General features: G+C 43.5%; 1 protein-coding gene, 1 long non-coding RNA gene and 1 pseudogene across 2 annotated transcripts; 1 reads left to right on the top strand and 2 right to left on the bottom strand.

Moving 5' to 3' along the window:
- Window positions 1–21,236: 21,236 nt before the first annotated feature.
- On the bottom strand, window positions 21,237–23,266 carry LOC123405205 (annotated as a pseudogene).
- A 7,364-nt stretch (window positions 23,267–30,630) lies between these two features.
- LOC123403839 lies at window positions 30,631–35,348 on the top strand. The gene is made up of 2 exons (XR_006611568.1): window positions 30,631–35,052; window positions 35,138–35,348. It is a non-coding gene; the product is annotated as an uncharacterized LOC123403839 (long non-coding RNA).
- Window positions 35,349–36,481: 1,133 nt separating this feature from the next.
- On the bottom strand, window positions 36,482–37,556 carry LOC123405204 (the record flags this gene model as incomplete). The annotated part of the gene is made up of 3 exons (XM_045098985.1): window positions 36,482–36,835; window positions 36,940–37,092; window positions 37,200–37,556. Coding segments are annotated over 3 exons (864 nt in total), but the record flags the coding sequence as incomplete, so codon positions are not given.
- Between the last annotated feature and the right edge of the window lie 34,533 nt (window positions 37,557–72,089).

Raw genomic sequence — 72,089 nt, 5'->3', positions numbered from 1 at the left:
GCAACTTGGAATATTTGTTAACATCCGGTTATGGAAAACTTAAACATAACGCTAATAAGATTGCCAACTGTGTGCGTAACCGTGACCGTCCCCTTCGAAGACCTCACTTCGATTGGGAACACGGCGGGGTTATGACTGACGTAAGTAGGTGTTTAGGATCACTTAGTGATCATCTACCATCGACCGTTAGTATAGACCACCTTCTATACATGCTCTACGTAAGTTAGCCACCATATATGCTTAGGATGCTGCAACCTAAATCCTCCACCCTCCTTGCCTAATAACTTGACTAGTTCTGGCACCGAGGTCATAGGTTGGTAAGTCCCCGTGGCTCACAGATTCCTTCACAACACCAACAGGTTCAGGCACCCCCGAGACAGGTGATCCCGACGGCACGCAGCTGGCATGGCAGTATGATGAGGACAACGACCGCCTGTACGTGAACTATCCAAAAGACTGAGGCGTGGTCGTGATCATGGGCAAGCATGCAGGGTAGCATAGTCATTTCTCATGTTTTGTAGTCCGTAGCGGAACTACCTTGTTTGGATGCGTGATGTAACTCTGATATATTTATGAGATGGCAGTTGAATCCCTTATTGTCATTCTTCTATTATTGTGTATGTGTGATGTTACCGTGCTTGCGAAACGCTTAGATGCGCTTATTTCCAATTCGAGGCCTCGTTCCCCAAATCGGAAAGGACCGCATCTTAGTCGTTACAACTTGGTAGTTGGCTTATGTTATGAAAGTAGTCCCAAAGGTGATAGGTACCCAAAGAGGACACAAAAACCTCCAATATTCATGTGCATTGAGTAGAAATAGAAGTTTTGATTCCTCTCAATTAGTTTTGAGACGTGAATTTGGTAATACTAAGAGTTATGTTAGTAGGGTGTTGTGAATCTAGAAATACTTGTGTTGAAGTTAGTGATTCCCGTAGCATGCACGTATGGTGAACTACTATGTTAGGAAGTCGGAGCATAATTGATCTATTGATTGTCATCCTTTGTGTTGAGGTCGGGATCGCACGATGGTTGACACCTACCAACCCTTCCTCTAGGAGTATGCGTTTAGCACTTTGTTTCGATTACTAATAAAAACTTTCGCAACAAGTATGTGAGTTCTTCATGACTAATGTGAGTCCATGGTATATATGCACTTTCACCTTCCACCATTGCTAGCCTCTCTAGTGCCGCGCAATTCTCGCCGGTGCACAAACCTACCAAATGCCTTCCTCAAAACAGCCACCATACCTACCTACTATGGCATTTTCATAGCCATTCCGAGATATATTGCCATGCAATTCCCACCGTTCCGTCTCATGACTTGAGCCATCACTCTCATATTGCCATTGCATGATCGTAAGATAGCTAGCGAGATGTTTCAACGTCATACGCCAAGCTAGATCGTTGCACATCCCGGTACACTGCCGGAGGCATTTCCTATAGAGTCATTTCTAAGCATTGAGCTCTGAGTAAATAAAAGTGTGATGATCATCATTATTAGAGCATTGTCCCATGTGAGGAAATAAAAAAAAGAGGCCAAAGAGCCCAAATAAAAAAAAGGAGAAGAGAAAAAAAAGAGGCCTAAGAGCCCAAATAAAAAGAGAGAGGAAAAGAGAGAAGGGACAATGCTACTGTCTTTTTCCACACTTGTGCTTCATAATAGCACCATGTTCTTCATGATTGAGAGCCTCTCGTTTCGTCACCACCATATGCTAGTGAGAATCTTCATTATATAACTTGTCTTGTATATTCCAATGATGGGCTTCCTCAAAATTTCCCTAGGTCTTCGTGAGCAAACAAGTTGGATGTACACCCACTAGTTTACCTTTCGAGCTTTCACATACTTATAGCTCTAGTGCATCCTTTGTATGGCAATCCCTACTCATTCACATTGATATCTATTAATGTGCATCTCCATAGCCTTTTGATATGCCGAGTTAATGTGACCATCTCCTCCTTTTTGTCTCACAACCACCACCACACTCTATTCCACTTATAGTGCTATATCCATGGCTCACGCTCATGTATTGCGTGATAGTTAGAAAAAGTTTGAGAAAGTAAGAGTGCGAAAACAATTACTTGGCCAATACCGGGGTTGTGCATGATTTACATTAGTTGTGTGAGGATAATGGAGCATAGCCAGACTATATGATTTTGTATGGATAACTTTCTTTGGCCTTGTTATTTTGAAAGTTCATGATTACCTTGCTAGTTTGCTTGAAGTATTATTGTTTTCATGTCAATAGCAAACTATTGTTTTGAATCTTACGGATCTGAACATTCATGTCACATGAAAGAAGTTCCTGTTTTGAATGTTACTTTGGATGTTTTGTATGCCTTTTATATATTTTTGGGACTAACTTATTAACTCAGTGCCAAGTGGCAGTTCCTGTTTTTTCCATGTTTTTGACCCCTTTCAGAGGAGGATTTTAAACGGGGTCCAAACGGAACGAAACTGCCAAAAAGATTTTTCCGAAACAGAAAAAGATCGGTAAGCGTGAGAATCAGGGTAGGAGGTCACCAGGGACCCCACAAGCCCCCTAGCCGCGGCCAGGGGGGCCGCGCCTCCCAGGATTGTGGGATCCTTGGGCCTCCTCTGCCCTAGGTCTTTCGCCTACAAATTCCCTAAAATCCCAGAAAAATTAGGAGATCATCGAAAGTACTTTTCCACCGCCGCAAGCTTCTATCTCCGCAAGATCCCATCTGGGGCACGTTCTGGTGCCCTGCCGGAGGGGGCATTCGGATACGGAGGGCTTCTTCATCAACACCATGACCTCTCCGATGATGCGTGAGTAGTTCACCATAGACCTACGGGTCCATAGCTAGTAGCTAGATGGCTTCTTCTCTCTCTTGGATCTTCAATACAAAGTTATCCATGATCATCATGGAGATCTATCCGATGTAATCCTCTTTTGCGGTGTGTTTGTCGAGATCCGATGAATTTTGGATTTATGATCAGATTATCTATGAATCTCATTTGAGTTTCTTCTGATCTCTCTTATGCATGATTTCGTATCCTTGTAATTCTCTTCGAGTTGTGGGTTTTGTTTGGCCAACTAGATCTATGATTCTTGCAATGGGAGAAGTGCTTGGTTTTGGGTTCATACCATGCGGTGACCTTACCCAGTGACAGAAGGGGTAGCGAGGCACGCATCGTGTTGTTGCCATCAAGGGTAAAAATATGGGGTTTTCATCATTGGTTTGAGATTATCCCTCTACATCATGTCATCTTGCTTAAAGCGTTACTCTGTTCGTCATGAACTCAATACACTAGATGCATGCTGGATAGCGGTCGATGTGTGGATTAATAGTAGTAGATGCAGAAAGTATCGGTCTACTTGTCTCGGACGTGATGCCTATATGTATGATCATTGCCTTAGATATCGTCATGACTTTGCGCGGTTCTATCAATTGCTCGACAGTAATTTGTTTACCCACCGTGATATTTGCTATTTTGAGAGAAGCCTCTAGTGAACACTATGGCCCCCGGGTCTACTCCACACCATATTTTAGCCTTACTCCTTTACTTCGTTGCACTTTCCACCTTGAGATCTCACTTTGCAATCAATCTTGAAGGGATTGACAACCCCTTTATAGCGTTGGGTGCAAGCTCTTTTGTGTTTGTGCAGGTACTCTGGACTTGACGATATTCTCCTACTGGATTGATACCTTGGTTCTCAAACTGAGGGAAATACTTACTGCTCCTATGCTGCATCGCCCTTTCCTCTTCAAGGGAAAAAACCAACGCAAGCTCAAGAGACGATAGAAGATCTCTGTCGTCGTAGCATACGCCTGCACCTGGGTGTCATGGAGTTCCTACGACCAACACAAACAAAGCAAAGAATGATATTCGGCTCGGCTAACTTTTAGGCGGCCCGATTCTCGGGGGCTACACCCAGTGGGTCCGCTGGCGCGTCCCCACTAAAAAAGAAACAACAAGCAAGGCAATAATGAGATTCAGCCCGGCTAACTCTTAGTCGGCCCGATTCTCAGGGGCTACACCCAGTGGATGCGCTGGCGCGCCCCCACTCACGCAAAGAAAAGAGAGAACGCCAAACCAAATCAACTAAAAGGCACGGGTTTGAAGACTTACCGTGGTCCGTCCTTCGAGGCGCTCCAGGTTATATTTGGCCACCAGGACCGCCTACGCCACCTTCTCCCGGCTAAGGTAGTATTCTGTCACCAGCGCCGGGATGCCGCTGAGAGCGGCGCCTGGAGGTAGGGCTGCACGTTCGGCCGGCTCCGGGCACGGACGAGCCGCGGCCGGCTACGACCATGGTGCCGTCTCCGGGAGATGTGCTTGTGGCCGGCTCCTTCGATGCCTCGGCCGGCACCATCTCCGCGGCGGGAGGTGGATTCGCCGCTTCCGGCACCTCCATCGCTATCTCCGGTGCGCCATCTACACTAGCATCAGGGGCGTCGGGGATTACGTCGAGGTCCACTAACGTGGAGGACGCCGGCTCAGCAGTATTGGTTGTCCTAGCCGCCTCGGTGCGGTACTGGGCCGGCTCGCTGGCCGGAATCCCCACACGTGCCCGTGGGGCGGGGTCGTGTTTTGTCTCTGACCGCCTCTCCTTGGTGGTTGGCTTCTCGACCCGACTGGACTGGGTTCAGCCCTCGGCCGCCTTCCGAACGGCCTCCTCCCACGGGCGATTCTCTTCCTTAAATAGAGCCTTCTTGGTGGCATCAGTGGCGGCCCAGGTGGCTCGCTCGGCGGCGGAAGCGGTATCTTCCTCCGCCGTCTCGGCATCCCTGCCGGTCGCAAACCGGTAAGGTAAAGTTCTTCATACGAAAAACCAAAAAGGGGGAAAGGTGTTCCCTTACCCGACGACGATGGGCACCGTCCTCCTGCCGATGATGGCCCGCTGCTTCTTCACGCCGCCGCCTCGGCCTCCAGCCGGAGGTCCTGTTGCGGCACGCTTGGGAGCCGGCTTGGCAGCGGCAACCTTCTTGCCCTTCTGTTGGGCTGCTTCGCCCTGTGCCGATGTCTCACCGGCGGCTCGACTAGGTCGCGCCAGGGGAGGGCTGGAGACCTCCTCCAGGTCCTCTTGGTCCTCTTCGTCGGCTGCATCACGCAAGGGAGGTGGTGCCTCGTCATCATCTGTCCAATCAAGAAGAGCAGACTTAAGATGCTCACCAAGCGGCTTAGTGCCCTCCGACTCCGCCGCTCCTTCCACGTCCTCGGAGGCGGAGATCTGCGGCTCCACCTCCCCCTCGTCCTCTATCTCAGCCGGGTCCGACGCCTCCACGTCGGCAGCCATCTGCCGATAGCCCTGCAAGCGCTAGAACAGCTGGAGGATGGATCCGGCGTCCGGCGTCAGAAGATGAAAAGAATACTCAAGAAGATAAGAAAAAGACTCTGGGAAAGTACTTACCACTGGAGTCGGATGGCTTTGATCCTAGGGGGTCATGCCCCAATTCCAATCCCCGCCTTCGTCCATGGCGGAGGAGATCAAGTTCACATTTCGGGCCACCGCACCGGATCGAAGGTTCTTAGTGGAGAGCCAGCACGGGTCGTGCCGGCCAACCATCTGAAAAATCAGGTGCGGCTGCCACTGCAGAGGCAGAATCCGGCGCGCTACCATGGTGGTGAGCAGGTCACGAGCTAAGAGGCCCTGGGCCTTCAAATTATCGAGGTGAGCGCATATCAGCTTCACCTCGTCAATCGGCTTTGGAAGCGACGTCTTCCAGTTCTGCTTCACCATCAGTGGAGCAATGTCGAATGGAAGAAGATTGATGAAGTCGTAGGAGGGGTTTACATTCTTCACATAGAAGAACCCCTTCTGCCACTTCTTTATCGGATCGTGCAGCGGCAGCTTCGGGAAGACGGCGTCGTCCGGTGGTGCACCGGCACGACGCCGTAGGGGGTCATCTTCTTTGTACCCGACTTGTCCGCCGGCACGAACTTGTTCGTCGCCACGGACTGCTGCTTGAAGAAGAAGATCTTGCGCCATAGGTCCTAGCGGGGTTCAATCCCCATGAACCCCTCGCATAGGACGACGAAGGCGACAAGCTGGAAGACGGCATTGGGCACCAAGTGGTGCGGCTGCAGACCAAAGAAGGTCAGAAAACGCGAGAAGAAGTCACTCGCCTGAATCCCGAAGTCGCGGTAGAAGTGTTCCACGAACACCACCACCTCGCCGTCACCGGGGGTCGGGGCCGCTTTGGCGCCGGGCACCCGCGCCGCCACGGGGTTCGCTGGAGGAAGCACGCGGCGGTGGCGAAGCGCCTCAATGTGCTCGGTGCTAAATTCGATGCCCACCCACGCACCTCGGGACTGCCCCTTCCCGGGGGCACTGCTAGACATGGCGGGGTGGCGGCGGGGAGTGAGACGGAGTCCTGGAGGCGAACGGCAGCGACGTCACGAACAACGACGAAGGCACGAGCATCGCTCTCTTCTTTCTCTAGCTTTGGGAAGGAAGGGGCGTTTGTGCGGGGCGATAAGGGGCGAATGGCCTCCTCGACGCCCCCACACACCATTTAAACCCTCCAAGAGGTCGTGGGGAGGGGATCTGGTGTGCACGATCCCCACCTCCTCCGATTAATGCAGGAGCATTTCTGCCCCTTAGAGCCCAACCGCCATGGGGCGATCCGCGGAAGATCCGTACGCGCGCGGGCCGAGGAGGCGTCGTGGCGGGACCCAGGGTGCAGGCCCCATCCCGTCACCGGCACAGTTAATCATGATGTCGGGCCCGGGGCCTCGCATGTGGCGTGATACGTCTCAAATGTATCTATAATTTTTTATGGTTTCATGTTGTTATCTTGTCATCTTTGGATGTTTTATGTACCTTTTATATCTTTTTTGGGACTAACTCATTAATTCAGTGCCAAGTGCCAGTTCCTGTTTTTTCTGTATTTTTGGCTCTTTTCAGATCTGATTTTGGAACAGAGTCCAAAAGGAATAAAATCCACTAAATAAATTTTTCCCGAATGGAAGAAGATCAGGGGGCTTGAGGGCCAAGCTAGGAGAGCTACAATGGGGCCACAAGCCCTGTAGCCGCCACCAGGGGGCGGTGGCTAGCAGGCTTGTGGCCTCCCTGGCGCCCCCTGATCTAGCTCCTTCGCCTATATATTCCCTAAAATACAGAAAAAAATCAGGGAATCCACGAAAATACTTTTCCGTCGCTGCAAGCTTCCGTTTCCGCGAGATCTCATCTGGAGACCCTTCCCGGTGCCCTGCCGGAGGTGACTTTGGAGTTGGAGGCCTTCTACATCAACATCATCGCCCCTCCAATGACTCGTGAGTAGTTCACTTCAGACCTACAGGTCCCTAGTTAGTAGCTAGATGGCTTCTTCTCTCTCTTGGATCTTCAATACAAAGTTCTCCATGATCTTCATGGAGATCTATCCGATGTAATCCTCTTTGGCGGTGTGTTTGTCGAGATCCGATGAATTGTGGATTTGTGATCAGATTATCTATGATATATATTTGAGTCTTTGCTGATTTCTTATATGCATGATTTGATATCCTTGTAAGTCTCTCCGAGTCTTGGGTTTTGTTTGGCCAACTAGATCTATGATTCTTGCAATGGGAGAAGTGCTTGGTTTTGGGTTCCTACCGTGTGGTGACCTTTCCCAATGACAGTAGGGGCAGCAAGGCACACATCGTGTAGTTGCCATCAAGGGTAACAAGTTGGGCTTTGTCGTAGATATGAGATTGTCCATCTACATCATGTCATCTTTCTTAAGGCGTTACTCTGTACTTTTGGACTTAATACACTAGATGCATGCTGGATAGCGGTCGACGTGTGGAGTAATAGTAGTAGATGCAGAAAGTATCGGTCAACTTGTTTTGGACGTGATGCCTATGGATATAATCATTGACATAGATGACGTCACGACTTTGCGCGGTTCTATCAATTGCTCGACACTAATTTGTTCACCCACCGTCTACTTGCTTTCATGAGAGAAGCCACTAGTGAACACTACGGCCCCCGGGTCTATTCACACCTATCGTTTCCACTTTTGCTTTTACTTTGCCTTGTTACTTTGTTGCTTTCAGTTCTCACTTGACAAACAATCTATAAGGGATTGACAACCCCTTCATAGCATTGGGAGCAAGCTTTTTGTGTTTATGCAGGTACTTGTGATACTCCTTCACTGGATCGATACCTTGGTTCTCAAACTGAGGGAAATACTTACCACTGCTGCGCTACATCACCCTTTCCGCTTCGAGGGAACACCAACGCAAGGCTCAAAGGCCATGGGGGAAATCCTTTGCATATTTTCCTAGGTAGTCCCTTAAGGCGTAGCCGTAGCAGAAGGATTCCTGGTGCCGTTGCTGAGGAGTATCAAGACAAGAACAGTCTCCCGTCAGCAGGTGTTTCTGGCGCCGTTGGAAGGTCTTTTGCTGCAGTAGCAGAAGTATTTCTCGAGCCGTTGCCGGGGAAGGAGAGATCTATCCAAGTAGGTCTCACAAACTCATCTCTTGCATTTACTTTTTTTGCAAGTTGCCTTTCGTTTTCCTCTCCCCCACTTCACATTTGCCGTTTTCATTTGCCTTTCTCCTTTGCCGTTTTCTTTTGCTTTTTGCCTTTTTGCAGTTTTCCTTTGCCGGTTTTCTTGCTTGCTTGTGTGCTTGTTTGTTTGTTGAAGTCATCATGGCTGAAAACACCAAACTTTGCGACTTCTCGAGTACCAATAATAATGATTTTATTAGTACTCAGATTGCTCCCGCCACTAGTGCGGAATCGTATGAAATCAACGCAGCTTTGTTGAATCTTGTTATGAAAGAACAATTCTCTGGCCTTCCTAGTGAAGATGCCGCATCCCATCTCAATACCTTCATTGAGCTTTGTGATATGCAAAAGAAAATAGATGTGGATAATGACGTGATTAAGTTGAAGCTTTTTCCTTTCTCCTTGCGAGATCACGCAAAAACTTGGTTTTCCTCTTTGCCTAAAAATAGTATCGATTCTTGGGATAAGTGCAAAGATGCTTACATATCCAAGTATTTTCCGTCGGCTAAGATCATCTCCTTACGTAACGATATCATGAATTTCAAGCAACTTGATCATGAACACGTTGCACAATCTTGGGAGAGGATGAAGCTTATGAATAGAAATTGTCCCGCTCATGGCTTGAGTTTGTGGATGATTATACAAATCTTTTACGCTGGCTTGAATTTCGCTTCTCGCAATATCTTGGACTCCGCCTCAGGTGGAACGTTCCTGGAAATCACGTTAGGAGACGCTACAAAACTCCTAGACAATATCATGACCAACTACTCTCAGTGGCACACTGAAAGGTCACCTGCTAGCAAAAAGGTACACGCTATAGAAGAAATTAACTCGCTTAGTGCTAAGATGGACGAGTTGATGAATTTGGTTGCTAGTAGGAATGCTCCTTTAGATCCTAATGACATGCCACTATCTTCCTTGATTGAGAGTAGCAACGCTAGTTTGAACGTTAATTTTGTTGGTAGGAACAATTTTGGCAACAACAATGCTTTTAGAGGAAACTATGTTCCTAGGCCTTTTCCTAGTAACTCCTCTAACAATTATGGCAATTCCTACAACAACACTTATGGAAATCACAACAAATTAACCTCTGATTTAGAGAGTAATATAAAAGAGTTCATCAAATCTCAAAAGATTTTCAATGCGTCCATAGAGGAAAAACTGCTCCAAATAGACGATTTGGCTAAGAGCGTTGATAAGATGTCTTGTGATATTGATGCTTTGGAAGTTAGATGTGCTCCTCCCAAGGTCAACTTGGATGGAACTTTGAAAGCGATGCGTGTCTCCATGAATGAGAGCAAAGAAAGAACCACCCAAATTCGCGCTAGGCATGAATGGTTTAAAAGGGTGCGTTCTAGTGATGCAAATCACGAAGATCTTAAAGTGCTTGGTGTGACTCCTCTTGAATCTTTGTTTTCGTGTGTCAAACCTATTGATGAAGGGGCTGGATATGAATCCACTTTGGTTGAAAAACGCCACAATGATTTGGAGTCTACCCATCTTGATGATAAAGGTGTGGAGAGTGGAGTAGAAGAAATCAAAATTTTGGGTAGTAATGAAACTCCCACTTTGGATTTCAAGGAATTCAATTATGATAATTGCCCCTTGTTTGAATGCATTTCTTTGATGCAATCCATTTCAAACTCTCCACATGCTTATAGCCAAAGAAAAGCCTTTACCACGCATATCGTAGATGCTATGATGAAATCTCTTGAAGAGAAGCTCGAATTAGAAGTCTCTATACCTAGAAAACTTCATGATGAGTGGGAACCTACTATCAAAATCAAGATCAAAAACTATGAGTGCAATGCTTTGTGTGATTTGGGTGCTAGTGTTTCCGCGATTCCAAAGTCTTTATGTGATATTCTTGGTTTTCATGAGATTGAAGAGTGTTCTCTTAATTTGCATCTTGCGGATTCTACTGTCAAGAAACCCATGGGAAGGATCGATGATGTTCTTATTGTTGCAAATAAGAACTATGTGCCCGTGGATTTCATTGTACTTGACATAGATTGCAATCCTTCATGTCCCATTATTCTTGGTAGACCTTTCCTAAGGACTATTCGTGCTATCATCGATATGAAGGAAGGGAATATTAGATTTCAATTTCCTTTAAAGAAGGGCATGGAGCACTTTCCTAGAAAGAAAATAAGATTTCCTTATGAATCTATGATGAGGGCTACTTATGGTTTGAGCACCAAAGATGACTATACGTGATTCCATCACCTTTTGCCTAGCTAAGGGTGTTAAACAAAAGCGCTTGTTGGGAGGCAACCCAACGAATCTATCCTTTTTCTTTCTGTTTTGTGTTTTCCACACTTTCATAATTCTGTTATGATTGTGTTTTTTGTGTTTCTTTTTGCGTTTGTGCCAAGCAAAACCGTTATGATTAGTCTTGGGGATGATCGTTTGGTCATGCTAGAAAAGACGGAAACTTTAAGCTCACGAAAAGAATTTTTTTATGTAAGAGATTTTGAGTTGATTCTTTTCGCTGCTGATTGCTACGCAAATTCTTCACACTGTCGTAATTTTTCAGAATTTTTGAAGTACCAGAAGTATACAGATTGCTACAGACTGGTCTGCTGTTAACAGATTCTGTTTTTTGTTGTGCTGGTTTCTTATTTTGATGAAACTATGGATATTATCGGGGGGTATTAGCCATGGAAGATTGAAAATAAAGTAACCCAACATCAACATAAGTAGAATTTAAGTTTGCTTTAGTACCTAAGGAAGTGGTGGTTTGCTTTCTTATACTAATGTTATCATTAGTTTATGTTTAAGTTTCCTGTTGTGAAGTTTTCAAGTTTTGGGTGAAGTTCTTATGGACAAAAAGATAAAGAGGAGCAGGAGCTAAGCTTGGGGATGCCCCGGGAAGGCATCCCCTCTTTCGTCTTCAATCCATCGGTAACGTTACTTGGGGCTATATTTTTATTCACCACATGTTATGTGTTTTGCTTGGAGCGTCTTGTATCGTAGGAGTCTTTTATTTTTGTTGTGTCACAATCGTCCTTGCTGCACACCTAGAGAGAGAGACATGCACACACCATGATTTTGTCGAGCTTCACTTATATCCTTTGGTAGACAATTCAGCTCACATGTGCTTCACTTATATCTTTTGAGCTAGTCGATTTTGCTCTATGTGCTTCACTTATATCTTTTAGAGCACAACGGTGCGTGGCTTGGTAGTTTATCTATGCTTTGAAAGTAGTCTCAAAAGGGGTAGTTATCCAAAGGGATACGAAAACTTCCACCTTCATGTGCATTGAATAGTTAGAGAAGTTTGATTCATCTCAATTAGTTTTGAGTTGTGGTTTTGGTAATATTGAAGTTATGCTAGTAAGGTGTTGTGGATCTAGAAATACTTGTGTTGAAGTTAGTGATTCCCGTAGCATGCACGTATGGTGAACCGCTATGTGATGAAATCTAAGCATGATTAGTATATTGATTGTCATCCTTTGCGTGGCGATCGGGATCGCGCGATGGTTTATACCTACCAACCCTTCTCCTAGAAGTATGCGTTGAATGCTTTGTTTCGATTACTAACAAAACTTTTGCAACAAGTATATGAGTTCTTCATGACTAATGTTGAGTCCATGGTTTAGATGCACTTTCACCTTCCACCATCACTACCTACTTAGTGCCGTGCAACTTTCGCCGGTGCACAAAACCCACCATTAGCCTCCCTCAAAACAGCCACCATACCTACCTACTATGACTTTTTCAAAGTCATTCCGAGATATATTGCCATGCAACTACCACCATGACATGTGCCACCACTTCTACAATGCCATTTCATGATCGTAAGATAGCGAGCATGATGTTTCCATTAATGTCTATGCCATGTTAGATCATTGTCACGGTACACTACCGAAGGCATTCCATATAGAGTCATCGTTGCTCTAAGTTTTGAGTTCAAAGTGTGATGATCATCATTGATGGAGCATTGTCCCATGTGAGGAAATAAAAGAGGCCAAAGATGCCCACCAAAAAAATATAAAAAAAAGAGGCCAAAGACCCACCAAAAAAATGATGAGAGAAAAAGAGAGAAGGGACAATGCTACTATCCTTCCACACTTGTGCTTATTAAGCACCATGATCTTCATGATTGAGAGTCTCTCGTTTTGTCACCACCATATAGCTAGTGGGAAATTTTCATTACATAACTTGGCTTGTATATTCCAATGATAGGCTTCCTCAAAATTGCCTTAGGTCTTCATGAGCAAGCAAGTTGGATGCACACCCACTAGTTTTCTTTAGGAGCTTTCACATACTCTTAGCTCTAGTGCATCATTTGTATGGCAATCCCTACTCATTCACATTGATATCTATTGATGAGCATCTCCACAGCTCATTGATATGCCTAGTTAATGTGATTATCTTCTCCTTGTTTTTCTTGCAACCTCCACCACACTCCACACCACTTATAGTGCTAAAACAATGGCTCACGCTCATGTATTGTGTGAGAGTTGAAAAGGTTTGAGAAAGTAAAGGTGTGAAAACAATTACTTGGCCAATACCGGGGTTGTGCATGATTTAAATTCATTGTGCAATGATGATAGAGCATAGCGAGACCATGTGCTTTTATAGGGATAACTTTCTTTTGGCCTTGTTATTTTGAAAGTTCATGATTACCTTGCTAGTTTGCTTGAAGTATTATTGTTTCCACATCAATAGCAAACTATTGTTTTGAATCTAATGGATCTGAAAATTCACGTCACATAAGAGGAGTTACAAAGGACATCTATGCTAGGTAGCATGAAAGCATCAAAAATTCATTCTTTATCACTTCCCTACTCGAGGACGAGCAGGAGTTAAGCTTGGGGATGCTTGATACGTCTCAAACGTATCTATAATTTTTGATGGTTTCATGCTGTTATCTTGTCATCTTTGGATGTTTTATGTACCTTTTATATCTTTTTTGGAACTAACTTATTAATTCAGTGCCAACTGCCAGTTCCTGTTTTTCTGTGTTTTTGGCTCTTTTCAGATCTGACTTTGGAACGGAGTACAAACGGAATAAAATCCCCGAAATAAATTTTTCCCGAACGGAAGAAGATCAGGGGGCTTGAGGGCCAAGCTAGGAGAGCTATAGGGGGCACACAAGCCCTGACCTAGCTCCTTCACCTATATATTTCCTAAAATACAGAAAAAATCAGGGAATCCACGAAAATACTTTTCCGCCGCCGCAAGCTTCCGTTTCCGCGAGATCTCATCTGGAGACCCTTCTCGGTGCCCTGCCGGAGGGGACTTTGGAGTTGGAGGGCTTCTACATCAACAACATCGCCCCTCCAATGACTCGTGAGTAGTTCACTTCAGACCTACGGGTCCGTAGTTAGTAGCTAGATGGCTTCTTCTCTCTTTTGGATCTTCAATACAAATTTCTCCATGATCTTCATGGAGATCTATCCAATGTAATCCTCTTTGGCGGTGTGTTTGTCGAGATCCGATGAATTGTGGATTTGTGATCAGATTATCTATGATATATATTTGAGTCTTTGCTGATTTCTTATATGCATGAGTTGATATCCTTGTAAGTCTCCCCGAGTCTTGGATTTTGTTTGGCCAACTAGATCTATGATTCTTGCAATGGGAGAAGTGCTTGGTTTTGGGTTCTTACCGTGTGGTGACCTTTCCCAGTGACAGTAGGGGCAGCAAGGCACACATCGTGTAGTTGCCATCAATGGTAACAAGTTGGGCTTTGTCGTAGATATGATATTGTCCATCTACATCATGTAATCTTGCTTAAGGCGTTACTCTGTTCTTTTGGACTTAATACACTAGATGCATGCTAGATAGCGGTCGACGTGTGGAGTAATAGTAGTAGATGCAGAAAGTATTGGTCTACTTGTTTTGGACGTGATGCCTATAGATATAATCATTGCCATTGATGACGTCACGACATTGCGCGGTTCTATCAATTGCTCGACAGTAATTTGTTCACCCATCGTCTACTTGCTTTCATGAGAGAAGCCACTAGTGAACACTACGGCCCCCGGGTCTATTCACACCTATCGTTTCCACTTTCGCTTTTACTTTGCTTTGTTACTTTGTTGCTTTCAATTCTCACTTGGCAAACAATCTATAATGGATTGACAACCCCTTCATAGCGTTGGGAGCAAGCTTTTTGTGTTTGTGCAGGTACTTGTGATACTCCTCCGCTGGATCGATACCTTGGTTCTCAAACTGAGGGAAATACTTACCACCGTTGCGCTACATCACCCTTTCCGCTTCGAGGGAACACCAACGCAAGGCTCCAAGGCCACGGGGGAAATCCTTTGCATATTTGCCTAGGAAGTCCCTTAAGGCGTAGCCGTAGCAGAAGGATTCCTGGTGCCTTTGCTGAGGAGTATCAATACAAGAACAGTCTCCCGTCAGCACGTGTTTCTGGCGCCGTTGGAAGGTCTTTTGTTGCAGTAGCATGGCGCGGCGGTGCTGCGTGCGATGAAGCCGAGGCGTCCGTTGGAAGCCAGCCCGCTTCCAACTCAGCGTCTCCCGCAACAAGCAACCCTTGAAGATCGTCAGCAAGGAACTCAAGCCGGCGAGGCCCTTCGCCTCGAGGCGGCGGACCCCCCCTGCTTCGAGGACTACTGACGGGGGGATAACCCCGAGGTAGGCTCATCCAACCTATTTCTTTGCGCCCAAGTACAAAGGGAGTCTTCAGCTTCCTCCAAACAGCCACTCCTCCTGGCCGGCTAGGAAGCGCCTGCCGGCTAGGGGCGAGACGGTAACTCATCCTGGTCGGCAGGAAGCGCCTGCCGGCTATGGACGAGACGACGACTCCAAGGCCGGCTAGCGAGGCCGCTAGCTGGCTAGAGAGGCCGCTAGCCAGCTAGAGAGCTCCCTTCACATCCGATCCTAGGCTTTGACGAGATTCTATGATTAAAAGTGAAGACGCGTCAGCACGGGTACAAGGTTGAGGCGCACGCCAGGTACAGTGTCAGCGGCCGTACCGCTGACCTACGCTGACTCCGATCCGTCAACCCAGCATAGTACCAACCCGCTAGAGCCCACTCCATTACCGAGCTCGGCGTGGCCACAGTGGAGGCGGCCGTACCAGCGACCCATGACGAATCTCGCAAGACGATGTCGGACGTACCACATGTGTCCTGCGTGGGCCTCACGCGAGAGCCCCATTGGCTGGCCAGCGGGTCCCATGGCCAGATGGGACCTCGCAGCCGGCATGCCCCTCCAACGACAAGACTAGACCACGGCGAGCCCCCTAGCCAGCCGGCGAGGCTACCACGCGGGCCCCTCTTATGTACTTTTATCCATATTGTAGGTCGGTGGGTTCGACTTAAAACCCCCCGATCGCTAACCCTAGATCGGAAAAGGTTGTCGGTAGGGTTTGTGACGGCGGTGAACTTCGTCAATCATGCCCCAGCCCCCACCTCTGTTAATATAGTGCGGGTCACAGGGGCCCACCAACCATAATGGCTTGGGCGCCCCCGATGAGGGCGCGTGGATGAAGAGTCCGGTGGGCCGTTGGACCCACACGAGAGAGATCAACCTAACAGAAATCAAACTTGAAACTTGTTACATAGCCAACAATTATCTTAAAACTGAGATAATGAATGAATCTGAAGCAAATTCTACATCCACCTGTGTCATGACAATAGCAATATGGAATTCATTCAGCACAGCTCAAGTGTTAAGTCATACAGTTTTGACCAGTAACAGTTCAAATTGTAACCTCAGTATTCAAGTGCAACCTTTTTGTGTTGTATGTATTGGAGATGTATTCCTTTGTCTGAAATGTAATGGGGATCCTAACTATCTAGGACGAAAACATAAAATCAAAGAACTTCATAATTAAAATTAAGAATTTGATTACATTAATTGCAATGAGTTACTCCCTCCATCTCATAATATAAGAGCATTTTTTATATTACACTAGTATAAAAAACACTTTTATATTATGGAACGGAAGTATATGATAAGCTTTCATAAGACATCACTACCTGATAGAGTAATCAAAATCAGATATTGCATGACAGTTAAAAGCTACTCCCTTCCCATTGTGTCGTGGTTCACTTAAAGTACCGAAACGAAAACCAAAGATTCAGGAGATGGAAACTATGTAACCTAACAGATATACACATGCATCATTGTGTGCCACCGATTAAAGTGAACAATCAGCACATTCCGTGAGAGTAGTAAATCAGACAGGCCTTGAAATCTGGTTGCAGTTCACTTGAAGACTACATGATACAAAAGCAATGCTCTATTCCAGTGTATTCTTTCAAGCTCGGTTAGTATATGGATGCCAACTATCTAGCCTAATAGATATACATTTATGTACATGCAATTGCTTCTTAGTATAACATGAACTTATGTTTTTTTTTGGAAAAGGAGGTTAAGACCCCCGACCTCAGCATCAATCAATGCATACAACCATCTTTATTACTTATTCAACAAAGGTCTGACAAGAACATACATCAAGCCACCTGAAGCCCCCACTCACACCTACAAAACGCGATAATGTGGAGTGCTCTCACTCCACATATCTAAAGCCGATGTCGTCGCCGATCCATCCACATAATGTATCGGAACTAACAGCCGGTGCAGCAGACCTAAAGCGTACATCACATGCACACGTTTTAGAAGCCGTCATCATCATTGAACCGTTGATCCATCTTCAGGAGAGAAATCCGCATCATCCATGCTAGTCCGGCCATCCGTCGACGCCACCACGGCGCCCAATGGTGCCACCTCCCTGCGCTCATCCATCCAGACGCGAAGACTCTGTAAGATATGTTGTGCGTAGCACCTACCGAACGGGCATGATAAAGCGTAGCACCTGTCGGCCAGGCATGACCTGACATCACCACCGAAGCTTCGTGCAGGACGAAGATGCTCCACCTCCTGCCTCTGTCTTCCAGCGCTTCTCCACAAACGATGCTCCCTAGAGAGGAACGGCACCGCAATGCCGCCATCGTCCGATCTGGAAAACCAGATCCTAGGGTTTCCCCTCGAGCAGCATGAGTGGATCGACCTCCCTGCGCCCATCCATTCACACGCGAAGACTCGTAAGATCTGTCGTGCGTAGCACATGCCGAACAGGCATGACAAAGCGTAGCACCTGTCGGCCAGGCATGACCTGACATCACCCCCGAAGCTCCGTGCAGGACGAAGACGCTCCACCTCCCGCCTCTATCTTCCAGCGCTGCTCCACAAACGATGCTTCCTAGAGAGCAACGACACCGCAGTGCCGCCATCGTCCGATCTGGAAAACCAGATCCTAGGGTTTCCCCTGGAGCAGCACGAGTGGATCGACAGTAGTTACAGGACGAAGCCTTCATCAAGGTAACGGCGCAGAACGCCGCCATCGTCCGTCGTCGGCTCGATTTTCACCGGCAACTATGTCTCCCCGAGTCACACCTAGTACCGAATCCTGCGACGAGCCCAATCACGGGATCCCAAGATCCGCCGCCACCGGTGCTGCTACAAGGACCCACCACCTGGCCCGTCATCCCCAGCGGAGGGGACGCCGCCACCACCATGGTCGGATCCGGGTTAGCCGTCGCCGTCGCCACCGCCAAGACCGGATCCGGGTTGAACGCCGCCGCTGCCACCGCCACCTGCCACGCCCAGCTTCTCCTTCATCTTCTAGCCACGTCTAGCCGACCGGCACGCCACACCCAGTCAATCTCCACCCGCGCCGCCACCGAGAGCTGTTGCGCCGCCGTGCCTTGGATCCGCATGACGCCGTCGTCGAAGCCGCCGTCCCGTGCCGCACGGCATCGAACGAGGAGAACACGAACTTGTGTTAAAAAAATAGTACTCCATCCGTCTTTAAATTCTTGTCTTAGATTTGTTTAGATATGAACGTATCTAGTCAAATTTTAGTATTTAGATACATTCATTTTTAGACAAAGCTAAGACAAGAATTTTAGGACGAACGGAGTATAACATGAACTTGTATGAAACTCGTTTATTATCACGGAAGCTTCCCCTATGTAACATCAATCGGTACAATAAATAGGTGTATTCACAGATATATTCATCAATGAAGCCGATGTCAAGATGCATAAGCTAATCCTCCAACACACGAGCTACACGTGCATGGACAGTGACACACCACCTGGCTGGACTAAGATCTGAAAAAACAAATATGGCCTCCCAGCTGTATATATCGAAAGTCGATGTTAGCATAGACAAAATATCATTTGAATGAAAGAGAATAAAATAGAAAATGTGGTGAAAAATAGAGGGAGATGAAGGAAAAAGTGACTAAAGCAAAAGTCCTATTCTATTTCTGGGCTCAAATGCTTTTGGTGAATGGTAAAATAAAAAAATAGTAAAAAATATCGAAAAATTCTGATATTTTTGGTAAACTCTGAAAAATGTTTTATATGCATACCAGAAATCAGCACAAAATAAGATTCGTGCAAGTCGTGGCGAAAAAAAAAATCAACAGTCCAAAATGTATTCAAAATTAGCATTTTTGGAGTATCTTTTTTTTTTGCCATGACTTCCACAAATGTTATTTCGATCTGAAATTTTACAAGCATACAAAATATTTGTCAAAATTTATAAAAATAAAAATCAATTTATTTATTTATTTTTACTGTTTATGAGGGAGCATTTGTGCTCGGGAGCAAAAACTCCATGTCCTGGATAAAGAAATACACATAGGTACACATACATGGATAGTATGAGAGAGTACATGTAGACTAACCATAGATAGTAGCATGAAAATTTATAATAAAGAAAACGAGATTGTGAAATTTTTTAAATCATCAGCCCACATACATCATACATGGATAGTGAGATGAGATATGAGATAGACTAACTTGAACCTGGTCTATAGCCATTGCAAATCGTGAGCTATTGGATATTTGGATTCGCCAAACAAACAAATGTCCAATTTTTTGATTGACAGCATCTGGATCAAATTAGGAGGAAAACCTCAACACCAATAAGAGTCCGAACCAGTAGTAGACAGGGGAAGGGGAGCGAGGGAGGAAAAAATTATAGCAATGTACTCTCTCCGTTTCTAAATATAAGTCTTTTTAGAGATTTCATTACGAACTACATACAGAGCAAAATGAGTGAATCTACACTTTAAAGTATGTCTATATACATTCGTATGTAATCCGTAATAAAATAACTAAAAGGACTTATATTTAGGAACGGAGGAAGTAGAACATAGAGCAGCAACCTACGTGAGCACCAACCAACGAGCACCAGTTTCCGGTTGTTCGACTGAGAACACCTGCATTGAATTGGGAAATATAGAGCATCAATAGAGTCCTAAATTGGATGGAACACTATCCAGTACCAAAGGTCGACCCTCAAACCCCTCAGAAAATTTCAATTTCTCTACAAAAATCGAAACATCGAGGGAGGGAGAGAGAGGGTGAGAGAGAGAAACCTTATGTGTGTAATCTGGAAGCGTCAATGGATTGTTCGTCCAGCCACAACCATGAACACAGATAATCTGCCTCCAAGGTATTGTCGACTCGTATGATGCACGGCACGCAGTTGCGATTGGAATAGCCACGCATCCAAAGAAAGGAACGATCCTCGCCCGCCTCCCCAGCGTCTAACCCGGTAAAATCAGGAACAGTCAGCCAAATCGCTCATCTCGACCCCTCAGAGCTTTTGCCCCAGGGAGTTTAGTGATTTAAGAGATTTTACAATGAAAACAAGGTGCAAGAACTTGCCACAAACAAGAGAAATATCCACAATTACCACTGGACAAATACTTGATAACAAGGATAAGAGAAATATCCACAATTCACCTTATCCTCCTCGACTCAGTACATACCATCTGACTGAAAAAGGTTCAACAGTGACAATTAATCAATCATACAACAGTTCCAGTCAACTGCAGCTTGTAGCCCAAGAGCATTATTTTCTTTTTCTAAAAAAAGGCTTCCCCTAGACTCGGGAAGTGAATCGGGACGAGCAAGGGCATCCCCTCTTTGATTTTGTGGCTAAGCGATGACTTCTCCTTCAATGTCTACTCCCCGCGCATGTGCTTGCACCTTTGACACACTGGACTCTTGTATAGTTTTATGTCCTCCAAATTCACCGCTGCTTGCATGATACTCTTGGCATAGCTCACGAGTTTGTCTTCTCCTTGAAACCTCCCATAGATACTGAGCCCAGCAAGGTTGTGGTGCTTGAAGTCAGATGCAGATGGTTCCCACTCCAGTCCCTTGTCCTTCTCCTCGCTAAATGCACCCTTCTGCCTGTGCTCCCCTGTTACCATTAAGCATAAATGATCCCGCACCTGCACTCAATCAGGTCAAAAAAAAATATTTAATTCCTAACTATTAAAAAAGGTATTCATGGAGGCCGAGCTCCAAAACGCCATTCTCCAAATAAAACTGTATACTATATCCTGTATCTTTCACTCGTTTCAATGCAAAATTTTCTATAGTCCTTATGCGACAAAGACAATCTATCTCAAGGAAAGATTAGTTGGTCTTTCTTGTCTAGTTCGAGCAAGACATGAGTTATTCTAGCTTTGGCAACAAGTTTTGAGCTACTTCTATATATATAACGAATAAATACTGAACATTTTACAACTCTGATTAAAACGAATATCATTCTTCAGGAAGAAGTGATATACTCAAAACCTGAATTGCAGCATAGAAGCCCACTCCGGAGGTCACCACTCACCAGACAATCCCTCAACAAGGCAGATGCCCGGTAAACTTAGAAGGGTAACGCTGCAACAAGTAGTGCATGCAAGACATGGTAACATCCAGTGATTTAAGAGATTTCACAATGAAAACGAATAAGAGAAATATCCACAATTTCCACTGGACAAAATATACTGTACTTAATAATAAGGATAAGAGTACACCTTATCCTCCTTCAACAGTGACAATTAATCCATGCATAATACAACTTACAACAGTTCCAGTCAACTCGGGAATCTTGCAGTGCAAGAGCATTATTTAATTTTTCTAAAAAAAGACTTCCCCTAAACTCGGGAAATGAATCCGGACGAGCGAGGGCATCCCCTCTTTGATTTTGTAGCTAAGCGATGACTTCTCCTTCAATGTCCACTCCTGGCGCATGTGCTTACACCTTTGACACACCGGACTTTTGTATAGTTTTATGTCCTCCAAATTCACTGCTGCTTGCATGATTCTCCTGGCATAGCTCACGAGTTTGTCTTCTGCTTGAAACCTCCCATAGATACTGAGCCCAGCAAGGTTGTGGTGCTTGAAATCAGATGCAGATGGTTCCAACTCCAGTCCCTTGTCCTTCTCGCTAAATGCACCCTTCTTCCTCTGCTCCCCTGTTACCATTAAACATAAATGATCCCGCACCTGCACTCAACAAGGTCAAAAATATATTAATTCCTAACTATTAAAGAATGTCCGAACTTCGAAAAGGAGACAATGAAAAAGAGAATTGGCACAAGAGCTCACCACGATGAGTAGTTTCTTAAGGTTGGGTGCACCTTGGAGTAAGAACATTGTCCAAGTCAGATCGCATTCTTCAGGAATGTTAAGCAAATTCAAAATCCTGAGTTTGTGGAACACAGGTAACAATTGCCTTCGACCTTCCGGTTTGACCCAAATCTAAAAAAGATGGGTAACCCAGAATTATGTTAACCACAAATAATAATTACAACATGCCAGACATACACACATCATTGACAACATTGAGGGCATTTTAAGTTTCAACTAACCTTTTCGCTTCTGAAATTCAAATGCAGCATGCTTATGGCAGTCTTACCAAGCAACTCACTTAACTTGAGCATCTTGTGCCAAGAGAGAGCAGTATTAATGATGCTCACAGTCTGGAGCAGTGGGACATAGCCAAGACAGAAGGGGTCATCTTTTGATCTAAAAATACTAAATTTCAGTATTGTGAGCTTTGGTGCCCACTTCAGATGAACCCTCTTAAAGCAGCCACTGACAATCGTTAGTTCGCTGAGTTGTGGGTGCTCCACTTCCAGAAAAGACTGAATACCCATGTCACATTCGTTGAGGAAGAGGAACTCCAGTTGCTTGCATATACTAAAAATTCTGGGGAAATCTGATTCTCCTAACCTCAAATTCTCTAACGTTAGGCGTGCAAGACAACCAAATGTGTTTGGACACGAATCAATGAATGACATGAACTGCCTCCCATGTGTGAGCAGATCAGCCTTGGTACAATTTCTAAGCAACTTCGTCAACCTTTTGTGTTGCTATGCAGTTGGCAACAGTCTGGCCAATGAAAATGGACTCATCTCCCAGGTAGAATTGCATGCACAACAACTGAATGGTGTGTAGACTTCCAGCCCTCCTTTCCAGTATGCTCCGGGTTGCATCCAGCATGGTGGTGTTGGACCGAACCATATCATCTTTGGTTAACTTGCTCGTTGTATGCTTTGACTCAAAAGAATTCGCCCTTATAACAACTTTTGAGAGTATAACAGGGATGTCCTTCCAACGTTTGGAGAGGATGGTGGTTCGTGCGGCGTCAGCGATATCAAGTCGCTCGACAATGTTGAGCAAAAGGTCATCAGGCAACTTGCTGAGCCTATCATCTTCATTGACCTCCTACATTTCATACGGAAAGGAATCAGAGTTGATTTCTTCTTAGCCTCATCACACATGCAACTTTAATATTTTCGACAAACAAAGATAAAAAGAATTATACTTTCCCATGGAAGACACAAGTTATACTTTATAAATTTTATACTACTACCATAAAGAAAGATGCAATTTTGATTATACAAAATTCATACTGTACCTCCCAATAGAAAGACACAACTTTTGTTTATACTTACCCACCGAGAGATGCAGTTTTGACAATACAATTGTTATACTTTCCAAAGAAAGACCCAGTTTCATTTGTATAATTTTTGTACAACTACTGCTTACCAACAAAAAGAAGGAAATTTGATTGTACGGATTTTATACTCCCTCCGTCTCCAAAAGCTTGTCTCAGATTTGTCTAGATACGGATGTATCTAACGTCTCTTAAAAGATGCAATTTTGATATGCAATTTTTGTACTTACCGACAGAAAAAAAAATACTCACAGATAATAATATAGATTATTATTATCATAATTTTATAATAATTTTAATCATACAGATTTTATAATTTTCACAGGAAAAACATAAATTTGAACACGACTTCTGATTATGGTTCCTACCGTACATATTATCATTGCTGATAATAATCTATTTTGCGGGTGATGTTGTAAGATAACCTAGCGAAAGGAAGAGGATCAGGAGGAGAAACTCATCGCCATGAAGATGAGGACTTGCGGAGCGCCGAGACGGGTGGTTTGTCCACCGGTCGCCAAATGCTGATCTCCACTAAAGCTAAAACAAGCGGCTTCCCGCGGTGTCCGCCCGGGCAGGTATACGGCGGCTTGGATCCCGCCTCCGCTGGCAGCTCGGAGAACGAAATCGAAAGAGGGCCTATTTTCTGATTGTAGTGCTTCGTTTGCGGGACTGCGACTGAAAAGGGTAGCCGCTTTGGTCGCCGACTGCGATTCAGACAGGAGCCGCTTGATTGCTTAAATTGCTCCTTATTTGGTCTTCTCTTCTCAAGCACCACTCGATAGGACCTCGACGCGCGACGGCGCAAGGGGAACCAGCGCAGATCTGATATCCCAACTGCTAAGAGGAACTCCACTTGGCCAAACGGCCCGGGCCCGGCCCGGACCGGCCGGACACGAATATTATGAAAGAATAAAAATAAATGACCGAACAGTCTTTCTCATTGAATGAAAACTGGGTATTTATACCCTTCTTACAAGGCAGTTAGAGTTACAATGTCGGTAACCACAACCGACGTAAACAACCGGCTTAAGCATTGATTACTAGGATTAAATTAATCCTTTAACACTCCCCCTAATCTATGCTAGTCTAATACGCTTCATCTTGATAAAGATTCCTTCCGGTATGTGTTTGCCTTGAAAATGTTCATCGTCTTCATTTTGAGAAACACTTGTATAATCTTTGTAGTCTCCTCCAAAACCCTATGGGAAAAATATGAGGAGTATAATATAGATATGTTGCTAAAACTCCTTAAAACCTAGTGGGAAAAATAACAAGGAGAAAATAATGCAACATATAATGATTATTGTCTCTTGATAACTCATATGAGAAAAACCTTTGAAGAAGGAGAAAACTCATTGGTGAGTTTAGAGAACAATTGATATGTCTTGAGTACTTCCTTTAAAAACCCCAATAGGGAAAAATAGAAAGTATGACATATGATCTTTGATAAGATATTGCCTCATTAAAAACCATTATGAGAAACTTTTGAGAGAAAAACTCATAAGGGAAAAGAGTGCATTTGACATGCCATTGAAAACTCCTTTAAAACCCAGTGGGAAAAATATAAGGAGAAAATGATATGGCATATACAAACACTTGTGATTATATTGTCTCGTTACAAACCTTTTATGAGAAACCATTAGGGAAAACTCATCGAGGGAAAAAGAGTACAATATATGCAATCTGATGATTGTTAATAGGTTATAGTTTGGGAGATTACTCCCCCTGAACTTTGCAAATATGGTGGATGTCTCATACCAATTTCATTGACATGAACATAAGATTGTGTATAATCTGTTGGATTTTCACATGATTTTGTTTGCAAATTATTTCCTCACTTTTCTATAATCCATAAGGATAAATAGTTTCCGAGCAATGTGATTTATGATATTGCTCTTCATATAACCTGTTGGTATTGAGTAACACAAGTGAAAGTAGCTTTATAAATCAAGTAATGTGATTCTGATGAATCTCAACCACATGATTTTGAGTGTGGTTAATCATTCTGCCAAGCCATGCATATTTTGCAATGCTTTTAGGTAAAACAATTATGTCATAATGATAAGTGGGAATAACCATTAAAGTCCATTTAGATGACTTCCATATGAAGGCTATTTCAACAAATTCAGTCATTGATATGGCGTCATTTGGGATCAAATAAAGAGTCAATATCATCGTATCATATCATGGTCATATTTTGTATTTCTTGATGGAATTGTCAATATTTATTGTGAGTTTAAGATATAAGATGATATTCCATATATCAAGCATGTACCTTTTGTTGGGGGTTGCACTTTGAACAAACATAGCAAATATGGTGTCAGGCCTGACATAGTTTGCAATCATATGAGTGCTTTGACATTAGTGAGATATAGAACTTCAGGTCTTTATGTCACTTCATTATCAACCCTATGTATGTACCTTATCAAAGGTAGTATGACCATACATGTCTTTTCTTGTTATGATATATCCACACTGAACTTCTCGTATATGTTTTGGATATATGTAGACTGATATGTATTCTTGAGTGAATGCTCAAGTTGTAAGCTTAAGCTAAATTTGGTTGAATTCAAATTTTCTGTCTTGAGATGATTTTGTGTATGTTTATGTCTTGTAGAGACATTGATGATGAAATCATCGATATACACTAAGGTGATGTAAGGAAATAAAATTTTGGGATTCCTTTATTAACACATGAACAATCATCATCCTTTGAGTAATCCTCTGAAGAAGGAACTCGTCTAGTTGGTAGTACCATATGATTCACGACTATTTCTAGTCATAGAGTGACTTATGAAATTTTGCACAATACATGTTGCGATTTGTTTTTGGATTCGGAAATGAAGCCCTTCAGGGAATTTAATATAGATTTCCGAAATGAGTGACTCATATGAGTATGTATTCACTGCATCTATTAACTGCATGGATAATATTATTTGTACTGCCAACGGTATTTATTGTCGAAACATAGTTCCACTCATACAAAGAAGGAATGTTACATCGTAATCGATGTTGGGTCTCTGCGTGAACCCTTTTGCTACAAGCCTCGCTTTTTCACCACCTCATTGACTTTGTCTATGAATAAGAAGTTTTTAGTATTCCATATGGAAGATACTTATGAGGAGTAGGTATTACTGTGGTAAATACCACTCTTTGATTGGCGAGTGATATTCTTCATTACTTGCTTCCTTTTATGTGAACCAATATGAGTACAAGAGGCACTCTACCATAGATTTTGGTTCAGGGCCCAAAAGGTTTTAGCAATTTTCAGAAGAAATATATGTCGACAAATGTAGACTTATGTTATATGATTCTGGAGGAATCAATGAAATTTTTGGAAATGTATTTATTCCTTTTAACTCCTTGTGATTTCCTACAACAATGGAGTCAAGGTGTTTCGATGTCCCGACACGAAAACATTTGTGCACATTTATGTCGGGCTTTGGATGATGAGCATCCAGTGAGGTGTTCTTTCAACTTGATGTTGAATTACATTTACTGGTTGAGAATTTGATTTCCTCTATTCCCGCGAAAGCATATGCGAGATTATATCTCATGTGGTCATATTTCTCCCCCTCTTGCTATCATTTCGGGAGAAGAGTGGTTTATCAGGTACCTCCACTCTTTTTGACACTTTTACTTCAAGAATATAAAATTGAGTGACACATTTGTGATTAGTAAATGTATGTGGCAGATTTGCAATGTGTTACAAATATGTGATTCTAAACTTCGTGTTCAGATTCTTTGAGTACGTGGATATAAGGACTGAATGTGAATAACATTTCTAATTTATTTCTTGGCATTCTTTGTGGTACTTGTCTCCCCCTAATGCCAGCAGTGTCCTTATTGCTGATGCAATCAACATACGGGCTATGAATAATTTTGATTGACGAATAAATTTTTATTCCTCACATAGATCCCTAATTTTCTGTGAGAGCCCATTGATGTATGATGGAGTGGTGATATCGGTATGTAACCGAATTATCGCAAATAGGAAATACTTTGTTGATTTCCACGTAATTACTACCAGGGGAAAGTAGTATGCTATGCAGTTGGTATGATTTATATCATACTTACGGTGTGTAATGTCGTATTTGTCTAGCATGAGGCTAGTAAATTACGATTCTATAAGTTTGATCATATTTTTAATTTCATTACCTTTGATAAGATATTGAACTAAACCATTATGTGTATGTACATAAAGTATTATGTATAATCAGACATTGCTTGTGAAATGAGTTCAACGAAGTTGTCCATTCGAATGAATTTATCCCTTGTTTAGGATAACTTGCTCTTACTTTGAGAATTTGAGCAATTAATTTAGTTATATCATTCATCATTTGTGTGACAAGAGACACACTGAAAATCATTTTATAAAGGTTTCCATGAGTACCATGAAGTATCTATATAATACCATATAATGGTTGAGTAATCCACATATCTTCTGAATGTGTTCAAGGAAGAATGAGTTGGCTCATTTAGAATTGTAAGGTGAGAGTTCCTTAAATTAATTTCCCCTATGGCACATGTGGTGCACATAAAATCTGATGATTTGAGAAATTTTGCAACTTGTTAAGTTGTGACCAATAGAATTGTTAATAATTTTCTAATCATCCCCAAACCAGGATGGCTAAGGCTATTAAGCTTAACATTTAATTTATTGATACTTAGAAAATCATTGTGTACGCAACAATATTGAGTATGAGTTGATTCATACATCCAAAAATTATCAAATATCAATGCCCGAAAAATAGGATATTGGACATCACTCTACATGTAATAATACAAGTATAGGCTAATGATATTTTTGGAATAATCAGGAGATTACATGAGGTATCCAATATTAGTGATTTTTTTATTATATATATGCAAACATATCTTGGGTGCAAAGAAATTTACGAACCTTTTCTTGCACTAGATTTTTGGTTCTCCTTCTGAGGAAGATTTGAGAACAATCATTTACCAAAATAGTTTCCAGTTATAAGTTTGTAGTTTTTCAAATTTATCGTAATGACTTCTTTGTCTTTTTAATAAATTTGTGGTGTGGTTTGACCATATGTTTGAGGGTTTGGTAATCGTAGGTACGATGTTTAAATAACCACACATTTGACAAACTTGAGAGTTGTCGTTGATCGTTCGAAAACGATATATTCCCTATTTAATAAATAATTCCATCTTTGGTTGCATTTTAGCCTCCACTTTACTTTGAATACATCATGGTTCTATTTTGTGACCAATGACTTGATTATTATTCACAATGCTAGCAATAATTTCAAATAATGGAATAGCACCCGTTGGGTGAATCTGATCATTTTATGAAATTCCATGTTTCTTCATCATGAAAATGGTAGGACTATCATAAGAATATGTAAAGTGTATTGAGGGCTTTTCAACTGGATCTTCGGATGAAAATATTTGATCATGAGATCTCAACTTAAAGTTGATCGAGTGACAAAAATGTGAGCTACGATAGACTTGAGGTCTTGAGAAACGAATGGGTGATTATTCGCGATGTGCTCATGGCAGCATGTTTCTCTTAAAGGAAATATTCAAGATGAATAAATATTCGTCCATTATGTACTTAGTTTGAGAACTAAGTGAAGTTGGTGACAAACGAAATACATATAAACATATTTAGCTATTAAGAGAATAGCCATGCCATATATTTCGAAGGTGGAGTTGTAGTGGCCACAAATGCCGCATGTGGATATAATGACTCATGTCATGAATCATCTTAGAATAAATAATATCACCTAACATGTACTTACTGTATTTGGAAATGTCAACCATGCTTACTTGAAAATGCTAATGCATTTATTTAATTTACTTCTAGGAGTAAGTGACATCTATGAATAAATGATTTGTTTGAGAACAATCATGGCCAAGGTGATCCTTGGTGAACCTGGGTATATCCTTCAGTACAACATAGTGATGTGATGAAATTATTGCTAATGTTTTGGACTTCATTCTTGAGGAAGTGTGTGACTTTAGAGTCAGTGCCAAAACGTACAGACTTGCATGCTTAACATTGGTTAGTCACTATGAAAGTATAACCATGATGTGATGTGAACCTTGTGAAAGTGTTGATCCACTCTATTATTTCCATAAATTATGGGGTCCATCTTGATAGATGGACGACACTTTAATTAGAAATAGTGGCGTAGGCTTCATTGCCATGTATTTTATCAATGTAATAAAAGGTAATCATTGGAGTATGCAAATATTTGCATAATTCTCTATGACATATTCAAACAAAATGAGGCTTGAATAATTGATACTGGTAGATAGTACAATCAACATGTAATAATCATGCATGAATTTACTATGATAGTAAATCATTTTAGTGAACAACAACAATTGCTTCAGAGGAGCAAATTTTAGTACCATTGTTGCCATATAGCCATATGTGTAGACCTCAGTTTATATAGAATAACACTTTGAAGATAATCACCAATATGGTGTAGATCTCGCAGTAATAGAAAACATAGTCTGACTTTTATCAATAGATGTTCATATATCTATTACCTTATGTTATTCTATATTTAAGAAAATCACTTTAAAGGTAGTCATATGTCCGAATGACATGATGTAGACCTTGCAGTAATAGTGGACAGTCTGTAATTTTTTTTACAGTAGATGCCAATATTACCTTATGATATTCTAAGGTAGTCACATCTAACATTAATATTAGAAAGAGCACTTTGAAGGTAATCATCTTGTAAAATTGACAAGATGTAGACCTCACAGTAATGATGAATAATCTACAAATGGTGCAGTAGATATCACCAATACCTTGTGATTCACAAATAAAATTTAGGCTATATACACATTAATATTTGGAAGAGCATATTGAAGATAGTCATCTTGCCAAAATGACAAAACGTAGTTCTCATAGTAGTGATGGATAATCTGCGAAATATGCAGTAGATGCCACCAGTACCTTGTGATTCCAAATTTGATTTTAATTGTATAATATAGTTGTTGCACTAAAATTACATGTTACGGTGAATGCAGACACATTGAACATGTTGATTTATTTTCTCTAGATAGAATTATCATTTACAATCTGTAAATGCAATATGGAAAGTGAGTCTCCTATTGATTGCCAAGTCTATTATTTAAAGTACGTACACATACTAAATTGCAGAAGAAAAGTAAGCCTGATGGAATATTTTGCAAGTGCTACGTACAAAACATAGTTCCAAAATATTGGAGGACTAAACCATAGGTTTAGTAAATGCCAGTAACGCACATTTTGTTAAGTGAAACTGCAGCGACATGTATTTGTTATACAGAACTACAAGGGCTAAGTTGAATAACAGACGAAGAGATAAGGTTCGTCCTGGCCTTCCTTTCTCCCGTGAGATTCAATTGGAAAAAAATTCCGAGATTCAATTCTTGCCGTGGTGATTAGCTAGCCGGGCCGCCGGCCGGAACCACAAGCGATATCCGCAGAGCTGTGCTCCATATCCGGTAGGACGGGCCATGCTACAGCGCGTGCTACGGTTGATTGCCGCCTGTGCCTTCAGCCTGAGGGAGGGTTGCGCGCCGTGGTCGTGCTCCGCCTGAGGGAGGGCTGCGCACCGTGGTCGCGCTCCGCCTGAGGGAGGGTTGCGCGTCGTGGTCGTGCTCCGCCTGAGGGAGGGTTGCGCGCCGTGGTCGTGCTCCGCCCGAGGGAGGGCTACGCGCCGCGCCGCGCCATGGGATGCTGCTTCCGAGAGGTGGAAGACGTCGTCGTCGCCAAACGCGGATATCGTACATATATGTTTTTCTTTTGCTCCTGGTAAGGTCGCTTGTACTTGATTGCCTCACAGAAGTAGTACAGGTCGTGGATTTGATGTCATCGTGTGGTTGATCTCTTTTCTTCTCGGTTCTTGGAGTTCCTGGTACAGCAATTGATTTTTACAGGAATAAAATCAAACTGAATCACCTGTTTGACACCGATTTCTCTATTTCTCGTGGCCACCGGAGTTGCTTGGTGCCGTTCGTCGCGTGACGCCGACGGGTAGCGCGGGAGGGTGGCCTCACCAGGCGCAACAATGGCGCCGTGGGTTGTCGGGCACTCCGTGATGTGCCACGGGTATGCATCTCACGACTTCGTCGTCGGGCGAGCGTCGCTGCTTCGCCTCCAGATGCGGGAAAAAAGCCTTCGGCCCTCGCCCCTATTTTGTCTCTTCCCCGTCATTTTCTTCTTGTTCCAGTGGCCAAATCGCTCTCGACAGAGCAAGTGCATGATAACGTGTGAAAGAATAAAAGCAAATGATCGAATAGTCTTTCTTATTGAATGAAAACTAGGTATTTATATCCTTCTTACAAGGTAGTTAGAGTTACAATGTCGGTAACCACAACCGACGTAAACAACCGACTTAAGCATTGATTACTAGGATTAAATTAATCATTAATAATTATTAGCCGGGTCATGTCGTGCCGGCCCACGTGCGCAGCCTTCCGACCCAGGCATAACACGGAAGCTAAATGGGCCAGCTCGTCGACACGGCCGACCTATAGGCCGGGCAAACGGGGCGCCCACCCTGGGCTGCCGTAAGGCAGGGGCCTCAGCCGAGGTAATACTTCCCCATATCCAGCCCAAGTAATACTTCCCCATATCCCAGCTCAAGTAAAACTAGCGAACGCAGACGCTCCCGTGCCGTCTCCTGCACGAGACCGACTTTCCTCCCAAATCCCAGAGACCCAGACTCCCAGAACAGCACCGCCGCTCCCGTGCCGTCTCCGATTCCAAGAACGCCACCGGCCATTAATGGGGACTAATGGCGCAAATCAGATCCCTGATCTGCTCGCCTCCCTTCTTCAAAGATCTTCCCTTTCCTCACTTCCCCGTCAGCTAGAAGTTGGTGTCTTCGAGACAAGGAGATATGCCCGTTCCTCACTTCCCGGTGATCCCGTTCATCCTTTCAGTTAAATAGATGACCCTGACCCTGCATCTCTAACATCTCTTCTCTTTCTCTGTTTCAGTGGACGCAACCCTTCTCTTTCTCTCTCTCTCTGATGAACCGGGCCGAATAGGAGGTGAGGTTCGCTGGAATCATTGTTGATCTGCTGCAGCGAAAGGTGAAGCCAGGGGGAGGGGCCGAAGGCAGGGGGAGGGGCAGAAGCTGATTTGTTTCAGTGGATCTGCTGATTTGGCCGCCTACATCAACATTCAGGTGCCTTTGTTCCCTGTTTTAATCATTTTATGCTGCTTGTTCTTGATAAGTAACATGTCCTTTAGCAAGCATTTATCTGGTAGTAACAAAGGGAAGATAAAAAAGAAAAAAGATGAAGAGGTAAAATCTCTAAAAGGATCACTTAACAGATATTTCAAACCTGGTAGTTTTTCTAGAGATCCCCTGGAACTGGCCATAGTATGTGTTGAAGAACAACCAACTGAGAATACAAATGCTACCGATGATGATATGGATATGGGTAATGGTAATTCCAGCGAGCATGAAAATGTAGCTCGTTCATCAAATTATGAATCACCGAGTGTCGATAAACAACAACCATTCAGTGTTGATATTTTTGACCCACGAAACTGGGATAATCTGGATGATAAGGCAAGAGATATTTTAGTTGAGAAGGGCCCTGTAAGGAATGATGATATTGTGTTCCCTCCAGATAGTAATTCTATACATTTTTCACTATCTTATTATTCCACAAAGTTGAGGAATGGAGAGGTACATGCCAGGAAATGGTTGGTTTACTCTGAACATGCTAACAAAGTGTATTGTTTTTGTTGCAAGCTTTTCAAATCCCATATCAACAAGAGTGCGTTAGCTGGTAATGGGTTGAGTGACTGGAAGCATCTTAGTGAGAGGCTTAAAGAACACGAAAATGGTGTAGAACACATTAAAACCATGAACACTTGAAATGAGTTAAAAGTTAGACTGGCCAAAAATAAAACCATTGATAAGGATTTGCAGCAGAAGATTAATAAGGAGAAAGAACGTTTGAGACAAGTGTTAATGAGATTAGTAGCAATTGTTAAATATCTTGGTAAACGTAACTTGGCTTTCCGTGGATCTAATGAGAAACTTTATCAACACAGCAATGGTAATTTTTTGGCATGTGTAGAGATGATTGCTGAATTTGATCCAATAATGCAAGAACATCTTAGAAGAATTCAGAATGATGAAATTTATCATCACTATCTCAGCCACAAAATTCAGAATGAGTTGATTTCTCTATTGGCCTCTAGTGTTACTGGTTCTATCTTACAAATTATTAAAGAAGCTAAATATTTCTCCATAATTCTTGATTGTACTCCAAATGTTAGCCATCAAGAACAAATGACCCTAATTATTCGATGTGTTAACATGTCAAATAGAAAAATAAAAATAGAAGAATTTTTATGGAATTTTTGAGAGTGGATGACACTTCTGGTTTGGGTTTTTTAATGCACTTCTTGATGCAATTGAGTCTTATGGCTTAAATATTGATAATGTAAGGGGCCAAGGGTACAATAATGGTTCCAACATGAAAGGAAACAAACAAGGGGTACAAAGTCGTTTACTTGAAAAAATCCAAGAGCTTTATATATGCCATGTGTGTGTCATCGCCTCAATCTTACTTTGTGTGATATAGCAAGTTCTTGTAGTAAAGTTATATCCTTCTTTGGAATTGCGCAATGGATTTATGTTTTATTTTCAAGTTCCACTAAAATATGGAAAGTTTTACTTGATCATATTCCTAGTTTAACCGTAAAAGGTTTGTCTAATACTCGGTGGGAGAGTCGAATCAAAAGTGTAAAGGCTATTAGATATCAAGCTCCACAATTAAGGATCACTTTGTCCGAGTTATGTAAAATTTGTGATGATGCCAAGTCAAAGAGCGATGCAAAAAAATTATTTGACGCGCTTGGTAGTTTTGAGTTTTTACTTGGCATGGTTATTTGGCATGATATATTATTTGCTGTAAACATGGTGAGCAAGAAGTTGCAGTCTGCATCTATGTGTGTTGACTCTACCTTGCAGCAAATTGAAGGCGTAATGTAGTTTTTTGATAAGTATAGAGAGGAAGGATTTGCATCTTGTTTAACTATCACCAAAGGTCTTGCAATTGATATGGGCATAGAACCATCATTTCCAATAAAACCTAATGTTACTAGGAAGAAACAATTTGTTGAACCTGATAACGATGAAGAAGTTCTAAAAGCTGAGAAGGCGTTCGAAGTTAATTACTTTTTAGTTATGGTTGATATTGCAAAGGTCTCTAAGAACTAGATTCAAAGAACTCCAAGTTTTCAAAAGTATATTTGGCTTCTTACTTAGCTCAAAAGACATGAAGTTATTGGATGATGTCGAACTACACAAATATTGTGCTAAGTTTGTAGAAACATTTTCACGAAATGGTTCATGCGATGTTGAGTTAGATGATCTTTTTTCTGAAATTAGACTGCTGCAAATGACTTTACCATAATCAGATTTGCCATTGCATGCTATGGAGATTTTTTGAGTTTGTTAGAGATACTGACTGTTTTCCAAATGTTTTAATTGCTTATCGAATTTTGTTCACTGTACCAATGACCGTAGCATCAGCGGAGCGTAGTTTTTGCAAGTTGAAATTGTTAAATAACTACTTGAGGTCAACAATGTCACAAGAAATATTAAATGTTCTTGCTACTTTATGTATTGAGAAAGATAAGTTGGATGAAATAAATTTTGATGCAATAATTGATGACTTTGTTTCAAGAAGTGTTAGAAGAATTTCCAAGTTCTAGTATAGACATGAAATTCTCAGTTAGCTTTACTATGCCTTGAGAAGGAATGTTTGGAAGAATTGAGGTACTATGCTGTGAAGAATTTTGGAGTGAAGAACATGGCCGATTGGCGAGGATCGAGAAACAAATGTAAGTTCATGCCTAACTTTTTATTTGATGGTAACACAAAAGATTTAAGTAGCAACCAGTTTTAACAGGAATTTTTATTTTGCAGAACAAAATGACAGTCTCCATTCAAATTTAGGAATGCAAGATTTTGTGAAAAGAGAGCTTTTGTCAAACTTCATCTCCTTACTATCATGATGTAGTTCACTTGATCGACAAATAAATTGTACTGTCAATTTTAGAGTCCAAATTACGATCATCAGACTACGCTATGTATTGGATATTACTTTGTTTTTTAAATATACAATATTTTGAACTTCTGAGTAAACAAGGGCCCCTTATTTTTGTCTTGCCCCAGGGCCCCGTATATCTATGGCCCTCCTCTGCTCGTCGACACGCTAGACACGATTTTAAGCCGCTTTTAGATAGTTTTTGGGTCGATTTTGGCCTATTGAGCTATTTATACATTGTATATACATAAAAATATGTAGATAAAAAATAAAAATATAAACGGGTCGTGCCGTACCGGCCCGCGTGTCCAGCCTTCAGGCCCAGACACGGCCCGAGGCGGGCTGCGTGCCTGGCACGGGCCCGTTTAAGTAGTGTCGTGCCTCGCCCATGGCGGACCGTGCTGGCGGGCTCGTGGGCTGGCCTGTTTAGCCCGCCCCGTTTGGCCAGCTATACTCCTACGTCAAAAAACTGCCCCGCGCTAGTAAATCATGTTTTTCTCGTTCGTTTTGGCTAGTCCAGCAAAGACACTAGAATTGCGCGCTGGATAATCGTTATGCGCGTGGAGCGAAATGTCATTCCGTGCTGGATATTTTGGACGCCCACTCCCGCGCACAACACTGCTTTCTCTCCCCCTCACGACCTCTCTCTCGTCCCGCGCCCTTGCCTCGCCGTCGCAGGAGAAATCTCCTGATGGAGCGCACCGGCGACATACCCCTCACGCCTCCCTGCACCACCTGCGACTCCTCCGTCATCGCTGCCGCAAATCCTAGTGTGGGGGTGAGCATCGCCGGAGCCGCTCCTCCAAGCAGCGGCCTCGCGCGAAGCTTGTTCATGGCGCCACGGCCAACCGCGATAGGTGTCGTCGCGCCGCCGCTGCCTGCTGTCAAGCCCCCCCTCCTGCGTCAAGCGATCGAATGCAGCGGCCGTGATGGCGGTGACGACCCGAAAGAAGAGGGCAACGGACGATGTCAACGCTAGTAAGCAGCCGAAGAAGAAGCTTGCAAACCTCCGAACGCTAGTAAGCAGCCGAAGAAGAAGCTTGGAAACCTCCGACCGCGACTCCATCGACTGAACAAGGGCCAAAGAGCTCGCAATTTGGATACACCTTATCCTCCTTCAACAGTGACAATTAATCCATGCATTTTTTTAGACACAATTAATCCATGCATAATACAACAGGTCCTGCCAACTACAGCTTGCAACCCAAGAGCATTATTGTTTTCTAAAATAAGGCCTCCCCTAGACTCGGGAAGTGAATCCGGATGAGCGAGGGCATCCCCTCTTTGATTTTGTAGCTAAAAGACGACTTCTCCTTCAATGTCCACTCCCGTTGACACACTGGACTCTTGTATAGATTTATGTCCTCCAGATTCACTGCTGCTTGCATGATACTCCTGGCATAGCTCACGAGTTTGTCTTCTGCCTGATACCTCCCATAGATACTGAGCCCAGCAAGGTTGTGGTGCTTGAAGTTAGATGCAGATGGTTCCCACTCCAGTCCCTTGTCCTTCTCCTCGCTAAATGCACTCTTCTTCCTCTGCTCCCTTGTTACCATTAAGCATAAATGATCCCGCGCCTGCATTCAATCAGCTCAAAAATAATAATTAATTCCTAAATATTAGAAAAAGTTTGAGCTTCAAAAATGGGACAATGGAAAAGAGATTCGGTACAAGTGTTCACCATGATGCGTAGTTCCTTAAGGTTGGGTGCACATTCGAGTAGGAACATTGTCCAAGTCAGATCGCATTCTTCAGGCATGTTAAGAAAATTCACAATCCTAAGTTTGTGGAACACAGGTAACAATTGCCTTCGACCTTCCAGTTTGACCCAAATCTGCAAAAGACGGATAATCCAGAATTATTTTATCCATAAATAATGATTACAACATGCCAGCCAAACATACACACATCATTGACAACATTGAGGACCTTTTAACTAACCTTTTCACTTCTGAAGTTCAAATGCAGGTTGCTTATGGCAATCTTACCAAGCAACTCAGTTAACTTGAGCATCTTGTGCCAAGAGAGAGCGGTATTAATGATGCTCACAGCCTGGAGCAGTGGGACATAGCCAAGACAGAAGGGATCATCTTTTGATCTAAAAATACTAAATTTCAGTGTTGTGAGCTTTGGTGCCCACTTCAGATGAACCCTCTTAAAACAGCCGCAGGCATTCACTAGTTCATTGAGTTGAGGGTGCTCCACTTCCAGCAAAGACTGAATACCCATGTCATAATTGTGGAGGAAGAGGAACTCCAGTTGTTTGCATGTATTGAAAATTTTGGGGAATGATGATTCTCCGAGTATTTAACAAAAAACTACCACAATTCACGCCAACGTGCCCAGGAACTACTGATACTCTCCATTGTATCTACTTTTCCAAACTCTTTTGCCTTGTTTTGGACTTTAATTTGCATGATTTGAATAGAACTAACCCGGACTGACGCTGCTTTCAGCAGAATTGCCATGGTGTTACTTTTGTGCAGAAATGAAAGTTCTCAGAACGTCCTGAAAATTTATGGAGAATATTTCTGGAAAATATGAAAAATATATGCGCAAAGATCCACCGGAGGGGACGGGCCAGTGGGCCACAAGCCCTGTAGCCGCGGCCTCCCCCCTGGCCGCGTCTACCAGGCTTGTGGGGCCCACGTGGCTCTGCCTCCCCCAATTCCAGCGCTATTTATTCCCTTTTGTCCCGGAAAAAAATCAAGAGAGAAGAGTTCATCGCGTTTCACGATCCAGAGGCGCCGCCACATCCCGTTCTTGCCCTAGAGAGCAGATCTGGAGTCCGTTTTGGGCTCCGGATCAAGGAGATCGTCACCATTGTCATCATCAACCTTCTTCCCTCTCCAATTCCATGAAGCTCTTCATCGTTCGTGAGTAATCTATTCATAGGCTCACTGGGCGGTGATGAGTAGGATGAGATCTATCATGTAATCGAGTTAGTTTTGATGGGGATTGATCCCTAGTATCCACTATGTTCTGAGATTGATGTTGCTACTACTTTGCCATGCTTAATGCTTGTCACTAGGGCCCGAGTGCCATGAATTCAGATCTGAAATTATTATGTTGTCACCAATATATGTGTGTTTTAGATCCGATCTTGCAAGTTGTAGTTACCTACTATGTGTTATGATCCGGCAACCCCGGAGTGACAATAACCGGAACCACTCCCGGTGATGACCATAGTTTGAGGAGTTCATGTGTTCACCAAGTGCTAATGCGTTGGTCCGGTTCTTTATTAAAAGGAGAACCTTAATATTCCGTAGTATCCATTTGGACCCCGCTGCCACGGGAGGGATGGACAATAGATATCATGCAAGTTATTTTCCCTAAGCACGTATGACTACACACGGAATGCATGCCTACATCACATTGACGAACGGGAGCTAGCCACATATCTCTCCGTGTTATAACTGTTGCATGATGAATGTCATCCAACAAATCACCGATCCATTGCCTACGAGTTTGTCCCACTCCTATTGTTACTTGCTGCTATTGTTACTTGCTTTGCTCCGCTGCTACTACTGTTACTTGCTACTGTTGCTACTTGCTACTGCTATCACTACTGCTATTCCTTGCTACTGCTGTTACTCGTTACACCGCTGCTACCTGCTACAATACTTTTCTTGCGCCATTGATACTTTAGTTAGGAATAATCTGCCGTCAACAGATTCTTTCCTAGCACCGTTGCTATCATACTACCTTTGCTGCTTATATCCTGCTTGCAGATACTAATCTTTCAGGTGTGGTTGAGCCGACAACTCAACTGCTAATACTGGAGAATATCCTTTCACTCCCATCGTGTCGAACCAACAAATTTGGGTTGAATAATCTACCCTCGAAAATTGCCGTGATCCCACACGCTGGTGGGCCATTGCAAGACAATTGCTAATTGTTGAGCAACTGGAAGCAGCTCTTTTCTGGCGCCGTTGCCGGGGAGGATAGCTATATTCTCTGAGTCACTTGGGATTTATATCTGCTAATCACTATGAAGAATCTGAAAGATCCAAGAACCAAAGTCTTGCCCTCAACTACGAGGGGAGGTAAGGAACTATCATCTAGCTCTGCACTTGATTCACCTTCAGTTATGAGTAAGTTTGCGACACCACCTCCTGCTAGAAATCTTGATATGTCGCCTGTGCTATACGATGCTAGACATGCTACTGCTATTGATGATGCTATGCTTGATACTGCTAGAGATGCTATGCCTGATACTGCTAGAGTTGCTATGCCTGATACTGCTAGAGATGCTATGCCTGATACTGCTATCCATGATGCTATGCCTGATACTGCTATCCATGATGCTATGCTTGATACTGCTTTGCATGATGATGCTAGAGATGCTAATTTGCCTGATGATGCTATGCTTGATACTGCTAGAGATACTACTTTGCCTGATATGCCACTAGGGGTATTCCTTGATGCTCATATTGCTAGAGTTACTGCCAATGCTCGTGATGCTTCTGAAACTGACGATACTATTGAGATAGAACCTGCTTTTTCTCCTGCTAGATCTAGCTCTCCTAGATATGAATTGCCTGATATACCTGAGGGTTATGTTATGGAGGGAGAGATAGCTGAGGATTTTCATGCGTGTAAGGATGCCTATGACGCTGAGAAATTACTTCTCAAGTGGAAGGAAAAATCTCTGAAAGCTAGGATGAAATACGACCTGAAGTTTGCCACTTCACCTATCTTTATCACCGATGAGGATTATGAATTCTCTGTCGACCCTGAGATAATCTCTCTAGTCGAATCTAATCATTTCCACGGTTACGAGACTGAGACGGTCGTAGCCCATCTTACCAAACTACACGATATAGCCACCCTTTTCACTAGTGAGGAGAAGATCCGCTACTACTATATCCTTAAGATGTTTCCTTTCTCTCTAAAGGATGACGCTAAAGCCTGGTTCACTTCTCTTGCTCCTGGATGTGTGATTAGTCCCCAGGATATGGTCTATTACTTCTGTGAGAAATATTTCCCTGCCCATAAGAAGCAAGCTGCCTTGCAGGAAATATACAACTTTGCTCAACTCAAAGAAGAGAGTCTCCCACAAGCTTGGGGGAGGCTCATCCAGCTACAGAATGCTTTGCCTGATCACCCTCTTAAGAAGAACGAGATACTTGATATCTTCTATAATGGACTTACCGATGCTTCTAGAGACCACCTAGATAGTTGTGCCGGTTGTGTTTTTAGGGGACGAAGTGTAGAACAAGCTGAGATTCTACTGAATAACATCTTGATCAACGATAATGCTTGGACTATTCCTGAACCACCTCCTAAGCCAACTCCTAAGAAAAGAGGTATTCTATTCCTCAGTCCCGAAGATATGCAAGAAGCCAAGAAATCTATGCAAGAGAAAGGCATTAGATCTGAATAAGTCAAAAATCTACCGCCTATCGAAGAGATCCATGGTCTCGATAACCCGATACAAGTAGTAGAGGTGAATTCTCTACATAGATTCAATGAGAGTGATATTCCTTTTGACAAACCTGCTAGCCTATGCTTTGATGAATTTGACAACTTTGTTGCCAAACAACAGAGTTTCAATGATTATGTTAGCAGACAATTGGAACAAAGTACTCGTATGCTTAGTCATTTAAGTGCTTGTGTAGACAGAAATGTCAATGATCTGAAGCTTCTGAGTAAACATGCCTCTATGATTACTACTCAGGTAGAATAAATACTTAAAGCTCAGAATGACTTGCTCAATGAATTAAATGACAACTCTGTCAGAGTCATTACTAGAGGAGGCAAAATGACTCAGGAACCTTTGTATCCTGAAGGCTATCCTAAGAGAATTAATCAAGATTCTCAAGGAGTTAATGCTGATACACCCAGTCATCCTAAGAATATGCAGAAGGATGATAGAAACCTACATGTCAGTTCACCAAATACTGTCACACCTGAAGAACCAAATGATATTTCTGCGTCTGATGCAGAAACACAATCTGGTGATGAACATGAACCTGGTAACAATATGGACAGCGATGTTCATAATAATGCTCAACCTAGCAATGATAAGGATGTGGAGATTGAACCTACGGTTAATCCTGATAACCCACAACCTAAGAGATACGATAAGAATGACTTCACTACTAGGAAGCATGGTAAAGAAAGGGAGCCATGGGTTTAGAGACCCATGCCCTTTCCTCCTAAACCATCCAAGAAAAAGGATGATGAGGATTTTGAGCGCTTTATTGAAATGTTGAGACCCGTCTTTCTGCAGATGCGGTTAATTGATATGCTCAAATTGTCTCCATATGCCAAGTACATGAAAGATATCGTGACTAATATACGGAAGATACCAGATCTTGAGATCTCCACCATGCTTGCCAATTACACTTTCAAAGGTGGAACTCCTAAGAAACTTGGTGATCCCGGAGTGCCCACTATACCTTGCTCCATTAAAGGAAACTACGTAAGATCTGCCTTATGTGACCTTGGAGCCGGTGTTAGTGTTATGCCTCTCTCTCTTTATCGTAGACTTGAACTGGATAAGTTGACTCCCACTGAAATTTCTCTGCAAATGGCCGACAAATCAACTGCTTTCCCTGTCGGCATTTGCGAGGATGTGCCTGTTGTGGTTGCTAACGTTACTATCTTAACGGACTTTGTTATCCTAGATATTCCTGAGGATGATGCCATGGCGATCATTCTTGGAAGACCATTCTTAAACACCGCAAGGGCTGTTATAGATTGCAGCAAAGGCAATGTCACCTTCCATGTCAACGGTAATGAGCATATAGTGCACTTTCCGAAGAAACGATATCTAGTACATTGCATCAATGCTATCGAAAAAACTTCATCGATTCTTATTGGGAGCTTTGAATGCCCTATTCCTCGTGTTAAGATGAAGTATGATTTGCTTGTTGGGGAGATTCATGTCCCCATTGAGGTGACTTAGTGGCTATTCGACAATTCTCCATTTCCTTTTGCGATTCAAAAAAGTTTTGTCGAGGGGATTTGATCAACCCCATTGACGGATTTCTTTCGATGACCATGAAATGGATGAATCAAAGAGTCACATACCTCTGTTTTAAGCTTTCACTTTCTGTTGCTTAGAAGGAAAATGATAGATTTAGTTTAGTTTTTCCTATTTTCTGTTTTAGCGTCCCGGAGAAAAGTACCCCGAAAATAAAAGTTCTCTGATGGTCCTGAAAATCAAATATGATTTTTTCTGGATTTTTTGAAAAATACTGGGACTGAGAGCTGGCCTGGGGGCCACACCAATGGGCCACAAGCCCTGTAGCCGCGGCCTCCCCTGGCCACGACTACCAAGCTTGTGGGGCCCATAGGGACCCCCTCCACTCATTCCAGCTCCCATCCTCTTGTTCTACGTCCAGAAAAAATCGTTTCACAGCTCAAACCCGTGTTCTTACTCATTTGGCTGTGATTTTCGATCTCCTTGCTCAAAGCATCATTCTCCGAACCGTTTTGGGGAAATTACTCCTTGGTAAGTGACTCCTCCATTGGTCCAATTAGTTTCTACTCTAGTGCTTTATCCTTCGCGTATTCTTGCTACCTTGGTGACCCTGTTCTTGAGCTTGAAATGTTGATTTTAGCTGGTCCCAAGTAGTTTTAGCGCGTGATACGGTCTCTAGGCACTAGTAGGAGTAGTTGCTACGAGTTGGGTTAATCCTTACTCACTTTTCTTTCGAAGTCTCTAAAAATTTCAGAATTTTTCAGAGTTAGAAAAGGGAAAATATGAGGAGGTTCTTGAGAGGCTCTTCAAGCGGTAACCCCAAGGAGGATGAGAAGAACCACCCCAAGTACGTGGTTCCTCGAGTCAAAGAAGTTCGAGCGTGCGAGTGGCCAAGTGATGAATTTTTGCGCGCCGCTGGGCTTTATGAAGACTTTTATTACTTGGTGGAGAACGCAGGTCTTACCGCGTTCGTTGAAGTTAAGTGCCCACAATACCTCCTACTCACCAATATTTTCGTTCAAAGCTTCAACTTTAATCCGAGGAAGAATCCTCCTATGGTTGAGTTCATGTTATACGATATCCCCCAGCGCATGACACTACAGGATTTTTGTAATGTGTGCAAATTACCTTATGTTGGGGATATTCATGATCCTCGTCCATGGGACTTGGAGGCTTTCATAGATACTTTGCTGTTGGAGAGGAGAGAGGAGTGTCTCGCGCTAGAATTGCTAGCATACATTTTCGTGTGCTTCGGTACTTCCCATTATTTGTTGGAAAATGTTTGATTGGCCGTGGGGAGGCTGGATCACTTAGCTCTCCAGACCTTGCGGTTTTGCGCAAAGGCCTTTATAACAATATGACTTATAGCCTAGGTGCTATAGTGGCTCAACGGTTGAACACAAACCGTTCCAAAGGTGTCGTCTATGGAGGTATATATGCTACCCGTCTTGCCAGACACTTTCTGATACCCGTTAGACTGGAGGAGGAAGAAGAGATGCTTCTTCCCGAGAGATATCTAGATTACGATAGCATGGTTCACCATGACTTTCTTGATAGAGATATAGGTGGAAGGATGATTTATAACCTGATATTTAGTCAGGGTACTCGTGAGACTATTACTTTGCCTGCTCCTTCTTTGTTCAATCTTCATGCAGACATGTACACTATTATGCCCTCGGACATCTACGCATATTGGGGCTTGGCCCAACCACAGGTGCCCGTGCCCGAGCCGCCAGTCGAGTACCAGACGCCAGTTTATCAGTGGGAGCCATAGGAGCTCACACAACAGTGGCATCCACAGTCCGCTCCGGAGTATCCCGGAGCTGGTTATTTCCCTCCTTGGGAGTAGACCAAGCTAGGCCAAAAGCCTAAGCTTGGGGGAGTACGTGTTTGCACCAACTTTACATTCACGCTTATGCTTTCACTTTGTTAGTCGGTGTTTACACTTTGCCACTATATTATCCATGCTAGTTTATTCTCATTTTCTTGTTTTCTTGTTTTGTGTCCTTTTGAGAAAACCCAAAAAGATTTTCCTTTCTTCTTTTGCTTGTTGGGAGCTTTCCCATGTAAATAGTTTTCTTTTTCTTTGAGTCAAGGTAAAAGACCATGGTTACAATGTTTAGTGGCTCTCGCATGCATACCTGTTCATTTGTTAAAGAGCCATATTACTTTGTCTTCTCCTTTGTGTTTGCCTGCAGATTCAGCTTAGTCCAGTGCATGAGCACTCTTATTATTGTTCACATCGTTCAATCATGCAAGTGAAAGGCAATAATGATGGTATATGATGAAGTGACTGAGACTGGAAAAGCTGGTATGAACTCTATCTATTTTGTTTTTGTAAATATGACTAGCTTGTCGTCCCAGATTCAGCTTTGTTGAGAGAGAACCATGTTTGCAATGACAACTTAGAGATCATAGTTTCTGATGCCATGCTTAATTAGCTAGGAGCTTATAATGGTTTGTCTTGAATGCGAACATAGATTTTGAGATCACTATGATGTAGTATGATAGGATGGTATTCTCCTTTGAATGATTCAAGTGGCTTGACTTGGTGCATGTGCATGCATGTAGTTGAAACATAATCAACACAACCTCTATGATGTTCGTGTTCATGGTGATTTATATCCTTCTCATGCTTGCACTCCATGTTAGTCAAACTCATTGCATCTTGATGACTGTTGTCGCTCTCTAGTTGGTCGCTTCCTAGTCTTTTGCTAGCCTTCACTTGTACTAAGCGGAATACTGCTTGTGCATTCACTTCCATAAACCCAAAAGTTTTTCTATGAGAGTCCACCATACCTACCTATTTGCGGTATCTACCTGCCGTTCCAAGTAAATTTGCATGTGCCATTCTCTAAACTTTCAAGAAATAATCTGTTTTGCATGCGCGAACCGCTCATGTGGTGATAGGGGGCTATTAGTATCTTCCATGTTAGGCGTGTTATCCTCGACATGTGTTTGTTCACTGTCATTCACGAGAAAGGGGCCGGTAATTGGAATGCCCAGTTCCACGCTTAAATCGAAAACATAACTGTAAAACAAGACTCCCCCCGGATTGATGTTAGTATGGACGGTACCCGAGGATTCGGCTAGCCGTGGAGTGTGATTGATTGGTGGTGGGGGAGTTAAAACTTTACTTTTCTGTTTGGGAACCGCCTATAGCATGAGTAGCATGGAAGATATTGAGAACTCTTGGTCATTGCGTTGACAATGAAAGCATGCCACCCAAAATTATTATCTCTGTTTTCAAAGCTTGAGCTCTGGCACCTCTGCAAATCAATGCTTCCCTCTGCGAAGGGCCTGTCTTTTTATTTTCCTGTTGAGTCATCCTCTTCTTATATAAGCACCACTTGGAGAGCACCTCTGTCATTTTTATGCTTTGCTTTTGATTGATATTGAGTATGACTATGACTGGATCTTCATTGCTATGAATTACAATGTTTAGTCAGCCCTTGATCTTTGAAAGTTCTCTGCATTTATGTTTTGCGGTCTCAAAAAGAGCTAGCGAGATACCACCTATTCATATTGCTTCATGCTTGTTTTGATTGAATTGTTGGTATCTGAAACTCATTATTATTTGCTCGCTAGCTGATTATGCCATTGATATTAGTTTACCGTGAGACCTATGTGTCACTTGCTTATGTGGTTAACTTGTGATCTTGCTGAAATTCTGGTTATGAGTTAGACATAGTTGCAACAACAAGATCAAACAGAGTTCTCGAAGTTTTTCTTTCTCTTTCAGTTTGTCAACTGAATTGCTTGAGGACAAGCAAGGTTCTAAGCTTGGGGGAGTTGATACGTCTCCATCATATCTACTTTTCCAAACTCTTTTGCCCTTGTTTTGGACTCTAATTTGCATGATTTGAATGGAACTAACCAGGATTGACGCTGTTTTCAGCAGAATTGCCATGGTGTTGTTTTGTGCAGAAATGAAAGTTCTCGGAACGTCCTGAAAATTTACGGAGAATATTTCTGGAAAATATGAAAAATACATGCGCAAAGATCCGCCGGAGGGGACGGGCCAGTGGGCCACAAGCCCTGTAGCCGCGACCTCCCCCCTGGCCGCGGCTACCAGGCTTGTGGGGACCACGTGGCTCTGCCGCCCCAAATTCCAGCGCTATTTATTCCCTTTCGTCCCGGAAAAAATCAAGAGAGAAGAGTTCATCGCGTTTCACGATCCAGAGGCGCCGCCACATCCCGTTCTTGCCCTGGAGGGCAGATCTGGAGCCCGTTTTGGGCTCCGGATCAAGGAGATTGTCGCCATTGTCATCATCAATCTTCTTCCCTCTCCAATTCCATGAAGCTCTTCATCGTTCGTCAGTAATCTATTCGTAGGCTCGCTGGGCGGTGATGAGTAGGATGAGATCTATCATGTAATCGAGTTAGTTTTGACGGGGATTGATCCCTAGTATCCACTATGTTCTGAGATTTATGTTGCTACTACTTTGCCATGCTTAATGCTTGTCACTAGGGCCCGAGTGCCATGATTTCAGATCTGAAATTATTATGTTGTCACCAATATATGTGTGTTTTAGATCCGATCTTGCAACCCCTGAATGACAATAACCGGAACCACTCCCGGTGGTGACCATAGTTTGAGGAGTTCATGTGTTCACAAAGTCCTAATGCGTTGGTCCGGTTCTTTATTAAAAGGAGAACCTTAATATCCCGTAGTATCCATTTGGACCCCGCTGCCACCGGAAGGATGGACAATAGATGTCATGCAAGTTCTTTTCCCTAAGCACGTATGACTACACACGGAATGCATGCCTACATCACATTGACGAAGGGGAGCTAGCCACATATCTCTCCATGTTATAACTCTTGCATGATGAATGTCATCCAACAAATCACCGATCCATTGCCTACGAGTTTGTCCCACTGCTATTGTTACTTGCTGCTATTGTTACTTGCTTTGCTCTGTTGCTACTACTGTTACTTGCTACTACTGTTACTTGCTACTGTTGCTACCTTCTACTGCTGTCACTACTGTTGTTCCTTGCTACTGCTGTTACTCGTTACACCGCTGCTACCTGCTACAATACTTTTCTGGCGCCATTGATACTTCAGTTAGGAATAATCTGCCGTCAACAGATTCTTTCCTAGCACCGTTGCTATCATACTACCTTTGCTGCTTATATCCTGCTTGCAGATACTAATCTTTCAGGTGTGGTTGAGCCGACAACTCGACTGCTAATACTGGAGAATATCCTTTCACTCCCATCGTGTCGAACCAACAAATTTGGGTTGAAAACTCTACCCTCGAAAACTGCCGCGATCCCACACGCTGGTGGGCCATTTGAAAGTGCGTTATATCGACTAGAGGGGGCTGAATAGGAGATTTTTAGAATTTCATCACTGAGGAAATTCCTTTTTAGGAAATTCCTCACCGATGACTAACTTGCAGTGGAAACAACAAAGGATCAGGGGTGCAAAGTTTCACTACAGCAGCTTTTCAGGATGAAGAATATGAAAACAGTTTGCACAGTATGCAGGCACGCAGAAAACATATGAGGATTAATTTGCATGAAGAATTTGGGGTTGAGGAATTTCAGAGAAAGTCTTCAACAAATTCTTCAAACAATGAAAGTGGAAATCATGAACACATAATCTGAGGAATATAAAGAGTTGAGGAAATAGAACTCGTTTCACAACGAAGACAGTGGTTGATGACCCAGTTCCAACTGCTGTGATAGTTGTACATGTGGTTTGGAGCGGCTTGGTATTGAAACCAAAAGACACACAGTCCCTACCGTATTCTCCTTGGGCTAAGAACACACAGTCCTCGCCCAACACTCGTGGTATGTCTTCAGGGCAGACTTCCAAACCCTCACAAACTTGGTCACCCAGCGATCCACAATTGACTGCTGGATTGCTCTAGACCATGACGCCTAACCGTCTGGAGGATGCACAGTCCTCAAAGGTAAAAGGCTTCAGTCCCACACAGGACCAACTTCTTCAGTGATGCTCAATCACTTGGTTCTCGGTTTGTGGTTTGGTTTGGGGTATTTCCTCACTGATGAATTACTCTCGAAGACTCTGAGGAATTTGGGTTGCTCTTATGACAAGTGTCAGTTTCTAATGGAGCAGCCAACCAACTCATGGTTGTGGGGCGGCTATTTATAGCCTGGGAGCATCCCGACATGATTTGACATTAATGCGCTTAAATAATATGACAGTTGGTGTGGATAAGACCAATGATGTGGCGGGGCTATCGAAAAGGTCGGGACCCTCAACTGTGAGAGTCCTCATGTCACTCATATTCCTCACTTGAGGCTTTTAGTAGGATTAGGCTTGGGTTGAGCATCATGAGGAAATTCATTCCAATGTGTTACCTCGACCCCCTTTAACAGTACGGTGTTCCTATTACTCAAGTGTGAAGAAAACAAAACAAACATAGTAAATCTTCATGCTTCAAAGTCTTCAGAATGATTTTCTTCAGGCCACACCGAATTCCTCAATTTCAATATCTTCATGAGGAATATCAATTTCATCGCAAATTCTTCGCGATCCAAATCTACAGCTTCAGACCAATTTCTTCAACCGAAGATATACATTTTTAGGGGTCGATATTCATCGAATATTTCAAACTCCTCAACGACTTATATATCCTGTGTACACTCACGAACACATTAGATACTTAACCTATAAGTCTTCAAACCACCAAAATCACTAAGGGGCACTAGATGCACTTACACCATTGCAAGACAATTGCTAATTGTTGAGCAACTGGAAGCAATTACCACAATACGATTTTGTGCGAAAAACTACCAAAATCAGCCTAATCTGTGGCAAAAAACTACCAAAAATTTTAACTGCCCTTTTAGCTATTTTAACCGATTTCCTGGCAAGCCGGACCCACATGTCAGGTGCCAGCATGGCCACCTTTGACGCCTCCGCACAGACGGCCATTAACGATGCCCACTCACTGTCTCCGTCGGAGTGCCGGTCAAATAGGTCAGCTCTCCTCGCTCACTCACTCACGGTCTCCCTCCTCGCTCACTGATCCTCTCCCTCTCCCTCTTCCTCGTGCTCTCACCCTGTCACCGTTGCTGCCAGCGCCATTGTTGTCGCTTGAACTCGAGGATGCCATGCTGGGATGACGAGGAGAGCTTGGACGAGGACATCTGCATGGTTTCCATGGATCAACAACTCTTTGTAAGTACATCACGGTGGAACAGAGTTAGGTTTAGGGTTAGGTTAGTGTTTGGTCATCCAAAAGTTGGATTCGAAGCTTCTTTTGGTTTGATTCAAAGCTTCTTTTGCAGGAAACCCCCGACAGTGTTGTGGATCCATCTTTCTGTGGTTCTTTCCCTGAATCTTAGCCGACGTGCATGATGCATCATCAGAGGCCGAAGAAGATGGTAGCTTTCGAAGGTTCTTTGACTGGGAGGCGATTCCTAGATTGTCCTGTGCAGCAGGTATTAAATCTTGCTGGTGGGAGATGTTAACTGCTAAATAAGTTGCTCTTTGCTTAGCTTTGAGAGAGAATGAGTTAGCTAACAGCCTACTATATTTAGTTAACTGCATTTAACTGTTAACTGAATTTATCTCTGCTGCTAGATAAGGTGCTTATTGTTTAGTTTAGAACAATTATACATTCTCTGAGCTGAGTTCAGACAGAATTAGTTAGTTTATAGCTAATATATTCAGTTAACTGGATTTATTAGGTTGTTAGTAAGGTGCATAATTTTAAAGAAATGCTTCTGTAGGATGAAGGTGTCAACTGTGGGGTGGTGGAGTGGGTGGATGGTCCTTGGCTAGAGATTTTACAAAGGTGCCTAGGAAGGATCTGGGACATGTACGAGGAGCAGAACTTGGGTAGAGTGAAGGATGAACAAGCTCATGAGAAAGAGGTGCCAAGCTAAAGAAGGAAATTGACTTCCTGTCAAACAACTACAGCCAGTTGGTGGAAGATGTATCCAAGCTTTTTGACTATCAAGATGGCAAGATGTCTCATGACATGGACTATACCAGTCAGGCAATAAATAAAAACAAGAAAGAACTTGAGGATCGGACAAGGATTGAGATAAGTATGGAAAAGCTGAAGCTTGCCAAGGAGCAGAGGTGCATTCTTCAAATCCAAGCAGATATCATTCAGAACATGAGGAAGGCCATGAAGGAAGTGCAGGTGGACAGGGACCTACTTAAGGAAGAGGAGAAGAAGCTGGAGTATCTGATTGCTGATTTGCTAAAAGCTGGGCATTGCACCAAAGATAAGCTGGAGAGGATCAAGGCAATAGTGGATGAGTGAAGTGCTTGTTGTGTTAGTTAAGTAATAGGCCTATATATATAGCTGGCCTTGGAATGTCCTACATGTTAGGTGTATATTTTGGGAAAGTGTCATGTGGTTTCAGAACCTGAATCAAGATGGTATGAGCTAGCTACTGTTATGGTTTAAGAACTTGTTGGTTTTATCTACGATGTAATGACTTTTATGTTAAGACCTACTATGCTAAGTTAAGTAAGTAAGAATGTTTTATCTATGATGAGGCTGTTTTACTTTCCTAAATTATGTGTAGGAAACTGACAATAGCTTTTACTTTCCTATATTATGTGTAGCCAATACTTGGAAACTTACATTAGCTTTTACTTTCCTATGTAACTGACAGTAGTGGAAACTCGCATTAGCTATTATTTTCCTATATTACTGAGAGCAGTGGAAACTGACAGTAGATTTTACTTTCCTATGTAACTGACAGCAGACATAGTAGCCAATATCTGCATATAGATAGAAAGTAGATAGCAAGTACAGACCAAACATAGTAAGGACCAAACATAGATAACTGACAGTGAATATAGATAGCCAATATCTGCATATAGATAGCAAGTAGATAGTCTGACGAGACTGAACATAGTAGTAGCCAATAGACAGTCTTACTCCTCCTTCTTACTAGTAGCATAGGACCGATGAAACTGAACTATCATAGTACTGACTCTAAGACTGACGAAACTGAACTAACTGACGAAACTGAACTAACACAGGATAGTCTTACTCCTCCTTCTTCAGCACCTTCACGCGTTCGGAGCGCCGCACCGCAGTCTTCTTCTCCGCATCCCTCTTCTTCTTCCCCGGCGCGCCGACATCTTCCTCCACATCTTGCTTGACGACGACGACCTCTGGGAGATCTGCGACCTCCGACAGCTTCTCCACATCAATGGGGCGGTTTTTGTCCCCCTCCATGGCGTCGATGACGGGCGCCAGCAGCTGCACATTCGACTCCTCCTCCACCTCGTCGGAGAGAATGACCAACTCCTCCACCTCGTCTCCAGAGTCGTCAGATGTGTCATCGTCGAAGTCGGAGTCTAGCCTGAGCACCCATGGATTGCGATTCTCCTAGTAGGCGGTGTTTCTGGGGGCTCAGAGAGCAAGGACGGCGTCGGTGACGTGCTCCGCCCTGCACGCAACGCGCGCAGGATCCTTGCATGACGGCAGTGTGGTGGATGAGAGGTACATCCACCAACGGGCTCGCTGTCTCGGGTCGGGGAGAGCTGTGTCGCGCATCGCCCGCACCAGAACAGTCAGCGGCAGGATGTTGAAGCCGGCAGGGAAGGCACGCTGCTTTTCAGCAGCTGTCATGACCTTCACAAGGCCACGACCATGGTTCCACATCATCTGCACGCTAGGAAACCAGTGTGCTATCTCCTTGTACTGGGCACAGAGCTGCTGGTTGTTGCCGGCGAGGTCTTCGACGACCTTCTGGCAGCCTAGGCTGCCGTCCATGGCTGATTTTGACACGAGAGAGGGACGAGGGGATTGGGGGTACGAGTGGCGAATGAGTCGATACAGAGGTTGGCGGACACATTTTAATGCCTTAGAATCCGAAACGGCAACACGAGTGGCGAGTGGGTCGAGACTTTGGTTGGCGGAAACGTTTTAATAACTAGGATGGCCGATGGTAGTGAAACAAATCACTTGACCTATCCCACTGGCATTGAACTTAGGGTTACAACCCACATGTCCTGGGTTCGAGCCCAAGGCCAAACAATTTTTTTCCTATTTTGTGGTTTTAGAAAATGAAGTTGACTTTAACTACAAACATGACTGTAAATAAAAACCCTAAACTCTTGGTTTAGGGTTTATTCATATGAACATTTCTAAACATGCAACAAACATGACTGTAAATAAAACACAAACATGCACTTGCCACTCGAACAAATTCAGTACAATACATTGAATGTAAATAAAACACAAACATGTAGTGCCACTGGAACAAACTCGGTAAAAACACAATCTTAGTACCAAATCACAATCTTAGTACTAAATCACAACCTTAGTACAATTTAGCAAATCAATGGTTTCCACTTGCAGTGAAATAGGCTGCAAACTTGCTAGTAGGTCTCCTCTTCCTCTTGCGTGTTAATATCACAGCTTGTCCATTGGATGTTCTAGGTGCACTGAATCCTCTAACTGCATTTGCAGCTCTTGTTGATGCTGATCCTCTTGGAGGTGCTGGTGAAGACTTGGCTGGTCCTATTGAAACTGTTGAAACTGTTGATGCTGATCCTCTTGGAGGTGCTGCTGTTTTTATGGTTCTCATTGTTTTCAGACCAAGTGGTGGAGCAGATGAGGCTGGGATGTGTGAACTTTGGTGTTGATGTGGTGGTTCTGGAGGTAGTTGTGTAGCACTAGAGGAACCACTGAAGATTTCTCTATTCTCCTGCATGCCAAAATTAAAATAGTTAGTGATTAGACCACACCTGAAATAATGAAACATATAATGCAAAATTTCATAGACCTGGTGTAAGTTCTTTCTCATTTGCAGACTTGGTTTCAGAGCTTTCCCACAGTTTGTAAATCTATGACCTTGTAGACCACAATTGCTGCATGTAATTGTTCCCATCCTACTTGTGTACTTTGGTGCATGCACATCAAATTGTCCCTTCCTCCTAGCTGTCTGTTTCTTGCCTGCTTTTTGTTTGAACACTGGGGGCTCAATATCCTGGGTTTGGGTGTCAGGCCAGAATTCAGGACCAGGGACAGGGTACACAATGTCTTAGTATGCTTCAATATGTAGTGTTTTTTTGAAAAATTCTTGCACAAAGTCCTCTGGGTGCATATGAACCTTGCTCATAGCTGCTATTGCATGACTGCATGTCACACCTGTCATGTCCCACCTCCTGCAGACACATGATTTAGTAGCAATGTTCACACAGTACTATTTCTCACCACTTGACACTTGCCAAATGTCAGGACCAGCCCTATGTGCCTGACAATATTTGGCATACTTCTTATTCTCCTCCAGTTTCTCTGAATAGTTGGGTGTGATCATCCACCTATTGTACTTTGTCTTTTCCCTAGTATTTTTCCTTTTGATCATCTGCTTAGTCCTAATTCCTTCAAACATTGTCCTAGTTGGTTTGGCCCTAACATCAAGGATCATTTTGTTGAAAACCTCACTAAGGTTGTTCACAACAAGATCAGTTTTGCAATTATAATCCATTGCATACCTACACCAAGTCTCCTTTGCAATTTTCTCAAGCCACTTCCAGGCACCCTCACACTCTGCTTTCAACGATGTCATTCCTAATTCATGGCCATGTTTGGTGAATGAGTAGCTAGACTGATCTACTAGCTTCTTTAGTTCTGCTGCCCTGAAGCCAACAGGATGAAAATTTGCATATATGTGCCTAAGGAAGTATCTCTGAGGGGAATCAGGGAAGACTTCATTTATAGCCTTAAGAAGACCCTATTAATAAATTAATAAGTATCAGAATCTTCCTTGTCAACCACAACTAGCAATATTTCTGAACTACTACAAGAGATAGGTGCATACCTTTTGCCCGTCAGAAATAATGGTGTAGGTTCCAAATTTGCTTCCACTTCCAATGCAACATCTTAGCTGGGTTAGGAACCATGTCCAACTATCACCATCTTCCTTGTCAACAACACCAAAGGCTATGGGGTAGATGTTGTTGTTGCCATATCTTCCAGTGGCTGTAAGAATTTGTTGTCTAGTGGTTAGCTTGATGAAGCAACCATCAAGGCCTGCATCCATAACCAAATTAGATACCATAATTTTTCTCTAACAAGATATTTTCAAGAAAATACAGTTGTAAATTTACCTATAAAGGGTCTGACACCATTAAGAATTCCTTCCTTTGATGAATGCAAGCAGTAGAACATGTACTTAAATCTAGGAGTTGGTGCAGGGTTTTCTGGGTCCTCAAATATTGTAACTATACACCTGCTACCAGGGTTTGTATCAATAACTGCTTGTAGGTAGTCCCTCAGTCTATAGTATTGCTCCTTCTCATCACCTTGCACAACCTTAATAGCCTTCTCCTTGCCCTATATGCCACACTCCTTGATACATCAACTGAAAAATTGACTTTGCTATTTTTAATAAGTGCATCCACAGGTGCTCTAGGATCTGCTCTAAGAGAAGGCTCAACTGCTTTGGCAAGCCACTTAGTAGTAACCTTTGTGTTCGCCGCTGATGATGGACAAGTGTGCTCCATGTTACACTTCTTAATGCAAAAAGTTCTTTCATGACCTATCCTGAAGGCACACATGTAAAATTCACATCCATGCTCTCTCTGTGAACACCAAACAATAATTCTTCTTGGAGAGTTCCTGTGGTAGTGAAAAGACCTCAAAGTTCTTATATGAAAATCCCTTAATGCTTCTCTCAACTGGTAAACACTCTGAAAACACAAGATCTTGCACAACAGTAAATGTGAATTGGGAATTGAGGGGTTAAACCATACCCTATCCTTCATCTTTTTCTTATTAATCTCTGACTTCTTCATAAGGTATGGTAGTTCAACTTCATCTTCTTCTTCCTCACCACTTATGCCTAAATCACCGGCAAGACAAAACTCATCTGGTTCAGGAAACCAATCTGGTCTTTGTTTATGCTCTTCCTCATTGTGACATCTGCTAGTTGGACCAGGATTCTTCACATATTTCACTAAAGCAGTTGATTCCAATGGTCTATCCTCTTCAGAGGCACAATCTATTTCCATTTGAACAGCTTCAGCAGCACTCCCATCTGAATCATCAGAACAAAATTCACACACTTCAGTGTCTCCTTCAAAGTGGTTCAAATCTGCCTCTCTTTGAATCCTGCTCCTCTCAAGTTGAGCCTTTCTATCATTTATCTGTTTCTGAAGCTCAAATTCCTCCACTACATTTTCACACTTCAGCTCTCTTGAGTGTTCATGTAATTCTCATTAGCTTGTGTACTAGCAGGTTGAACATCTCTCACAACCTTTATGTTCACAGCCTTCACATGATGATAAACCTCTAACATTTCTTGAACACTAGCTTCATTACCTAAATACTAAATTTAAATAAAAAGAAAACATCAAAAGTAATTTAAGCGATATTTAATATTAGTCTAAAACGTTCAAAAATAATGCATTAAATCTGAATTAGTAAAACATAAAAGGGTAAATCCAAGATCGGCTGTCGCCACGGTCTTCATAACATGCCCTCGGCATCGTCTTCCTCGTCCGCACTAAGGTCGATGAAGTGCGGCGGCTGCCACATGTGGGTTGGTGGCGCCTGTAGCGGCTTGCAGGTGGCGGCGGTGATCTTTTATCGGCCCCAACCCACATAGCCGGCGCTGACACCAACTCCACGACCAGGATTGGCCCATCGTCGTCGGGTTCCACCGCGGCTCCATGTTGTCTGGCTCCTCCATATCACCGAGCTCGGGGATGGCGACATTGTCACGAGCCGACAATGCTATCTCCACCTCTAGGTTGTCTCACTGGGCGTTCTCAAATGAGTCTGCCATTACCTTCCTCACCAGCTCCTCCTCTTAGCTGTCATGGGCTGATGTGGATCTGGTGGTGATGGGGCAACGAAGGCGTACGCCCGCTCAGTCGTGTCCTAGAGCACGGACGGGGAGGACTTGGAGGACGCAGTGCCCTAAAGCGCACCGGTGCGGGCTCGGAGCACAACCGGCAAAAAAATTCTACCGACGCACGTTGTGCTCATCTCGAAACCAAGTGTCCCAAAGTGATGACATGACGGAGCACCTGGGGTCCTCCGTGAGGTCCGATGCAACAAGGCCTCGTGGCGGTTGAACTCGAGAGACCGCATGCGGCCACTCCTCGGAATTGGCGGCACTGTCACCCGATCTATGCTCAGATGTCAGCCGATGGGCAGGTGGGCATCTGTCCACGACACGAGGTGAATGTATCATAGTAGCACGGGCACACATCCATCTTCACATACAGATAGATCCGCGTCAGGGTGGCGCACACGACAATGAAGAAGCCGCCAGCGGCGGTCGGCCCTGAAGAATACCTCGCCACGCGGTCATGCTTCCTCGGCTTGTCGGGTGTAAGTGCATCTAGTGCCGCCCCTTGTTGTTTTGGGAGTATTGAAGACAAACATGGTGGAGGGACTAATGTGTTTATGAGAACACATAGGATAACACGGATAAAAATCCTTGGAGATTTAGTTTAACCGTTGAAGACTACCCCTAAAAATGCCCGAAGATATTGATGATGGCTAGAGCCATTGGTGGTGCGTGAAGATAATCGCTTGAAGATAATGAAACACAAAGACAAAGTCTTTTGGTTGTTTCGTTTCTTCTTTCGTGAGCCATAGGAACCACCGTACTATTAAGTGGGGTCGAGGTGATCGAAGTCAGAAGCTGACATGATGCTCAACCCAGTACCTATGTCTTCTAGTTAGGACAATGAGAGGAAATCATCTTCTAGAGTTGGTTGAGTTAGCGTTGCTTGTAGCTCAAGTAATGTTCCCGTGTGTGTGTGTCTTTGAAATCTGACCATTGGAACACATGTCAGTTGGCCATTGACCCAGGGTCATTTCGTGTCGGGTTGCGTGTTGGCTATAAATAGCCGACCCCATCCACCATAAGTTGGTGGCTACTTAGAGTTAGATACGTTTGTTGTCGTTTTGGAGAAACCCACCTCGAAGACATTGAGAGAGAGCTATCCTGTGAGGATAAACCCAAACACCTAGAGCCACAGTGTTTGACCATCACCGGGGTCATTCTGTTATGAGTGAACCGAAGCCTTGTTACACTTGAAGACTGTGATCTTCCAGACGGTTAGGCATCGTGGTCTAGAGCATCCAAGAGTCATTGTGGATTGTGGGGTCGCCAAGTTTGTACGGGTTTCGGAACTCTACCCTAAAGACTTACCTGAGTGATTGGGCGAGGTCTAAGTGACCATGGCTCAAGGGTAACAAGGTGAAGACGAGGTCTTCTGAGTTAAATCTGAGCCTCCCTAACCACACGTACAGTTGTCACAACAACTTGAACTAGTCCAACAAATCCCGAGTCTTCGTCAAGCAACTGGTTCTATCTTCCCACTCCTTCATTTGTTACTTAATACTGCGAAGCCATTTCTTGATTTCTCTAGTGTGAAGACATTCTTCGAATACATTCATCTGATCTGCATTTTTCTTCATACTACTGTAGTTTATCTTCGATACACTCCTGTTTGTATGATGACTATGGTGCACTTGTCTGAATGTCCTCATCTCACTTCATGTTATGCCTAGATCCTTGACTATTATACCTATCTGATCCTGATTCGCTTCTGCTCACTTTGAAGACATTTACTGTTTCGAAGCTTTTCATAAAAACTGCCTATTCACCCCCCCTCTGGTCGATAACTAGCACTTTCAATTGCTATCAAAGCGAGGAACTCCCTTGTTTTGTGTTTCGGTTTAAACACCTGGAGTTTTAGCTATGTCGACTGTATGGATAATCAAGGTCTTTGTTGTGTGACGTGTCATCGATGGCACACAATACCCCTAGTGGAAGAACAAGATGCGGATGCATCTCAAAGCCATTGACAACGACCTCTCGTATGTCATCATGGTTGGCATTCCCAATATCTGTTTAGATGTCACTGCTACTGATGTGAAGAGATTTTCTCAACTTGACTCAACTGCCAAGAACATCATCTGTGATCATCTGACCAAAGGGCAGTATGGTCGTGCCAGTGCTGTGGACACTACGAAGCAAATCTGGGAATGGCTTTCCAAGGTCAATGAAGGTGTCTCATCTCAGTGAGACTCGCGTGTTGATGTGCTTCACAACCTGTTCAACCGCTTCAAGAGGCTTGGCAATGCAAATGTCCAACTCGCATTTGATTGACTCATCAACATGTAAAATGAGTGGAACGCTCTCGGCGCCACTGGTATCAGCAAACATGAAGTTGTGAAGAAGCTATCGGGATCTGTTGACAGATCCTTTGACACTCTTGCCCTCATAATCCAAGAGCACACTGACTTCAAGGAATTGGATCCTATCAATATTCTTGAGAGGCTAAACACCCATGAGTTCCAACAAGGTGGGAAGAGGGAAATCTATGGTTCCAGTTATGGTCGCTTTTGTGCCGTGAAGACAAAAGCAGTATCTTCATTTAAAGAACAAGAATATGAATGCAGTTCCGATGGTGCCGAGGACATTGGCAAAGAACTCACTTTGCTCATGAGGAAATTTCAGAAGCTCACCAAGTCCAAGCACATTAGAAAATCTTCAAGCCGCGACTCCAAGTAGTTCAGAGAAATGTCTTCACGTGACAACAAGAAGCAAACCTGTCACAAGTGCAAGAAAGTAGGTCACTTCATCGCTGATTGCTCCTGATGGGAGAAGGAATCCAAGAAGAAGAGCAAGTACTATGATTCCAACAAGAAGAAGAAGAAGAAGAAGAAGAAGAAGCATCACAAGTCCTCATCCAAGTCTTCATCGCGCAAGAAGAGCTCATCTGGCAAAACTCATGCTTTATTAGCAAGGAAATGGATTCTGAAGCTAAATAAGAGTTTGAAGATGAAGAGGAATCTAAGGAGGAGTTTGATACTAAAGTCACTGATTTGGCTATGGTTTTTTATATTCGACCCCACGTCTATCTTCAAACCTAAAGATAATGCCCCCTCGTCAATACTAAAGCCAGTGACGACGACTATGCTCCAGCCTACTGCTTCATGGAAAAAGGCTCCAAGGTCTCCTCAAAATCTTCACACCATGACTCTGATAGCAAAGATGAATCTGATGATGACTTGAAACCTAGCTATTTTAAGCTTGTAAATATTGCCACTAAACAACAAAATGCTATGAAAAATGCAAAAATCTCTAGAGAAAAGCGATAACCTGTTACGCGACGAGACGAGTCTAGACGAAACTATGGGTGAAGACATGCAACATCTTCATTCAAGGTTTGAGGATCTCCAAAATCATCATGATATTCTCAAAACTGATCATGCGAATCTTTCTTATGAATATCTTCAAACAAAGCAAGATCTTGAGAAGTTGAGAGAAGCTCATGAGGATCTTTGGAAGGAAAACGACTCACTCCTAACAAAACAGATCAGTACCGCTCAGGATGAATTTAATGCTCCCCCTTAAAATGCCTTGCTCGTGAAGCTAATGATTCAAATGTTGAATGTTCAAATGCTTTTGAAAATGCATTATCTTCAATTGTATATGTGGTATCTAACCCCTCATCTGAGGAAACCACTGCTATCATTGATGATAATGACATGTTGAAGACATTGTTTGAAACAGGCATGTACAAAAGTCTGAAGGGACATCAGATTATGTGTGATGTCCTCAGTAAGACAATCTTGAACAAAAACCCTAGGAAAGAGGGTGTTGGTTTCAAAAGAAACATCAATGTTGATGGATCCAAGTGGAACCCTGAGCAGCACCCCAATACCACATGGGTTGTTGCAAAGGGCCCTTCAGTTGATCCATCTACATTATCTGGTTTGAATTGTACCAACCCTATCATTGTTGATGAGTCTTTCGTCTCCATTTACAAACTGTTCAAATATCATAATGGTGAAGTATTTTCTAGATTCATTGGAACTAACTACATAAATGGTTCTCCTATGAAGAGGATATGGGTTCCCAAATGTCTTCTTGAGAAGCTTACTCTCAATGTCATGACGACATCTCTTAGGAAGATGAAAGTGCGTTATATCGACTAGAGTGGGGGTGAATAGGAGATTTTTAGAATTTCATCACTAAGGAAATTCCTTTTGAGGAAATTCCTCACTGATGACTAACTTGCAGTGGAAACAACAAAGGATCAGGGGTGCAAAGTATCACTACAACAGTTTTCAAGATGCAGAATATGAAAAGCAATTTGCACAGTATGCAGGCACAGAGAAAATGGGTGAGGATTAACTCACGTGAAGAATTTGGGGTTGAGGAATTTCAGAGAAAGTCTTCAGCAAATTCTTCAAATAGTGGCAATGAAAATCTTTGACATACAATGTGAGGAATTAAAAGAGTTGAAGAAATAGAACCCGTTTCACAGTGAAGACAATGGTTGATGACCCAGTTCCAACTGTTGTGACAGTTGTACGTCTGGTTTGGAGAGGCTTGGTATTGAAACCAAAAGACACACAGTCCCGGGACACACAGTCCCTACCGTATTGTCTTTGAGCTAAGAACACACAGTCCTCGCCCAACACTCGTGGTAAGCCTTCAGGGCAGACTTCCAAACCCTCACAAACTTGGTCACCCGGCGATCCACAATTGACTGCTGGATTGCTCTAGACCATGACGCCTAACCATCTGGAGGATGCACAGTCCTCAAAGGTAAAAGGCTTCAGCCCCACACATGAACAACTTCTTCAGTGATGCTCAATCACTTGGTTTTTGGTTTGTGGTTTGGTGTTTGGGGTATTTCCTCACTGATGATTTACTCTCGAAGATTCTGAGGAATTTGGGTTGCTCTTATGACAAGTGTCAGTTTTTAACGGAGCAGCCAACCAGCTAATGGTTGTGGGGGCGGCTATTTATAGCCTGGGAGCATCCCAACATGATTTAACATTAATGCCCTTAAATAATATGACCGTTGGTGTGGATAAGATCGGTGATGTGGCGCGAATTGCGACAATGGTCGGGACCCTCAACTGTGAGAGTCCTCATGTCTCTCATATTCCTCACTTGAGGCTTTTGGTAGGATTAGGCTTGGGTTGAGCATCATGAGGAAATTCATTCCGAAGTGTTACTTCGACCCCCTTTAACAGTACGGTGTTCCTATGACTCAAGAGTGAAGAAAATAAAACAGACAGAATAATCTTCATGCTTCAGAGTCTTCAGATTGATTTTCTTCAGGACACACCGAATTCTTCATCTTCAATATCTTGATGAGGAATATCAATTTCATCGCAATTTCTCCGCGATTCAATTCTTCAGCTTCAGACCAATTTCTTGAGCCGAAGATATACATTTTTAGGGGTCGATATTCATCTTATAACTCAAACTCCTCAATGATTATAGATTCTGTGTACACTTATGAACACATTAGATACTTAACCTATAAGTCTTCAAACCACCAAAATCACTAAGGCGCACTAGATGCACTTACAATCTCACTCTTTTTGGTGGTTGATGAAAATTAGGTTAAGTCTTCGACGGGGATAAAAATATGAAGTGTAAATACTCATTTGAGGAATTTGAAATCAAAATACAGAGAGACTCCCCCTGAAGATGTCCATATCTTGAGGATTTTACTTTTCACAACAAATGCACATTGATGATTTATATCATGGAGATCTCCCCCTGAGTCTTGTAAATCATGCATACATATGACATATAATATGAAGAATTTGATGCATGATGAGAAATGGTATCTGACAAATTCCAGCATGCGTGCATTAATATTCTGAGAAATAAGCATGCGAAGAAAAATGTTCGAAAGCGTCAGAGTACCACCGGGCTTAAGTTACAACTCCTTACATAAAACACTTCAGAAGAACCAAGAGTTTGTAACTTAATAAAGTTCATAAGCCCCAAAATATATCAGGTGTGAAGACTAACTCTCAGATTTCTCCCCCTTTGTCATCAAGTGACGAAAAGGGACAAAAGTGAGGACTAACACCCCTTGAAGACTTCACTTCTTGGCAGTTGAGGAAGATTGCGTGAGGATTCTTGGGAGCAGGCTTCCTCCTTGGACCAATGGCAGTGTATTCATGGTCTTCATCAGGTTCTGCAGTGCGGAATGAAGAAAAGGAACTGTCCTCAAGGTCTGGAACTAGAATTGGCTTGAATTTCTTCTTTGGTGGCCATGACCAGTCGAAGTCCTGTGTAAACTCCAATTCTTCAAGTTTTGCCGGAGTCTTCAAATGAGCCAGTGTGGCCCAGGTGCGATCAAAAACCTCATGAAGATAGTGGTGATTAATCTTCACTGCATTCTGAGTCTCATTGAGGGTTTTCACAATGGCACCGAATTGGCGTTTGACCCATTTGTGATTGTGATCGACCTTCTAATGAAGACTGAGGAGTAGCTCTCTGTTATTCATCACCCTTGGGGCAACTGGGCTTGGCGGCTGTGTTTCAGTATCATCCCATGAAGAATATGCATCTGGTTCACGAAACTGGCCATCAAGGGGCCGACTTCCTTCATCGACCACAGACTTGCCTTTTCCTTCAACTGACTCGAAAGTCCTCTTGTTGACTCTGATTGGGGGCATATATCCAAGGTGATTATTGAAATCAGCATGATAGTTGATGCATGACCTGCGTCTGATGAATCTCATGATCCATGGAGCGTAAATCTTCAGGTCAAAAGGTGACATAGCATTGTCAGCCAGAGTCCTCAAGAAGAAGTCGTGAAGGTTTATGGGGATGCCATGGATGATGTTGAAGAGGATATTCTTCATGATGCCTACAACATCTTTTTCATCATCATGGCCCTTGATTGGAGCAAGAACACTGCACAGAATCCTGTAGACAGTCCTGGGTTCATACTTCAGATCTTGGACCAGGAAAGTCGTTCTTGGTGGTTGATCCTTGGACACAGGCTTCATGAGGACTTCCATAAGCTTATTGGGCAGCTCCTGCTCATCATACATCTTCACAGCATGTTCTGAAGGAATTGAAATAGGAAGTACTCGCAACAACTCATTTGCAGGGGCCTTGAAGTGTGTGTGCTGCGTCATCCAATCCAGCACCCAAGTGTTGATATCCGTTGGATCTCTAGAGATGTGCAAAGTTGCATAGAATTGAAGAACGATGTCGTTGTTGCAATCACAGATATCAGTGTAAAGTGGCAGCAGTCCTGTTTCATGAAGAACGTTGAGGACTGGGGCGAAGCAAGGAATTTCTTCAAGCTCAACATGAGGAATATGCTTGTGCTGAAATATTTTGTTTCTTCCACAGAGCACAGATGCATAATAGTTGAGCTGAGTTCTTGTCCAAAACTTCATGTGCCTGATGTGAGGCTTTTCATAAGGGTTGTCTCTGATGAAATACATGCATTCTTCATAGAACGCTTCCCTCTGAAACTTTGGCCTCTTTGAGAAGGGCTGATGCTGCATAGGCTGAAGATTTTGCTGCTTCTCTTGAGGAGAGACGGTCATGGCAGTTTCTGTGTTGACAACCACAATAGCAGTTTCTATATTGGGCGTAGGAGCATTTTCTTCAGCATGTTCCTCGGGATGAAGAATGTCATCAGCTTGTGTCTCAGGTTGAGGGTTTTGCTCAGGATGAGGAATTTCTTCAGCCTGAATCTGAGGTTGAGGGTTTTGCTCAGGATTAGGATTTTCCTCGGGCTGAGGATCTTCTCCTTGGTTTTCCTCAGCTTGAGGAATTTGCTTGGAGGAGGAGCCAAATTCCTCAGCTGTTGTAGCTGATCCTTGAGCAGGTCCTTCAGGAGGAATGAATGTCTGAGGACTATCATCAATTTGAATTTCCTCATCTGTGTGTTCCTCAGACTCAGCAGTCTTCATTTCCTCATCTGACAGATGCTCATTAGCTTCGCTCTTGAAGGGAATCATAGCGTAGGATGGAGCAATCTTGAGAGGCACAACATCCAAAGGAGCATTTTCATCAAGAGATTTGAGGCTCTTGGCCTCTGTTGATTCTGGTGTTGAAGAAGCTTTTCTTTTCTTAGCTTTTTTTATGCAGCCCTGGTTTTCTTCACGTCTGATGTAGACGGAGTCATTTTCTTCACCTTTGAGGATTCTGGTGAATGCATTTTCTCTTCAGGAGATGGAGCCGTATCCGTCCTGGCAGTTTCCTCACCTCGAGCATTTTCTTCAGCTAGAGCAGATTCATCAGCTGGCTTAGATGCATCAGCTGGAATATCCTTAGCTATTTCCTCAATAGTCGGTGCATGAGCATGGCTTTCTTGAGGCATTTCCTTAGCAGGGGTTGCTTGTTCTTCCTCTACCTCAGGCTGCTGTGGTTTTGCTGGAGGGGCAACCTTTTTGTTGTAATCATCAACTGCGCTGGTTGCAAACTTGATGAAATTGTTCTTGAGACTTTGACGATCAGATAGCTTGGTATACTTGTCTGTCAAAGTCTTCAGTTCTTCCTGGGTTGACACAAGAGCATCAGGCGTCAGGCTGAGGAGATTCTGTCTGAGGAATTTCTCCTTCTTCAGCTTTGCAGCCTTTGCTTGTTTGGCTTGCGTCTCCTTCCATTTGGGCTCGTTGATGAATGTGGCCACCATATGGCTGATGCCCGGAGGAAGCTTCAAGTCATCAATGGGTGTGTAAGGGTCATCATACCAAACATTGATATAGTCCAACAGGACTTTTGGGTCTATGGCAAGAGGAATGGCGCTGCCTAAAGCTTGAGCGACATGTTCCTGCTTGTTTCTGATGATTGCTTGCAGTGTCTGATCATCATATTCATCACTTCCTTCTGATGCAGAAGGGACTTTGATGACTTTGCTTGGGCTGGGTCTGGTTCCTCTCCCAAAAGTCTTCTTAGTCTTCAACGGTGTTGGTGAAGACTTTGTCTCTGAGCTCGTGGAAGATGCAATAGAGGAGCTGGAGACAGTAGGCAGTTGTTTCACAATCTGCTTGTGTTCAGGCTTTGAAGCCTGTGTGGTTATTGAGGGTTTTGGCACAGACGCAGGCGTAGCCTTCTGAAGCAATTTCTCTTGAGGCTTTGAAGCCTTTGATTTCTGTGGCACAGGCTTCACTTGAGGTATGGCCGTGCCAGAAGTTTCAGCAGCTGAGGAGGTGGCTGCGGCAGCAGCAGATTCTTCATTGAATTTCCTCACAGCAGCTTCTGCTTGCTTCTGAAGCTTTGAAAAGTGTTTGGTCTTCTCCTCAGGATAATCATCAATCGTCTTGAGGCTTGAAGGATGAGCATTCTGATGATCCTCGAGAGGAGGCCTTCTACCAGGCGGCTTAAGAGCAAATTGCTTCACGTATTTTGGAGTGACGAAGTGGTATTCCTTCCACTCCTTCGCCCACCTGCGTTCTATCTTTTGGAGCCTGATTTTCCTCTGTGGCATTGATTCTTGCTCATCTGGTGTGCAATAGTCCAAGTATATACCCTCAGGGATATCAATGGCGGTGTTCTGTTCGAGTTCCTTGCCACCCTTTTGCTTCCTGTCATCTTCCATTTTCTTCAGTTGAGGCTTTTGCTGAGGAAATTGAGCTCTTGAGGATTCTGATGATACTGCCAGATTTTATTCAAGAAACGCTGCAAATGAGTTAAGTTGATGAGAACCTATAGATTCATGAGCTGACATTTTTGTACCTGTGAACAGAGTATAGTTGCGAGGAATTTGGAGAGGTCATATGCGTTCTCAGATTTGAAGAAATTGAAAATTTTGAAAGTTGAGGAATTTGACCAGTGGGTTGAGGAATTTGTCTAAGCACTCTGATCTTGGGTTCCAGAGTAGTACAAATTCAAAAATTTGCACAATTGAGGAATCACGTGAAGTATTTTAGTTGCATAGTGAAATTCATCAACAGTTTGAGGAATAAGCAATGTTTGATGAATAGAGACTGATAGACACTGAGGAAAAACAGATTCCACGAAGGTAAAATAGTAGATTGAAAGGGACTGTAAAAATATGATTTTATTTACCCTATATAGCACACACGAAGAACAGAAGAAGTAGCAGTAGATGCTCTTCGGTGCGAGTCCACTGCGCCCTAACTTGGCGACAGAAGACGGCTACGGTGGCGGCGGACGAAGACGTTCCGGTTCCGGCGTGATTTCGGCGACGGAGAGGTCGAGGCAGTGAAGTTGTTCCTCGCTGGCGACGAAACTTCTAGCGGTGGCGCTAGGTCTTTGCTGTAGCAGAGAGTAGGTCGAGAGAGAACGAAGAGTTTTGACCGGAGGGGGTAAGGACGTATTTATAGCTCAGGTGAATACTGTCCGGCCGATTCTTTCGGACCGAACTGCACTTGCCCTTTCCTCTCTACATGACACGTGTAGCAAGAGTTTAAAGCGGTGGAGATCGTGCTTATCTGATCGTGGGAAGTGGTGTTCGGTTACTGTGTAACAAAAAAAACATTTTGAGGATTTGAGGATTTTGTTGCAAAATCATCAGCTGACAAGGATGCAGTGAGGATTTTGAACAAAGTTTCAAGTAGAACTCATATGAAGAATTGAATAGATTGGGTGAGTATAGCATAGAGGGGATTAGGGTCCGATCACATTCACTAACATGAAATATCAAGTTGAAGAAATAGCTATAATTGAATGCATTTGAGGACTTTGAAATCATAGTCTATATATATATATATATATATAGGCAAATGAAAATCATCAAGTGTTTTTGAAGATTTTGATTAATGATACGTCTCCATCGTATCTACTTTTCCAAACTCTTTTGCCCTTGTTTTGGACTCTAATTTGCATGATTTGAATGGAACTAACCCGGACTGACGCTGTTTTCAGCAGAATTGCCTTGGTGTTGTTTTTGTGGAGAAATGAAAGTTCTCGACACGTCCTTCAAATTTACGGTGAATATTTCTGGAAAATATGAAAAATACATGCGCAAAGATCCACTGGACGGGGTGAGCCAGTGGGCCACAAGCCCTGTGGCCGCGGCCACCCCCCCAGGCCACGGCGTCAGGGCTTGTGGGGCCCATGTGGCTCTGCTGCCCCCAAACTCAGCTCTATTTATTCCCTTTCATCCCGGAAAAAATCAGGAGAGAAGATTTCATCGCGTTTTCGATCCAGAGGCGCCGCCACATCCCGTTCTTCATCTGGAGGGCAGATCTGGAGTCCGTTTTGGATTCCGGATCAAGGAGATCGTCGCCATCGTCATCATCAACCTTCTTCCCTCTCCAATTCCATGAAGCTCTTCATCGTTTGTGAGTAATCTATTCGTAGGCTCGCTGGGCGGTGATGAGTAGGATGCGATCTATCATGTAATCGAGTTAGTTTTGACGGGGATTGATCCCTAGTATCCACTATGTTCTGAGATTGATGTTGCTACTACTTTGCCATGCTTAATGCTTGTCACTAGGGCCCGAGTGCCATGATTTCAGATCTGAATTTATTAAGTTGTCGCCAATATATGTGTGTTTTAGATCCGATCTTGCAAGTTGTAGTTACCTACTATGTGTTATGATCCAGCAACCCCAGAGTGACAATAACCGAAACCACTCCCGGTGATGACCATAGTTTGAGGAGTTCATGTGTTCACCAAGTGTTAATGCGTTGGTCCGGTTCTTTATTGAAAGGAGAACCTTAATATCCCGTAGTATCCATTTGGACCCCGCTGCCATGGGAGGGATGGACAATAGATGTCATGCAAGTTCTTTTCCCTAAGCATGTATGACTACACACGGAATGCATGCCTACATCAGATTGATGAACGGGAACTAGCCACATATCTCTCCGTGTTATAACTGTTGCATGATGAATGTCATCCAACAAATCACCAATCCATTGCCTACGAGTTTGTCCCACTGTTGCTGTTACTTGCTTTGCCCTACTGCTGTTACTACTGTTGCTGCTGTTGTTACTTGCTGCTACTGTTACTTGCTTTGTCCTGCTGCTGCTGCCACTATTGTTGCTACTACTGTTACTTGCTACTGCTGCTACTTGCTACTACTGTTACTACTACTGTTCCTTGCCACTGCTGTTACTCGTTACCCTGCTGCTACCTCCTACAATACTTTTTTGGCACCATTGTCGGGGAAGAATAGTTCTCCGTCCACGGGCAACTTCTGGCGCCATTGATACAACAGTTAGGAATAGTCTGCCTTGTCAACAGATCGTTTCTGGCATCGTTGTTATCATACTACTTTGCTACTGATACTTTGCTTGCAGACACTAATCTTTCAGCTGTGGTTGAATCTGACACATTCAGTTGCTAATACTTGAGAATATTCTTTCACTTCCCGTCGTGTGAACCAACAAATTTGGGTTGAATACTCTACCCTCGAAAACTGCCGCGATCCCACGCGTTGGTGGGCCATTGCAAGGCAATTGCTAATTGTTGAGCAACTGGAAGCAACTCTTTTCTTGCTCCATTGCCGTGGAGGCATCAAGTCAGGAATAGTTGCATGTCAACAACATTTTTCTGGCGCCGTTGCTGGGGAAGGATGCCAATATTCTGTTAGTCACTTGGGATTTATATCTGCTGATCACTATGAAGAATCTGAAAGATCCAAAAACCAAATCTTGCCCTCAACTACGAGGGGAGGTAAGGAACTCCCATATAGCTCTGCACTTGATTCACCTTCAGTTATGAGTAAGTTTCTGACACCACCTCCTGCTAGAAATCTTGATATGTCGCATGTGCTTGATGATGCTTATGATGCTACTATGCCTGATACTGCTAGAGATGTTATGCCTGATACTGCTAGAGATGATATGCTTGATACTGCTTTGCCTGATGATGCTAGAGATGCTATTTTGCCTAATGATGCTATGCTTGATACTGCTATACTACTTTGCCTGATATGCCACTAGGGGTATTCCTTGATGCTCATATTGCTAGAGTTACTGCCAATGCTCGTGATGCTTCTGAAACTGCCGATACTATTGAGATAGAACCTGCTTTTGCTCCTGCTAGATCTAGCTCTCCTAGATATGAATTTCCTGATATACCTAAGGGTTACGTTATGGAGGGAGAGATAGTTGAGGATTTTCTTGCGTGTAAGGATGCATATGACGCTGAGAAATTACTTCTCAAGTGGAAGGAAATATCTCTGAAAGATAGGATGAAATACGACCCGAAGTTTGCCACTTCACATATCTTTATCACCGATGAGGATTATGAATTCTCTGTCGACCCTGAGATAATCTCTCTAGTCGAATCTGATCCTTTCCACGGTTATGAGTCTGAGACGGTCGTAGCCCATCTTACCAAACTACACGATATAGCCACCCTTTTCACTAGTGAGGAGAAGATCCGCTACTACTATATCCTTAAGCTATTTCCTTTCTCTCTAAAGGATGACGCTAAAGCCTGGTTCACTTCTCTTGCTCCTAGATGTGTGAGTAGTCCCCAGGATATGGTCTATTACTTCTGTGAGAAATATTGTTGGAAATATGCCCTAGAGGCAATAATAAAATGGTTATTATCATATTTCCTTGTTCATGATAATCGTCTATTGTTCATGCTATAATTCTATTAACAGGAAATAGTGATACATGTGTGAATAAATAGATCACAATGTGTCCCTAGCAAGCCTCTAGTTGGCTAGCTCATTAGTCAATAGATGATCATGGTTTCCTGGTCATGGGCATTAGATGTCATTGATAACGGGATCACATCATTGGGAGAATGATGTGATGGACAAGACCCAATTCTAAGCGTAGCACTAGATCGTATTGTTCGTATGCTAAAGCTTTTCTAATGTCAAGTGTCTTTTCCTTCGACCGTGAGATTGTGCAACTCCCGGATACCGTAGGAGTGCTTTGGGTGTATCAAATGTCACAACATAACTGGGTGACTATAAAGGTGCACTACGGGTACCTCTGAAAGTGTCTGTTGGGTTGGTACGGATCGAGATCGGGATTTGTCACTCCGTGTGACGGAGAGGTATCTCTGGGCCCACTCGGTAGAACATCATCATGAACTCAATGTGACTAAGGAGTTAGTCACATGATGACGTGCTATGGAACGAGTAAAGAGACTTACCGGTAACGAGATTGAACAAGTTACAGGTATACCGACGATCGAATCTCGGGCAAGTTCTATACCGACAGACAAAGGGAATTGTATACGGGATTGATTGAATCCTTGACATCGTGGTTCATCCGAGGAGATCATCGTGGAGCAAGTGGGAGCCACCATGGGTATCCAGACCCCGCTGATGGTTATTGGCCGGAGAGGTGTCTCGGTCATGTCTGCCTGTCTCCCGAACCCGTAGGGTCTACACACTTAAGGTTCGATGACGGTAGGGTTATAGGGAATTGTTATATGAGGTTATCGAAAGTTGTTCGGAGTCCCGGATGAGATCCCGGATGTCATGAGGAGCTCCGGAATGGTCCGAAGGTAAATATTGATATATAGGACGGATGGTTTCGGACACCGGAAGTGTTTTGGGCGTCACCGGTAACGTACCGGGACCACCGGAAAGGGTTCCGGAGGTCCACCGGGAGGGGACACCAGCCCTAGAAGGTGACATGGGCCAAAAGGTGCAAGGGAACCAGCCCAGATTGGGCTGGTGCGCCTCCCACCAGGGGCCCAAGGCGCAGGGGAGAGGGAAGGGAGGCAAACCCTAAGCCAGGTGGGCCTAAGGCCCACCAGGGGTGCGCCACACCCCTCTTCCCTTCCTGGCCGCCACCTCCTGGCGCAGATGGGGGCTGCCGCACCCCTTGGGGGTGGGAACCCTAAGGGCTGCGCCCCCTCCCTCTCCCCCTATATATAGTTGAGGTTTGGGGCTGTTTTGAGAGACAGTTTTTCCTCTCCCTCGGTGCAGCCCTGCTCTTCTTCCTCCTCCTCTCTGCCGGTGCTTAGCGAAGCCCTACCGGGAGACCTCGTCTCTCCATCGACACCATGCCGTCCTTCTGCCAGAGATCTTCCCCAACCTCTCCCTCGTCCTTGCTGGATCAAGGTGCGGGAGACGTCACCGGGCTGCACGTGTGTTGAACGCGGAGGTGCCGTGGTTCGGCACTAGATCGGAATCACACCAAGATCTGAATCGCCGCGAGTATGACTCCATCAACCGCGTTCTAGCAACGCTTCCTCTTAGCAATCTTCAAAGGTACGAAGATGCTCTCACCCCTCTCTCATTGCTGGTCTCTCCATAGGAAGATCTGAATATGCGTAGGAATTTTTTTGAATTTATGCTACGATACCCAACAGTGGCATCCGAGCCAGGTTTTCTATGCGTAGATTCTATGCACGAGTAGATCACAAAAGGTTGTAGGCAATGATTTGTCAATTTCTTGCCGCTACTAGTCTTATTCTTTTCCGGCGGTATTGTGGGATGAAACGGCCCGGACCGACCTTACACGTACACTTACGTGAGACTGGTTCCACCGACAGACATGCACACCGTGCATAAAGGTGGCTAGCGGGTCTGTGTCTCTCCCACTCTAGTCGGATTGGATTTGATGAAAAGGGTCCTTACGAAGGCTAAATAGTTTTGGCATATCATCGTTGTGGCTGTCACATAGGTAAGAAAGTGTTCTTGCTAGAAACCCAAATCAGCCACGTAAAACTTGCAACAACAATTAGAGGACGTCTAACTTGTTTTTGCAGGGTTTGACATGTGATGTGATATGGTCAAAGTTGTGATGTTGCATGTATGATGTATGAGATGATCATGTTATTGTAATAGGTTTCACGACTTGCATGTCGATGAGTATGACAATCGGCATGAGCCATAGGAGTTGTCTTAATTTATTGTATGAGATGCAACGCCATGTGCTTACTACTTTTACTTCATTGCTAACGGTTAGCTATAGTAGTAGTGATAGTAGTAGTTGGCGTGACGACTTCACGGAGACACAATGATGGAGATCATGATGATGGAGATCATGGTGTCACGCCGGTGACGATGATGATCATGCGATGCCTGAGGATGGAGATCGAAAGAGCAAAGATGATAATGGCCATATCATGTCACTATATGATTGCATTGTGATGTTTATCATGTTTTTCATCTTATTGCTTAGAATGACGGTAGCATAATAAGATGACCCCTCTTAAAATTTCGAGAACGTATTCCCCTAAGTGTGCACCGTTGCGAAGGATCGTTGTCTCGAAGCACCACGTGATGATCGGGAGTGATA

This window comes from Hordeum vulgare, chromosome 6H, assembly GCF_904849725.1.
Source record: "Hordeum vulgare subsp. vulgare chromosome 6H, MorexV3_pseudomolecules_assembly, whole genome shotgun sequence".
NCBI lineage: Eukaryota > Viridiplantae > Streptophyta > Magnoliopsida > Poales > Poaceae > Hordeum > Hordeum vulgare.
Note: the sequence above shows the minus strand (reverse complement) of the source record. Positions and strands in the feature narration are given on the sequence as shown.